Raw genomic sequence first — 72,089 nt, forward strand, 5'->3', positions numbered from 1 at the left:
TTCCTGCAATTTTTTAGACAGCAAATAATCATAAACAATTTAGCTAGTATAATGATGAATAATTCTATTTTTTTAAAATAAACTAGAAATGTGATGAAAGTTGGCAAATGACTGTTTAGTGCATTATACTCTTTCACTTGTAAGTATATTTTTAATATAATAATTAAAAAGGTTTTGCAAAATTTTAAATAATAAATTTGAATATACCATTGCCAATAGTTTTATTTTTAATAATATGGTTCTATCCTAACATGCACTTTAAATATACCCTGGATCTTCAGACACAGCTGAAAGGAGGGACACGAGTACTTACTAAGCTCTTCCTTTTTCCCCAGAATTGTGCAAATGGGGAAAAATTGATATTACACTACTTCTGATGTTTTGTATGTATAGTCTCTTTGCTTTGCATGTTCTTGTTTTCTTAATTCTTTACTAGCAATCCAATGCTGTGAAATAAAAATTACTCATGCTGCCTACTCTGTAGTTTATCTTAATTTATAACATCCCAACATAGACCACAATTTATAGTTTCTATTAACATACTTCCACCCTAACATAAATATTTATAAAACTTCAAAAGACATGAAACCCCATAGTGCCTTAATTAAAAAATGTTTGACTGCCAATAATTTTAATGATTAATTCATGCAGTATCTAGAGACTTGTATACCCTCAAGTAGTCATAATAAAATATGGAATGACTAAAAAGCATACTTTTCTTTTATATAATAGAAAGATAGTGATTGTAAAAGAAAACATGAGATAGAAAAGAAAATACTATCTATGAATGCAAGGTAAAAACAAAAGAGAAAATTTATAAATTGAAAATGTATTCTATTAAAAGTATCTGGAAGTCTTCCAGTTTCCCATTTATGCCAAACTGAAAAGAAGTTAGAAGATGCTTTCCTATCAGAACAAGTAAAATACTGAACAACTAAAAAAAAAATGAACAACTATTCTTAGATCTATCAGAAAAGTGGGGTTATGTGGCTAACTGCTGTCCCCAAACTTGGAACAATAGACAGATGGACACAGAGAAAAAAAATATAACTTACCAGAGCAAAATTCCAGAAGCAGAAACATCCATGAAAACAGTGTTAGAATAGGAAAACCTCAACTGTCAGTGATGAATTGCTGAAGGTTCAGTGTGGACAACTCTGAAAGTGAAAAACTTACGGGGAGCTAGGTATGTGAAGGAAGGCACACACTTGTGGATTTTACCTCTGAGAGTTCTACTAAGTCTTCTCACTGAATAACAAAGGAAATCCTCTAGAGTACCCATCAGAGGGAGGCAAAAAAACATAATTTTTCAAATTATGCCAGAATATTCTGTTCTCTGTAAAAGATCTAGCCTCAGAAAAAAAACTATTTTACCAGAAGCAAACCTCCTGGGGTTTTATTAGTGCCTAACCTACTGGGGGGACAGAAAATAACTAGCTCAGTGACTTCAGTCCAAGTGGGGAAAGAGAAATACACAATTCTAAAGCCTTCTAGACGTCCTGTCTCAAGGGAAGGGGGAACTGAAAAGCACAAGTGAAGTTCACAGTTCTGGGACCCAGGCTCACTGGAAGACTGAGACCTAATCACAGAACCACAGAGCACCTTCCCTTCCTCCACACTTTACCATTACATTACTAAAGGCCCATTTACCACAGTTCTTCTTATCCACTGCATTATGTGTACCTTGCAATAAAAAGTTACAAGGCAAATTAAAAGAAAAAATTGTTCAAAACTAGAACCAGGGTCCTATATGGCAAAAATAATGAGAATTATTATACCAAGGACTTTAAAAAATTAAATTATGGTTAATATGCTCAGGCCTTTAATGTGTAAAACAGACAACATGCACAAACTAGGTGGGTAACATAAGCAAAAATAAAAATTCCAAGAAATATAAAAAAATACTAGGGACTGAAAACACTGTAAAACAGAAATGAAGAATGCCTTTGACGGGTTCTTTAGTGGATGTGAAACAACAGAAGAAAATATGTCTGAGCTAGAAGATAGTAGAAATTTCTGAAATTGAAAAACAAAGAGAAAGAGAGACCAAATCCTTCACCCCCTAAACATACCAGAATATACAAGAACTATGGGGCAAGTACAAAAGATATAAAAGATCCCTAACATACTAGAAGGAGAAAATAGAGAGAAAGTAATGGAAACAACATTTGAAGGAATAATGATTGATAATAGCAACAATATATTTTATGGAAAAATCAGGTGAATTATAGTATATTAGGGATGATAGAGAGGACTTGAAAATAGTTTATTTCTGTAAAATACTTGCACTATCGATGAGTGGTATAGTGTTATTTGAAAATGGACTTGGATTAATTTTAAATGTACATTGCAAACTTTAGAGCAACCAATAAAAATGTTTTAAAAAGTATCATTAGCATGTTCAGAGAGAAGAAAAAATACATTACATAAAAAAACAGTTAAAATCACAAACAGAAAAGTGCTGAAGACAAAAATTGGAGCAAAGAAGAGCAACAAATAAAATAAAAAATATAGTAGATATTAATCTAACTGTATCAATAAATACCTTAAATGTCAATCATCTAAATAAACTAACTAAATGACAGTAATTTTTAAAGTGGGTCAAAAGACACTTTCTAACTATATGTTGTATATAAAAATCTACTTTAAATATAAAGTTACATGTAGATTAAAATTACAAAGATGAAGAAATTTATACTATACTAACACTAATCAAAAGAAATTTATACTATACTAACACTCCGCACTATAGCAGAGGTAGCTAGAGTAATTTCAGATAGGTGGACCTCAGAGCAAAAAAAAATTGTTATTGGGGTAAAAAGAGCATTGCATAATGATAAATGGGATCATACCCCAAGAAAACATAATAATTCTTAATGTATTTCCACCAACAACAGGGAGTCAAAATACACATGGCAAAAACTGATAGAACTTCTAGGAGAAATAGAGAATCCATTACTATAATTGGAATCTAACATTCCTCTATCAGAAAAGGACAGATTTGAACTCAATAGCACCATTGAGCAACTGGGAACAGTTGATATCTATAAACTATTTCATCCAATAGTCCTCAAACTCATAGGAAACATTTACCAAAATAGACATCATGCCAGGTGATAAAACACATCTTAACAAATTTAAAAGAATGGAAATTAAACATTATCTAAATGATACGTGGATCAAAGAAGAAATCTCAAAAGAAGTTTTAAATATTTTGAATTAAGTAATGCAGTAAAAGTAGTGTTTAAAGGAAAACTCACAGCATTAAGCAAAAATAAATAAATAAATTTAGAAAACAAATTAATGAAATTGAAAACAAAATTAATAGAGAAAAATCAACAAATCTAAAAACTGTTCCTTTGAAAAGTTCGATTAAATTGATAATATCCCAGCCAGGCTAACTAAGGAGATAAAAAAAGAAATTATAAAATCATTGATATCAAAAATGAAGGAAGAGATATCACTATAGATCCTATGACCATTAAAGGGTAATTAAGAAAAAATACAAACAACTGTACATTTAAACATTTAATAACCTAGATAAAATGGACCAATTCCTTGAAAGACATACTCTGTCAAAACTAATAGTACTTCAATATGAATTGATTTAATTTATTCAAAAAATTGAATAAATAATTGGTAACCTTTTAAAACAGAAATACCAGGTCCAGATAGGTTTACTCTGTAAACTCATCATTATGTGAGTCTAGCATTATCCTAAAATTAAAACTGGGGAAAAAAAAACATGAAAACTACAAATCAACATCTTTTATGAGCACAGATACAAAAATCCTCACCAAAATATTAACAAATGAATTGAATAATGCATAGAGAGAATAATATACCATGACTAGGTGAGATTGAACCTAGATATCCAATGCTGGTTCAACATAAGAAAAAGAAGTAATTAATCAATAATATCAACAGGCTAAAAAAAGAAAAAGTACATGATTTACATGACTATATGAATAAATACAGAAAAAAGCACTGACAAATTTCAATATTCACTTATGGTAAAAATATTAGTAAACTAGGAAAAAGGGAATTACCATAACTTGATAAAGAAAATCTAAGAAAACATAGCTCACATTATACTTAATGGCGAGAAACTGAAAGCTTTACCACTAAGATCATGAACAAGGCAAGGATGTTCCCTCTAATTGTTACTTTTCAACATATAAAAGACACATAAATTGGGAGGAAATAAAGAAAATTATCTTTCTTCGCAGATGACAAAATTGTCTATACAGTAAATCTGAAAGAAACAAAAGAATTCCTGGAACTAGTAAGCAATTATAGCAATTTATAAGATAAAGGGTTAATATATAAAAGTTAATTAATTTCCTGCTTGTCAGCAATGAATGAGTAGAATTTAAATTAAAAAAACAATCCAATTTCATTAGCACTCCTAAAATTGAAACATTAAGGTATAAGTCTAACAAAATATGTACAAATCTATATGAGGAAAACTACAAAAATCTGATGAAAGAAATCAAAGAAGAACTAAATAAATATAGAGATATCAATATTTATAAATAAAATATTCAATATTGTAAAAGTGTCTGTTAGTCTGACAAAGATCTATATATTCAACACAGTGAAATTAATAAAATAGACCACAGATCCCAGAAATTTGTCCATATAATCATAGTCAACTCTTTTTGATAAAGGAGCAAAAACAATAATACAGTGGAGCAAAGATTTTCTTTTCAACAAATGGTGATGAAGAAACTGAACATCCACAGGCAAAAAAACAAAAAACAAAACAAAACCCTAGTCCCAGCTGGTATGGCTCAGTGGATTGAACACTGGCCTGTGAACCAAGGGTTGCTGGTTTGATTCCCAGTCAGGGCACATGCCTGGATTGCAGGTCAGATCCCCAGTAGAGACGCAACCACACATTGATGTTTCTCTCTCTCTCTCTTTTCCCTCCCTTCCCCTCTCTTTAAAAATAAATAAAAATAAAATAACAATCTAGATACAGACCTTATACCTTTTATAAAATTAACTCAAAATTGTTTATGAGTGCATTGCTAAATGCAAAGCACAAAAGTATAAAATTCCTAGAAGACAGGATAGCAGAAAATCTACATGACCTTAGATTTAACAATAATATTCTAGATATGAACACCAGAGGCATGATCCGTGGAAGAAATAATTGATAAGCTGACCTTCAATAAAATTAAAACTTCTACTAAAAGAAAGACATTATGAAGAGAATGAAAAGGCAAGCCATAGACTAGAGGAAACTACTTGCTAAAGATATGTTTGAAAAGGACTTACCCAAGACATAAAAAGAACTCTTAAAACTGAACATTAAGACTATGAAGAAGCTGATTTTTAAATGGCCAGAGACCTGAATAGAAATTTTATCAAAGAAGATATACAAGTAACCCTGGCTGGTGTGGCTCAGTTGGTTGGAACATCATCTCATAACTGAAAGGCTATGAGTTCGCTTCCTGGTTGGGGCACAAACCTAGGTTGTCTGTTTTATCTCCGGTCTGAGCATGTACAGGAGACAATCAATTGAAGTTTCTCTGATGTATCAATGTCTTTCTATCTCCCTTCCTCTTTCTCTCTAAAAACAATGAAAAAAGAAAGTCCTCAGGTGAGGATTTAAAAAAGGAAGAAGATGCAGAAATAACATGTTAGCATATAAAAGATGTCTGCCCTAACTGGTGTGGTTCAGTTGGTTGTGTCGTGCCACAAACCAGAAGGTTGCTAGTTCAATTCCAATCAGGGTACAAGCCTGGGTGGCAGGCCTGGTCCCTGATTGGGGGCGTGCAAAAGACAACCAATTGATGTTTCTCTCTCACATCTATGTTTCTCTCTTTCTCCCTCTTTTCTTTCTCTAAAATACATAAATATCTTTTTAAAGAAGATGTCATTAGGGAATTGAAAATTAAAACAATGACGTACCATTGTACATTCATGGTAATTGACGAAATCTAGAACATGGACAACACCAAGTGCTGTCGAGATGTAGAACAGAAAGAACTCATCTTTATTGCTCATGGGAATGCAAAATATAATAGTCACTTTGGAAGACAGTTTGCCAGTTTCTTCCAAAACTAAACATACTCTTACTATATGACCCAGCAATCATGCTCCTTGGAATTTACCCATGTGAATTTAAAAAATTATATGCACGCTAGATCTGCACATGAATATTTATAACAGTTTTACTCACAATTGCTAACACTTGGAAGCAACCAAGACATCCTTCAGTGAGTCAATAGGTAAATACATTGTTACACATTCAAAAAACAGAACACTATTCAATACTAAAGCAAAATATGCTATGAAGCCATAAAAAGACATAGAAGAATATTAAATGCATATTGCAAACTAAAAGAAACAAATCTGAAGCAAATACAGTACAATTATTTGACATTCTGGATAAGGCAAAACAATGGGGACTGTAAAAAAGATTAGTAACATCCAGTAATAAGGTGGAATAGAGAGATGAATAGGTAGAGAAAAGAGGATTTTTAGAATTTTTAGAAGCTATTCTCCATAATACTACAATAGTGGGTATTAGTGACTAATACCCACTATTATATGTCAAACATATAATAGTCAAACCCATAGAATGTACATCAAGAGTGAACTCTAATATAAACAATTAACTTAGGCTGGGTTAAACTTGGGTTTAACACATATGTCAAACCCATAGAATGTACATCAAGAGTGAACTCTAATATAAACAATTAACTTAGGTTGATAATGATGTATTAATGTAAATGTATCAATCGTAAGAAATGTATTACTGTGTTGGCAGATATTGTTGAGATTGTTTATGTGTGTGAACGGAGGTATATCCTAAAAGATTTCCCTCACAGTGTTATGCATTGCCCATATTAAAGACTGCCAAACTACATTACAGAATGTAGATGCAATTCCGCCTGGGCCACCACGGGCACATCTCCGTTGTGCCTGCTCTTTGAGGAATATGATGTGGTGGACACGTCAGAAATCAGATTCAGTCTCTGCCTCAGCTGAAAAACAACGGAGCTGAAAACTTCCCTGCGGGTTACGGTTGCTTTCTCACTCACCAGAATGGCTGTAGAAGTCTAGGAAAGACAGCCCCTGAAATATTATGAAACCCATTACTACAATTTTAAAGCAGACTAGAATTTTAAAGACTGAGTAGAACCAGAGAAATAATGCTTTGTAAGTATTGTGTTTTTTTAATCCTTACCAAAGAAAACATAAATTACATTTACCAAGGCTAATAGTGAAATTTGAGGAAAATTAATAGTGAACTTTGAGGAAACTAATAGTGAAATTTGAGGAAAATTTTAAATTCAGTTTCTGAATTTTAGGCAAAAACATAATATCAGTCAGCTTAAAACAAGGATGCAATTCAGGTATTTTAACTTAAAGTGATTTGAAAAAATATGAAGTATTTATTTTTATTTAAAGAACATCTCTTGGGAAGTATAGTGATATCAGTAAAGATTGCAGAGTAAAAATCTCAGAAAATTATTTCCTCTATAGAAGCAAGAGATCATTGACAGAAACTATAAAAATCACTTTTTCATAACTCTGAAAGTTGAGGACTTGTAGAAATCTGGAGAGCATTTGTTCAAGAAAACTGAACTTTGTGTTATTTTAACTTGCCCTGTTACCATTCCCCCTCCCCAGCTCCACAAGTAGCCTTGAAAACAATAAGAGTGCAACCAACTACTACTAGCCAGTGCAGGGAAATCATAGAGTTGAAATGCCTTTAAAGAGCCATTCCCAGAAAACTCATTATTTTACCCATCTAACGGTTCCATGAACACCCCCACTAGCAAGACTCTTTAGTTGATCAGAGGTGGGGCTTTCAAAGCCTAAAATGGCCTTTGTATTTAAAAAAAAAAAAAAAACAGTGACAATATTTAAACATTGTGACTGACCAAGATGCTGGAAAACAGGTGGATCAAAGAATAGAACAATCCAAAAGGAACAGCTTGAAAGTGAGTTGTTCATAGTGGCCTTTGAAAAGTTCTGACCTATTCTTGGTAATCTGGAAAGCTACATTCATGTACAGGGTTGTATGCATGCTCAGGGCTCTAAATATTCTTAGGAAAGGCACAAGAAGGTCCTAACCTCTCACCTGGCTGATGTAGAGGCAGTGGGCAAGCAGGAAGTAAAATCTGTCTGACAGAGTATCAAGGATGTACTTCAACACATGCACAGGCCTCCTTAGCAAAGACTTACAGACTTATCTGTCCCAGGCATCTAAGGAAATCTCTAACTAACCGTCAAATGACCACTAAAGTAACTAAGCAGAGATTTCAATGGCTATACACAAAAACAATACAGAGTTTAGAAAATTAGTTCAGAAAATTTGCAAAATAAAGAATAACAGGATCTGTGGAAGATGGTGATGAGGTAGGTGGGAGCAGAGCCCAATTCTCCCTGTGCCCAGCTGGAGCACCTAGCTGAGCTTCTGAGAAACAGAGAGAATAAACAATGGAATCCCAGCTTATATGAAGTTTGGAGGCCATAAATTGTAGAGGATGCTGAAAAACAGATGGTGAAGAGTTTGTGCTGGGACAGTAAGGTCCCTGGGATCTGCATAGGGACCAAGGCTACTGCAGCCCCAGCCCCGGTGCCTATTGCAGGATATGGAGAGGGGAGTTAGATCACCAGCTCCCTCCCTACCAGAGCAGGGAGGACAGCCTGGCACCGGGAGGAACTTGGATGCTAGAAGTCACTGTGGAGAATAGAGATGAAGTGGGAGACACATAGAGGTGGTACACATCCCTTAGGACTGTGGATAATGGCACCAGAGAAGTTGGGGTGCCAGGTGACACCTGGAGAAGGGAGGAGTGATAGTCACCGGACTGGTTGGAAAGTTAGGCTGTGTGACAAGCCAGGCACTTGTTAAGAACGGTGGGCAGTTGCTTTGTAAAGAGCTCTCCAGGAGTGGCTGACTCTCCCCGAGGGTGATTTCAGCTGCTTGCACCCAAAGACTTTGTAGCTGAGCAGAACTAAGCTCCCAGCTTGTATTGGGCTCCTTGACCCAGATTTTCTCAAGCTGTGAGCAGCTAAGTGGTTGATTTGATCCTACCAGTTCACAGAGGACTCGGGCTGGAGGCCAGGAAACTATGAATGTTGCCACCAGGTCTGGTTCCCATCCTCTCAAAACCATAGGAATTGAGAAAAGTGAAGCCCAGCCCCACTCTCCCTGTGGCATCTAGGAAGATCAGCTGAACTTGCTGAACATGTTAAAAGTCAGCAGGAAGCTTATTATTTTTTTCTTCTTGGATTCTCTCTCTTTTTTTTTCCTTTTTTTCTTCCCCCAAGTGAGACGATAAGACTTGAAGTTATGAAGGGTTTAGAGACAGATCAAAAGGGGGAGCACAAAGCTAACCCCCAAAACTGAGAAGCAGAAAAATGTCACTTTGCTTTCCCATGGACCTGGCTTTTTATTTTTTATGTGTATTATTATTATCTTGTCATTATTTTTACCACCTTTATTTTAGTTTTTTTATTTCTCCTCCTTACATTTGGTTTTCCTCATTTTCTTTCTCTTTTTAATTGCATTGTTTGACTGGTTTTCCTTATTCTCTCTATATTGTATTTTAATTTTCTTTCTTTCACTTCACCTGTGTTCCAATAATACACAACTCTTGATCAGGTACTTTTTATTCTGTTTATCCAAGTCATTTGTTTCTTGTCATATTATTATTGTTCCAGTACTATTGTAAATAATTGTAGTTCCATACAATTGTACATACTACACAGCAACCCTCCATGATCTTAGCCCATTTCACTTTAATCCTGAGCATTATTATTGTTGTGGTTAACTCTATTCTCTCTCACACTACACCTACTTTCTATCTTTCACTCTCACTACATCTTATCATCTAGCCTGCACAAGCACTCTGTTTTCTGAGTTTAGCTCACAATTCTCCTCCCCTCTAACAAGAGTCTTATCTCTCACCTTTTGTAAAAAAGTGGCTAGTTGGAGAAAATATCACAATTAGCACTGTACTTATCCAAAGAATCTCCTTTCTCTTCTCTACTGTCTGGCATTTTAAATCCCATAAAATACTCTCATGTTGTCTTAATCCATTTTGCCTGCCCCCCGCCAATGACCACATATGAGAGTAGGTGGAAGCTGTGAACATCAGTATACCTGCTGGAGGAGAAAAACCACCAACAAAGGAACCACCAAAAGGTAAAAACCCAAGTACAATAAAAGAGACCATACAAACAGAAGAAAGGGCAAACCTAGAGCATCTGGAGGAGGAGATCAAAGAGACCACACCACAGAATCCTATAGAATTCCTACCATAGAAGTTCACCCTAGAAAGACAGCTAGCAAAGTGAAACATCAGGAAGCACAGAATCGAACAAAATGAGTAACCTAAAATGGGGAGACAAAAAAAGAACATACAATCAAAAAAATGGAAGACTCCCCACTAAAAGAGCTAAACAAAATGGAGGTAACCAAACTATCAGATAAAAAAATTCAAAATAATAGTTATAAAGATGTTCAAGAAACTCACAAACAACTACAAGGAACTAAGTGGGAACCACATCAGCATGAAAAAGGAAATGAAAAGCCAGGGAAAAAATGAGCAAGAAAATCAAAGAAATAAAAAAAATAGAAGGAATTACAAGCAGGCTAGATGAAGAAGAATATTAAATCAGCGAGTTGGAGGACAAGGTATTAAAAAAAAAGCAAATAGAGCAAGAAAAGGAAAAGAGACACAGAAAGAACAAAGAGGAGATAAGGGAACTGCAAGACAACAGGAAACATAACAATATCTGTATAACAGGGATATCAGAAGAAGAAGAAGAAGAGCAAGAAATAGAAAACCTATTTGAAAAAGCAATAATGGAAAACTTCCCTAGTTTTATGAGACAAAAACAATTATACAAATCCAGGAAACACAGACAGTCTCAATAAAGGGGAAACCAAACAGGCCCACTTTATAAAGACACATCATCATTAAAATGGCAAAATTCCAAGACAAAGAGAGAATCTTAAAGGCAGCAAAGGAAAAACAGGATACAACATACAAGGAAGCCCTGATAAGGATAGCAGCTGACTTCTCAATAGAAACACTCCAAGCCAGAAGAGAATGGCAAGAAATATTCCAAGTAATGAAAACTAGAGACCTGCAACCAAGATTACTCTACCCAAGTAGAGTAATTAAAATGGAAGGCCAAATAAGGAGCTTCCCAGAAAAAAAGAAGTCTAAAAGAATACCGTTCCACCAAACTAGCTCTGCAAGAGATGATAAAAGGACTGCTTTAAGAAAGGGAAGGAAAGAGTGAGAGAGAGAGAGAGAGGGGAACACAGGTACAAAAAAAATGGCAATGAAGAAGTATCTATCAATAATAACCTTAAACATAAATAAATTAAATGCTCAATCAAAGGACACAGAATAGCCAAATGGATAAGAAAGCATGGCCCACACATATGCTGCCTACAAGAGACCCACCTCAGAACAAAAGACCTACACAGACTGAAAGTAAAGAGCTGGGAAAAATTTTTCCAAGCAAACAGACAGGGGAAAAAAAGCTGGGATAGCAATATTTATATCAGACAAAATAGACCTCAGAAGAAGTCATAAAGAGAGACCCAGAAGGTCACTTCATAATACTCAAGGGAAGAATTCATGAGGAAGACATAAACATTGTAAATATATATGCATCCAACATAGGAGCACCCAAACACATAAAGAAAATCTTGGAGGACTTCAAGAAAGATATTGACAGCAACATAATTATAGTAGGGGATTTCAACACTGTGAAAAATGGACAAATATTCCAAACAAAATATCAACAAAGATATTGCAGCATCGAACAATGCCCTTGATGAAGTGAATTTAACTGGTATATTAGAGCCTTTCATCCCAAAGTAGCAAAATACACATTCTTTTCAAATTCACATGGAACATTTTCAAAGATAGACCACACGATAGGACACAAAACAAGCCTCAACAAATTCAAAAAAATTGAAATTATATCAAGCATTTTCTCTGACTACACAGGACTGAAACTGGAAACCAACCTCAAGGAAAAAACTCAAAAACACTCAAACTCATGGAGATTGAATATCATGCTATCAAACAATGAATGGGTCAATAATGAGATTAGGGAAGAAATCAAAGAGTTTCTAGAAACAAATGAAAATGAACTACAACAATCCAAAACTTATGGGACCCAGTGAAGGCAGTCCTGAGAGGGAAGTTCATAGCAATACAGGCCTACCTAAAAAAGAAAGAAACATTTCAAACAAACAACCTAACCCTACACCTATAAAAACTCAAGGAACAGCAACAAAGACAGCCCAGAGCAAGTAGAAGGAAGGAAATATCCCAGATCAGAGCAGAATTAAATGATATAGAGACTAAAAGCACAGTTCTAAAGATCAATAAATCTAAGAGCTTGTTCTTTGAAAAGATAAACAATCATCAAGCCTCTAAGCAAGCTTTTAAACAAAATTGACAAGCCTTTCAGCAAACTCATAAAGAAAAAAAGAGAGAGGACCCAAATAAACACAATCAGAAATGAAAGAGAAGAGACTTCTGGCCAAGATGGAGGCGTAGGTAGACACACTGTGCCTCTTCGCACCAAAATAAGGACAACAAAAATTTAGAAACAAAAAAACAACCAGTACTGCTAGAAAACTGAACTGTATGGAAGTGTGGCAAATAAAGAGTGAAAGATCAAACCTTCATCCAGACCTGTAGGAGGGGCAGAGTTGGGCATCTGGTTGGAGAGGACTTGCAGCAAAGCTACAGCTAGTGAACCCTGGGTACACAAGGCAGCAGGAGATGGACCCAGCAATGTGGCAGATTGTGGAGGGTCACTGTGTAGCACACAAGGCAGCTGGTGGAATGAGCAGTCCCACAATCATGCACAGATAAATCAGGAGAAAATGGGGAGCAAAATAGACCTCACACCCCAGGGTCCCAGTGCAGGGAAATAAAGTCTCAAAACACCAATTGAAAACACCTGTAGGGGTTGAGGTGCCTGGAGAAACTCCCAGCCTCATAGGAGTTTGTTGGAGAGACCCGCAGGGTTCCAGGGTGTACACAAACCCTCCCACACAGGAATCAGCACCAGAAGGACCCAGTTTGCTTGGGGGAAGTGGCGGACGTGACTAAAATCCAGCAGAGAGCAGAGCAAGTACCATTGTTCCCTCTCCGACCTCTCCCCTACATACTGCATCACAACCCAGCCACTGGGTTTCCCTGCCCTGGTGAACACCTAACACTCTGCCCCTTAGTACATAACAGGCTCCTCAAGACAAAAAAAAGTGGCCCACGTGAAAGAACACATCAAAGCTCCAGAAAAAATACAACTAAAAGATGAAGAAATCGCTAACCTATCAGTTGTACAATTTAAAGCACTGGAGATCAGGATGCTCACAGAATTGGTTAAATTTGGTGGCAAATTAGATGAAAAATATGAAGGCTAGACTAAGTGAAATAAAGGAAAATGTACAGGGAACCAATAGTGATGGGAAGAAAACAGGAACTCAAATCAAAGGAGTGGACCAGGTGGAAGAAAGAAACAACCAAAAAGAAAAGAATGAAAAAACAAGAATTCAAAAAAATGAAGAGAGGCTTAGGAACCTCCAGGGCACCTTTAAACGTTCCAGCATCCAAATTACAGGGGTACCAGAAGGAGAAGAGTAAGAGCAACAAGTGGAGAAGTTATTTGAACAAATAATAAAGGAGAACTTCCCCAATCTGGCAAAGGAAGGAGACTTCCAGGAAGTCCAAGAAGCTCCGAGAGTCCCAAAGAAGGTGGAGCCAAGGAGGAACACACCAAGGCACATCATAATTACATTACCTAAGATTAAAATGAAGGAGAGAATCCTAGAAGCAACAAGAGATAAGGGGATAATCACCTACAAAGGAGTTCCCATCAGACTGTCAGCTGATTTCTCAAAAGAGACCTTACAGGCAAGAAGGGGCTGAAAAGAAGTACTCCAGGTCATAAAAGGCAAGGACTTACATCCAAGATTGCTCTATACAGCAAAGCTTTCATTTCAAATGGAAGGGCATATAAAGTGCTTCTCAGATAAGGTTCAAGGAGTTCATCATCACAAAGCCCTTACTATATGAAATGTTAAAAGGACTTATCCAAGAAAAAAATGTACAGTAAAATGACAGCAAACTCACAATTATTAACAACCACACCTAAAAAAAACAACTAAGCAATCAAGTAGAACAAAAACAGAACCACAGAAATGGAGATCACATGGAGGGTTAGCAACAGGGGAGTCGGAGGAGGAGAGAAGGGGAAAAGGTACAAAGAATACGTAGCATAAATGGTAGGTAGAAAATAGACAGGGAAAGGGTAAGAATAGTATGGGAAATGTAGAAGCTAAAGAATTTGTAAATATGACACTTAGACATGAACTAAAGGGAGGAATGTGGGTGAGAGAGGGTGTGCAGGGTGGAGGGGACTAAAGGGTGGGATGGGACAACTGTAATAGCATAATCAATAAACTATATAAAAAAGAAATGAAAAAGCAGAGATTACAACTGATACCATAGAAATACAAAAGATTGTAAGAAATTACTATGAAGAACTATATGCCAAGAAATTTGAAAAGCTGGGTGAAATGGACAAATTTCTAGAAAAATATGATCTTTCAGAACTCAATGAAGAAGAAGCAGAAAGCCTGAACAGACCAGTAATAGCACAGGAAATTGAAGCAGTAATCAAAATATTCCCTACACACACAAGCCCTGGACTGGGTGGTTTCACAGGAAAATTGTACAAAGCATTTAAGGATGAGTTAACCCCTATCATTCACAGATTATTCCAAAAAATTCAAGAAGATGGAAGACTCCCAAACTTTTTATGAAACTGGCATCATCCTGTCCCTGGCTGGCGTAGCTCAGTGGATTGAGCACAGGCCTGCGAACCAGGGGGTCACAGTTAGATTCCCAGTCAGGGCACATGCCTGGGTTGCAGGCCAGTTCCCTGCAGGCCAACTCCCAGCAGGGGACCCACAAAAGGCAACCATACATTGATGTTTCTCTCCCTCTCTCTGTCCCCTCTAAAGGTAAATAAATAAATAAATCTTTAAAAAAAGAAAGAAAGAAAGAAACCGGCATCATCCTAATCCCCAAAACCAGATAAAGACACAACAAAGAGAGAAAACTGCAGGCCAATATTGCTGATGAACATAGATGCTAAAATCCTCAACAAAATATTGGCAAACTTCATCCAACAATACATTAAAAAGATCATACACCATGACCAAGTGGGATTCATCCCAGGGATGCAAGGATGGTTCAATGTTCACAAATCAATAAATGATATAATGTTCACAAATCAAATAAATATTACATAAAGAAAAACAAAGACAAAAATTACATGATCATATCAATAGATGTGGAAAAAGCATTTGATAAGATACAGCACCCATTTATGATTAAAACACTCAACAAAGTGGGAAGAGAGGGAGCATTCCTCAATCTAATAAATGCCATATACAAAAGACCTACAGCCAACATCAAGTTAAATGGGGAAAAACTAAAAACTTCCCTACTAAGATCAGGAACAAAACAAGATTATTCACTTTCACCACTTCTACTCAACATAGTATTTGAAGTCCTAGCCCAGCAATCAGACAAGAAAAGGAAATAAAAGGCATTCAAATTGGAAAAGAGGAAACAAAACTGTCATTGTTTGCAGATGACATGATAGTGTACATAGAAAATCCTATAGATTCCACCAAAAAACTGCTCGACCTAATAAATGAATTTGGCAAAACAGTGTGATACAAAGTCCAATTCAGAAATCAAAGGCATTTGTATACCAACAATGGAACATCAGAAACAGAAATCAGGAAGAAAATCCCATTTGATATAGCAATAAAATAAAGAAAAATAAAATACCTTGGAATAATCCTAACAAAGGAGGTAAAAGACCTGTACTCAGAAAACTGTGCAGCACTGAAGAAAGAAATTGAGGAAAACATGAACAATGAAAATATATACCCTGTTCATGGATTGGAAGAATTAACATCATCAAAATGTCCATACTACCCAAAGCAATTTACAGATTCAATGCAATACCTATTAAAGTACCAATGACGTATTTCACTGACATAGAACAAACACTTCAAAAATGTATACAGAACTATAAATGACCCTGAATAGCTTCAGCAATTTTGAGAAAGAAGTGCAAAGTAGGAGGGATCACAATACTTGATATTAAACTGTATTATAAGGCTACTGTAATCAAAACAGCCTGATACTGGATAAGAACAGACACATAGACAAATGGGAGAAAATAGAGAACCCAGAAATAAACTCAAGTCTATACGGTCAATTAATATTCAACAAAGGGGGCAGTAGTGTAAAATGGAGCAAAAATAGCCTCTTCAACAAATGGTGTTGGGAGAACTGGACAGCTACATGCAAAAAAAAATGAAACTCGGGTACCAACTGACACCATACACCAAAATAAATTCAAGGTGGATAGAAGATTTAAATATAAACCATGACACCATTAAAGTGCTAGAGGAGAACATAGGCAGGAAAATCTCAATATACTCCACACAGCAATATTTTTACTGATATGTCTGGTAAAGCAAGAGACATAAAGGAAAGAATAAATGAATGGGATCTTTCATCAAAATTAAAAGCTTCTGTATGGCTAAACAAAACAGCATTAAAATAAAAAGAGAACCAACTGTATGGGAAAACATATTTGCCAATGATGCCTCGGACAAGGGTTTGATCTCCAAAATATATAAAGAACTCACATGACTATAAAAACACAAGCAACCCAATTAAAAAATGGACAAAGGAGTTGAATAGACACTTCTCCAAGGAGGATGTACAGAGGATCCAGAGACATATGAAAAGATGCTCAGTATCACTAGCAATCAGAGAAATGCAAATGAAAACCACAATGAGATTGCACTTCACACCTCTGAGAATGGCCATCATAAACAAAGCAACAAACAACAAATGTTGAAGAGGTTATGGGAAAAAAAGGGAACCCTAGTGCATTGTTGGTAGGATTGTACACTGGTGCATCCACTGTGTAAAACAGTATGGAATTTCCTGAGGAAACTAAGAATGAAACTGCCTTTTGACCCAGTAATTCCACTGCTAGGATTATATCTTAAGAACCCTGAAACACCAGTTTAAAGGAACCTATGCACCCCAATGCTCCTAGCAGCACAATTTACAATAGCCAAGTGCTGGAGGCAACCTAAATGCCCATCTGTAAATGAATAGATCAAAAAGCCATGGTACACTTACACAATGGAATTCTATGCAGCAGAGAGAAAGAAGGAGCTCCTACCCTTTGCGACAGAATGGATGAAACTGGAGAGCATTATGCTAAGTGAAATAAGCCAGGCAATAAAAGAAAAATACCATATGTTCTCACCTTTAACAAACAACTAATGAACAAAACGAATAAGCAAGTAAAGTATAGCCAAAGACACTGAAACTGAGAACAGGCTGAGAGTGATCAGAGGGGAGAGAATAGTGGGGAAAAAGAGTGAAAGGTTTGCAGGAACAAGTATAAAGGACACATGGACAATAACAAGGCGGAGGGCGGAAACACAGAAGGAAGGTGTGGAGGACTGGGGTGGTGGGGAAAGGCATAAAAGTGTGTTTGTACAATAATAAGAAAAAAGGAAAAAATAAACTGTGGGGGTGGGGTATGATTTGATTTCCACAGTTACGACATTATATTACTTGAAATACCTGTTTTTAAGAAAATTGTGAGGCATATAAAGAAACAAGACAGTATTGGCCTATAAAAAAAGAAGAAAGCAATGAATAGAAACTGTCCCTGCTGAAGCTTGGTTGTTGGACTTACTGGACAAAGACTTTAAATCAGCTGTTTAAAATAAAATTGAAGATCTAAAGCAAACCACATCTGAAAAACTAACTGAAAGTAGGAAAATAAGTTCTCATTAAACATAAAATATCAATAAATTATATAAATTATATAAAAGGACCAAATAGAAATTCTAAATTTGAAAAGATCAGGGACTAAAATAATTTACTAGAGTACTTTTCATTCTTAAAAGAGCTCAATAGCAGATTTCAGCAGGTAACAAAATTAGCGAACTTTAAAATGGATTAATTAAGATTATCCACTTAAACAATGGAAAGAAATAAAGAAAGAAAAATTAGTCTTAGAGACCTGTGAAACATCATTAAATATATCATCATACTTATGGATATCTCAACAGAAGAGTAGAGAGACAAAAGAGCATAAAAATGTAAAAATAACCTAAAAATTAATTTATACATATAAGAAGCTTATGAATTCACAGCAGGATAAACTTAGAGATCCACACCTAGACATACCATAGAAAGTATCTCTAAGTGAAAAACTATAAAGATATATTTTTAAGTTTTAAAAATATTAATATATAAACTTACTTTGTATGATGAAAGGCCTAAACACATCTAATAAATAAGGCAAAATGGTACAGATGATTGTGGTAGAGTATCAGAGCCAGAATTTAATTTTAAAAGTAATAATGGAGCAGATACAATTTATTTTATGCTTAGTGTCACCATTTTTTCTCCTTCTTTTTCTTATCTGCTAAAGTAGGGATTAAAGTGACATAATAGATCTAAAAGAAAATAGAGAAAGGTCACCAGAATAGCAGCCTCTTGCTCATAAAACTTCAGATGGGATTTTGTCACCAAGAAATTGTAATTCAAATACTGATGTTAAACAAGAAAACTTGGCATTCTTCTCTCATGACACTCTGTGATATTTACCATTACTTAATACGTTTGGAAATGTAAGGTCAGCCTTTGAGAGAATGTTTATGTCCTCTTTGGTACTCTTCTTAAATATAAGCAATGTTAGATGAATATTAATTCCTGGGGCTGAACTGTTTATTCTCAAACATATGGCTTTATTCAGATGTAAAAAAATGAGGCCACATACAAAGTTCAAGAAACATTTGGAGCATGTGCTGATTACTTTAACATGCAAGATAGACAAAATCTCTGTTCTCATAGAGATTACATTCTAGTCGGGAAGACAAAGAATAAACATGCAGTCCACATTTATGAGTAAATAAGATAATTTCAGGTGGAGACAAGTAGAAACAGATACATGATTTGTGGAACTCAATGAAAAATAAAAATTCAAGATAATTGATCAAATATTGTTAATAATTTCAAGGTAGCAACAGCTAAAGCATGAACCAAGTGAGATGCCCTTCCATTCATAGGGCCCTGTGTGGCTGTATAGATTGGGGGCCCATAAAGCCAGAAGATAGTGTTAAAATTTTCTTTAGAAAGGTTCCCAAAAGTCAGATGAGTTAGTTAAAAAAAACTTAAAATTTAGAGGGTTTAAATTACTTAAAAATACAACTCTGTCCAAATAATTGTGCATACTGTGTGTTTTATAAAGTAGGTTATGGTGTATGCAGATAGCATGATGTAAACGTAGTCTCATTAAATTAATGAGATGTATTTTTGTGAAGGAATAAATTGAGCCTCTGGATTTAGTAAGTTCTGAGTACAACATTTGAAGCTGTTTTGAGGATAAAATATGATGATCTTAATACATAGTTTTTAGCACAGTGCTAAGAATATAATAAAACTAAAAAAGTGCTAATTATTAATAAAGCAAGTGTCATCATTGAAGTTTAATTTTTTATAGATACCTTTTTTATCCACACCCAAGGAAATTTTTCATTGCTTTTAGAAAGGTAGAAAGGAAGAGAGAGAGAAAGAAACATCTATGTGTGAGAGAAATATTGACTATTGACTGCCTCCTGTATGTGCCCCAACTAGAGATAGGACCCTCAACCCAGATATGTGCTTGACACAGAACCAAAGCCACAACCTTTTTATTCATAGGATGATGCTCCAAGCAACTGAGCCACACTAGCTAGCACTAATTTCTTATAGATCTTTGATTCTCAGGAAAATGTTTACTTTCTTCTACTAGTTTTCCTATAAATATTTGTTCAAGTATTTTAAATATTCATGGTCAGTCATCAAATCTTTCCTGGTATTTAAAAAACTGACCAAACATAAAAAAAGCTTTACTGCATTATTTTGGTTTTTTTTTTTTTTTTTGGTAATTCAATATCACTGATATAGTTCATTCTGTTAGTTCTTCTTTGAAAAAATTTACTTGTTTGCCTAAAAGTTGTGTGAAATATGTGGATACATCTCTTCTAATGTGAAGAATTAGATGTTACAGTCTAACCCCTTGTTTAACCCCAAAGCAACACTCAACACCAAGTAGGATCTCTTTGGATTTTGGAAGCAGCACATTCCTCATTTGGGTGTGCTATTCTAGCCTGTTTACTGAGTGACCCTAAAAACTGCTAGTTTTGAGTGGGCTCAGAAGAGAAGGATCAGTCACAGGATGCCATGCAAGCTGCTGTCCCACTTGGCCAATGGAGCAAAAAGATCTAATGGGTCTTTTGTCACCAGCACATTAAGATGCTGTTTGGAGCCTTGCACAGACCCCAGAAGGTGAATGCAGCTCAGACCATTAGATTTTTGGAGAAAAGCCATGCCATCCTTAATCAGTAACTACTCTCCTTTTAAGACACAGCTTTTGATTTGCTACTGAGTGCTGAATCATGGGTCACCAAGTTATCACGTGACTTGAACTTTCCATGATGAACTGGGTGTTGTCTGGTTCCCTAAACATAAAGTTGGGTGTACATAGCATTACTTTTTCATACAAGATTAGGCTTGAGCAGGCACTGAAAGTGTGAGTACATTACGTGAGGAAGTGGCTCAAATGTCATTGAGCTTACTTCTGCTACCTTACTTTTTCCGTCTCTGCCCCCTTCTCTGGCTTCATGGGGAGTTACTTTCTACCAGTCCCAAGGAGAGAACATGGGCCTAGTTTATAGATGGGTCAGTACAACATGCAGGCGCCACCTAAAAGTGATCAGCTGTAGCACTACAGTCCAGGACACCCCTGAAGGACAGTGGTGAGGTGAAATCATTCCAGGAGACAGAACCTAGAACAGTGTGCCTTGTTCATTGGGAAATAAACTGGCCAGAGTAGAAGTCTTTACTGTTTTATGGACTCTTATCAATGGCTTGTGTGGATAGTAAAGGACTTAGAAGATTAAAAAGACTGTAACCTGAAGGTCTCTGGTGAGTTAAGTGGATAGACCTCTCTGTATCCGCAAAAAGAAAGACCGTTTCCCATGTGAAGGTTCCACACAGGGTGAGCTTGGCAGGAAAGACTTTAACAAATAAGTGGATAAGATGGCTTATTCCGTGGATACAAGTCAGGATCTTTCCCCGGCCATCACTGTCGTCATCCAATTGGCTCATGAATAAAGTGGCCATGGTAGCTGGAATGAAGTTTTGCATGGGTTCTGGGTCTGCAACATAGGCTTAGTCTCACCAACGCTGACCTGGCTATGCCCACTTTGGAGTGCTGTCTGCTAACAGCAGAGACTAACAACGAGCCCCTGAAATGGGCACTATTATCTGGAGTGATCAGTCTTCCTATTGCAGGCAAGTGGATTAAACTGTGCCTCTTTATCATGGAAGAAAAAAACATTTTAAAATCATTTTATTCTTACTGGAATGGACACACTCTCTAGATACCCATTTTCTGTACCTGAATGCAATGCTTTTGTGAACTACCATCAGTGCACTTACAAAATTCCTTACCCAGCGTCATGGTATCCTGCACAGCACTGCTTTTGATCAAGGAACCCGTGTCACAGGAAATGAAGTGTGACAGTGGGCCCAGGCTCACGGACTTCGTTGGCCTTCCCTTCTTCCCCAGCACATGGCTTGGTCAATGATGTTATGGCCATTTTTAAACTCAGTTTCAGTACCATCTAGGTGGAAACACCTTGCAGATCTAGAACAATGTTTTCTAAGACACAAAATATACTCTAAATCAGTGTCTAATATATTATGTCCTTTCCCCCAACGACAAGGTTCACGGGATCTGGAATTCAGCAGTAGATGGAGTGGTTCACTATTGCTCTCACTGATCCACAAGCAAAATCTTTGTTTCTTTTCCGTATGACCTTATGCTCTGCTGGTCTAGAGGTCTTAACTTCAAAGGGAAGAATTGTTCTACCAGGAAACACAAGGATGATGTCACTGAATTTGAAATAACACTGCATCAGGTCATTTTAAGCTCTTCATACCTCTGAATCAACAGGCAAAGAAGGGAGTTACTGTACTGGCTGGTATAATTAGTCCTGCATGCCAGGAGAAAATGGACTGCTGCTACCCCATGATAGTAGGGGAGAGTATGCCTGATACACAGGAGAATCTAGGGTGCATTTTAGTACTATCATATCCTGTGATAGAGTTGCAAACTATAATCCAAATCAGGAAGATTGCTAATGACCCAGACTCTTTAGGAATGAAGTTTTGAGTCATCCCACCAGCGAAAGGACCATGCTGAAGGCAAAGGGAATATGGAACGGGTAGTGAAAGTATGTAGCTATAACCTATGGCCACGTGATATGTCACAGAAATGAGGGCTCAATTATTGTTAGTGTTTCTTACTGTTTATGAATATTCTTGCATGCGTGTACATAGTTTATGCAGTGGCCAAATTACTTATTCAATTTACAAGTTCTTTCTAGTTTTTCCAGCTAAATAATTCTACTTTTCATAGCAGACAGCATCCTTTTTCACTCTCTTTATAAAGCAAATGACAAGCTGGTTAAAAAAATCATTTTGTTTGGGGGAGGGAGTAAACATTTTTAAAATTTATTATAAAATTTAGGAAAAATTCTATTTTGTCTTTTATTCCAACTACTGCTTCTGGTGTGTGTGTGTGTATTTCACCTGACAGCTCATGGACCGAAAACCATACTGACATGAGCCTTTTAATGATAGTAACTTCTGGATTAATAATTCATGGTTGAGGAATAGGCAAAAGACTCACAAAATGTTAGATTTTCACAAATTAGTGGGGGATATTTAAACTCCACAAATCTTGACAGAAGAGGTATTAACATCACATTAGAAAGTCTGCCCATTTTAAACGGAGTCTCTGGGGCCTGGAACCACAGCCCGGGGACTAGGAGGTAATGATGTGGCAGTAAGTAGGGCAGAGACAAGTACTGCTGCCCCTTGGCTCCTGCACAGCAAGAATTTCTTGCACATAGAGGGCTGACAACACTAGTTGAGTGTCCCTTTCCATGGCAAGTTCTCATGAGGTCCAAGAAGCAAGCTTCTGTAGATGCAAAGGCCCTCGTCCCTGTTTAAATGGTCCAGAAAACCACCTCTGGTATGCTCCCTTGATGTGATTTTTAAAATATAATTATGCTACTAATGCAGCATGGGTAATCGCTTAAGAAGAACTAGTCTTTGACCATACCCCTGGCCTGTGGGGGCTGCTCCTGATATGCTAGCAATGCTTCCTTTGAATCCGTTCTCTTTTCATCCCTCCTCCCCTCGTTTTAGAAGAATCACTATGCACTGACGGCCTCAGGGCTTACAGGGTTGAAATGATCATGCTTTTTAATTTTCAACAATCAAAATCACCAGGGCTCATTGCGATCATGAGTTCACACCTGAACCTTGGTATTCATACCTTTCTTTGTAGATGGGTAAGTCAGGGCATATGAAAATGTGCTTTAGTTACTCAGTAGGAAATCTCTGGGGTCTGAATGACTGGAGAAACTGACATGATAAAATACTTGGACTAAATATGTAAATGATTAAGAACCTACCTCTGTGACACACTTTGCAATTCTAGTCCTCTTTTCTAGCACTTTGCAATGTGGCATATTCTACTAGTCCAACAGTATTTGACATTTGTCATTAGATTTTGAAAGAATTGCCATGGGCAAAAGTTTTTCTTTTCCTTAATGTATTTTTCTCACTTGATTTTTCCTAATAGTAACAAACTATTGTCTCCAGAAGCTTGCATTGCTTCCAAGTGAATGTGACCTTTCTATAAACCCTCAGGAAAACCCGAATAAAAACATTTTATCTTTGTACTTTGCTGTTCTGTGTTTTCTTCTAAAAACACCACAAAAGTGGAGAACTTTTGTTCAACACCTACTGTGTAATCCCTGTCCCAGATGAAGCCCAGGCAGGGAGGCAAATTGTGTGAGTGGATCCCAGTGTCATTAACATTTGAATTCCTAGGAAAAAAAATAATTGCTGCTTGCTGTGTGTATATACCATCTGTTTCGGTGAAAGTATGTCTATAAACCTTCCTTCACATTCTAATCATCAGTCTTCAGGTATTTTTCACTTGCAGATATTCACTGAATACTGTACAGCCTGTACCAGGACAGGCACTGGTGATGGGTGGCAGCCGTCTCTTCACTCAGTCACAAGACCTAGAAAATAAATCTTCAGGAGTTGTCCAGATTATGTTCTCTTTAACCAGGGGGAACTATTCTGTCTTTCTGCATTTTTCGCCTCCCATGCCTTTAACTATAACATTGACATATGTTTTACCTAGCCTATGGTAATAAAAAAAATAGTAGTGTTATTCTCACATTTTTTTCACTGAACATATTTTTATTTATTATTAACTTTTTATTGTTATCATTTTTATTTTTATTGTTGTTCAAGTACATTTTTCTTCCTTTTACTCCCATCCCAGTCCACACCCCTCAGCCCTCCCCACCTCCCTCCCATTTCCACCCCTTCCCTTGTTTTTGTCCATGTGTCCTTTATACTTGTTCCTGCGAACTCTTCCCCTTTTCCACTAAAATTCCCTCCCTCTCCCCTCTGGACACTCTCAGCCTGTTCTCTATTTCAGTATCTTTGGTTATATTTTTAAAGTAACTATGAGGTACATAATAAAAGGTACTAGATAAACAATAAGCACCCAGAATGGTGCCTGGCACACGGCAAGCCTGCAATTAATGTTCTCTATTTTGTCTTCAGATTCTTCCAGTCACTTAGTTGTAAATCATCTGTGGTAGCAACTAGAAGGACTAGTTACAAAAAGCACAGATAATGGTGGTCCCGCTCATTGAGTATAAAAAGGTGGCTTGAAAATGCCACATTCTTTTGCCAGTCTTCTCTCATGAAAAATGTGTCATGAGAGACAAAATAGTATGAGAAAGAATGTGTTCTCAGAAGAATGAGATGATTAGTTCTTTTACATGAAATTCCGGTGAGAAGAATGGTATGGCCTGTGATGATTTGCTTATATTTACAATTACTCAACTTAATAATATATAAGCATTTATTTTTATTTACTTTAAATTTAATTTTGTTAATAAATTGGGTAGATTTATTGTATATTATCTACGATCTTTTCTTTTTGTTTTACAATACCCTTTCCGGATAAGTTTAGCATTTTCATGTGAGGAAACCAAGACTCAAAAAGATTCTTGTATCTGCCCTGGCAGGTGTGGCTCAGTGGACTGAGTGCCGGCCTGCAAATCTATGGGTTGCCGGTTTGATTCCCAGGCTAGGGTACATGTCTGGGTTGTGGGCCAGGTCCCCAGTAGTGGGCACGTGAGAGGCAACCACATGTTGATATTTCTCTCCTCTTTCTCCCTCCCTCCCCCTCTATAAAATAAATAAATAATATCTTTAAAAACAATTTTTGCATGAGATGGCACAGCCTTTACTTAGTGTGGCTGGCTGGCTCAGACCCTCGTGCTACTATACTGTGCTAACTGGTCAAAGTTAGAAATTAATTTTGACCTGTACTATTATGTTTAGTAAACTTTAGCACAGATTTGAGGATAATGTTCATAACCTTCCATTTTTCTTTCACAGTTACATATAAGTTTCAAATCATTACCAACGACAACTAGCTCAGAATAAAGGGCTTCCATGAGTGGCTTTTGCTGTTATTACCATTACTAATTCACGGTGACAGTTGGGGATTCTTTCTGTCCAATGTGTTGATCAATTTATATCCTGCATTTATGACCTGTATTATATATGCTATCCATGATTTAAAATAAACATAGCTGACGCGTATTTTTGTTTGTTTTTCATGTTGGCAGGAATACCTTGGAGGAAGTGGAGGAGGAAAAATACAGAAGTGTTGCTGAAAAAGAAATCATGAAGAATTTTTTCTGGCTCAGACAGTGTATGTAGTGTATCTTAGATATTTTCTTCAAGGGGGTCAAAAATGAAATCATCGGCAATGAGAAAGCTCTAAAATGGTAAACTTGCAAGAAGTCAAGCCTTTTAGTCCAAATCTATGACAAGTAAAAACATAAAATCTAGCTTATAAAATGGTGCAAGAAGTCTTATTAGATCTGTTCAGATACTTTTCTACCTTCTTTATTATCACCTCTGAGAGAATTAGGGATGGTATTCCTGTTGTAAATACTCAAGAGAAATGAAATTGAAGCGTGTTGTATTGTTTTCTTGCAATTAAATTTCTTTTTAAAAAATATATTTTAGCCCTGGCTGGTGTAGCTCAGTGGATTGAGCGTGGGCCTGCGAACCACACAATCGCGGTTCGATTCCCCGTCAGGGCACATGCCTGGGTTGCAGGCCAGTTCCCAGCAGGGGCCAGTTCCCAGCCGGAACTGGCTGGGAACAAGAAGCAACCATACATTGATATTTCTCTCCCTCTCTCCTTCCCTTCCCTTCTAAAGATAAATAAATAAATAATTAAAAATAAATAAATAAATAAAAATAAAAAATATATTTTATTGATTATGCTATTACAGTCGTCTCATTCCCCCCTTCACTCCCCTCCACCCTGCACACCCTTCCCCCACCATTCCCCCCTTTTGTTCATGTCAATTAAATTTCTTTTATTCCTTGATGATAAGAATGGTGGCAGACTTTTGGCTCTATAGTATGGTTTATTTTCCAAATGTACCTGATGAAGGTTTTTAAAATAAAGAGAGACCATAAAATAACTCGGGCTCTCTGTGACTTCTCCAGTCACAAGAATTATACAATATCACAACTTTACATGTGCCAGTGAGATCTTTAAGTGTGTAGCTATTTCCTGTCTCTTCTCCACAGGTTCACCTATGTTGGGGAGACATGTTTGATACAGAAAATTCAACTCAATCCATACAATTTAATTAAACATTAATTGGGTTATTGTGGTTGTATATCAAGCTTTTGGTGAAGAAAAAAGCTTTTGGCTCAGAAATAATCTGACTTAAGGTGGGAAAGTAAATTTATACCAAAATTATAGACTTCAATCTCTAAGAAGGTACAGGGTAGTTACAAAGATGGTAACATACTTAATGGGTCATTTTTCATTGGTTGTCATTAGCTTTCAAACTGAAATGGCAGCGGTTTTGAAAGGTTTTATTCTATGCGCCTCAGTAAGCAACGTGGTCATGCCTCCAAAGCACAGTCCATTTGTTTGGGGCTCAAGTGTACTTAACGAGATAGTAGGAATCATAGGCGATTCTGGACTAAACTGGGAAACTGGAAGACCTGTCGTATGTTGAATCTCACCTGAAGCTCTCCAGGCAGAGAGATAATTTGGAATAAGTTGGCTCCAATTTAGAATCAATCAACAAAAACACATTGAATGCTTATTACTTGATTAAATTATCTGAATGGGATATTTCCAAGTGTGCTAGGACACTAACTTTATCTTAGACTACTGAGAGGTCTAAATGTAATGACATTACAGAGGTGTCACATGTGGAGCACACAGACAGAAAAGACAATTTTTCTGCCTTGCTAAATGCTCTGCTGTAAGAGGTATACTTAGATCTACCCAGAGAGACATGGTGGCTATAATCAACTTCAACAGCCAAGGTATCAGATCTTATTTCTATAGCTTTACAATTCAACCTGACTTGTAAATAAGACAAGGGTTATTGAAAAATAAAAGAGAACAATTTACATATTGTAATTCTAATTCAATCATATAACTCACTTATGTATGCATATAAACTCTGATACAAACATCTACCCCTAATTATTCTTTCATTCAGTAAATGTGAATTGAACATGTCATATACTAGCTACTGTCCTGAGTACTAGGAATTCAATAAGCAAAGTAGAAAAATATCTTTGACCTGTTAAACTTACATTTTGTGAGACATAGAGATAACTAAACAGTGATCATGGTAAATAAACACCTGGTATAGAATGGGATGATATATGATATCATGATGGTGACACATCTGGTGGTAAAGGAATGTAGGCATTTTTAGGCTGGGATGTGTGTTTCACTATTACTTCAGTTTGGGTCAAAGCTGGAGAGATGACCAATGATAGCTGCAGCCTCAGTGTTATGACTATTGCCTTTGGGGGATATTGTACAGACCTGGGTAGAACAGTTTAAAACAACTGAATAAATAACTGGCTGAGTACATTTACTGAATCAAAGAAATTAAGGTTGAATGCCTGTAGAATAACATGGTGAATGTGAGTAGAGATTTTAGACTCAAGATTTCCATGGTTTGAACTCTGCCTTCATTATTTTATGACCGTATGACTTTATCCAGTTATATAATCTCTTTAGGCTTTTGTCCTCTCACCTATAAAATGGGGCTTACACTCTCTTCCTCAGAAAAGTGATCTATAATGATTTAGTGAAATATTGAAGGTAAAACATTTAGCATCATTTTAGATATAAAGTATTTTGTCAATAGCAGGTATCATCACTTTGTGCCCAGACACTGAAGGAATTTCTGAAATGAAAAGCATTTGAGACATCACTTAAAGCAATCTAATCACTCTATAGAGGGAAGAAACTGAGGGACAGATAAGTGAAATGAGTTGTCCCAACCACAGAGCTAATCACAGAGGTAGATTCTACCCATTACCAAACTCTGGAAGAATGTGACCATATTTGTTATTTGGACGCTTACTAGTTTCTTCTTTTTATTTAAAGAATAGGAGGGTAGTCATGGTTTGAGCACATAACAAGACCTTCGAGAGCTCAACATCCAGTTTCCAAGTATTCCTCCAATTTCAATTCCTAATCCTTATATTATTATTAAGTTATGGACCTAGACTTGTTTTGTGGTCATCTTATCTGCTGAAGAAATGCACTGTGCTATAATTTGATTAAAATAGGGATATAAATATTCCATTAATATCTGAAGTAACAAATGTATCACATGTTAAAAAATAAATTACTTTTAGTAATGTGGAAAGTTGATTTAATGTACTTATAATATATTCACTGCAGTGACAATTAACTAAAACAATGATTCCCGTGCCCATCAAATATAACGATTTAACAGGAGATTGATTACCAGTTCCGAGGATCGTAGAACTCTGCAATTCTCTCTAATCAGGGGAAGCAGAGTCAGAGTCGGGTGAGTGCTGGGGGAAACATTCAACGAAGTACAGAAGGGAAGCAAAAAAGCAGGGCGGGTAGCAAAACAGAATCTGCTTTGTCCCTCGGGATTCCTAGGTATTCTAGTGCTGCAGAGAAATTTGAGAAATGGCAGCCTGGATCCACAGTTCATTAGAAAGAATGATGAGTTGTGATTATTGTGGCATCTTTTTTCCCACTGTTTGCAAAAAAGGACAGTTTGGTGATTCGTTTTCTCTGATTTGTGTTACTTTCCTGGATTGGTTAGGATTCTCAGTAATAAAACTGGATAGAAATAGCGACAACGGGCATCCTTATCTTTTCCTCACTTTACTGATGATGTCTCTAAATTTCACCAACAAAAGTGATGCATAAAGTTGCTGTTTCCTACAGACTTTTCTTAAAACAAACAAAAAAATTATCCTTTCAGTCTGGAAGTCAGAAGTCCAAAATCAAACTTCCTTCAAAGGCTTGAAGGGAGATCTTGTTCTTCACCATTCCCAGTTCCGGGTGGCTCTAGGCCTAACCAGGCTGTGGCAGCAACGCTCCAGTCTCTGCCTTCATGGTTGCTTTTTCCTTCTCTCTTGTCAAATCTGCTCTGTGTCTCTCTTATAAGGACACTTGTCATTACATTTAGCATCCACTGGGTAACGTAGAATAACTTCTTTCATTACAAAATCCTTAATTTGATTATATCTGTACAGACATTTTCCCCCCCAAAATTACTGATTCCAGGAATTAGAATGTAGACACTTCTGCTTCGGTTATTTTTTTTTTTAATTTTATATTTAGGCCAATGAGATTTAGTGAATGGAAGCACAGGAGGCACACCAGCAAGAGTGCTGTGAACATCAGTTTCAGAGGGCGTTGGACCTGAGTGTAAATGGCAGCATCGTCACGTTCTAGCTACGAGGCATTAGGCAAATAATTGCCATACCCTTAGTCCTAGGCACGTCACCTATAAAATACAAATGATAAGTTCCAGCTCATAATTGTTGTAAAAATTAAATGAGATAATATGAGGTTCTTGGAACCATGTCTAGAAAGTAAAAGTGGTTATTAAAGCCCATTTATAGCATTTATTATAGTGCTTAAACGTGATAGTATTAATAATTGAACCTTTGTTGAATGACTCAAAATAACTTAGTAAATAATTTGAGTATATGTTACTTATGTGACATAATTAAATGCACCTTTTTAAACTAATTCTTTAATAAAATTATGTATATTTTATTGTGCTAAAATACACAAAATGTAAAAATTACCATTTTAATCATTTTTAGGTGTACAATTTAGTGGTGTTAAGTGCATTAACATTGTTATGAAACACTAAAGGCTTTTAAGTGGTATTATGGTGTTTTTATTCTGATTTTGCTATATTTTTCCAAAACAAGAATTTATGTTATTATCAAAAGACTTTTCAGCTACTGAGATAGTCGTACAATCTATCTTTTATACTAATCACATATTTTAAATTATTTTTTATTAAAATAATTTTATATTTGTAGAATCATTAAATTTATCATGGGGAAATCTATCAAGCACACAATTTACAGAGTTGCCAAATAAAAAAAATAATTTATACTAAAAGTGTAGATTAAAAGCAGGAGCTAATTTTAACAACACATACATTAAAAACAAAAGAACATAAACTACATCTCCAAGTTATTAGAAATTTCTTGTGGGAACATACTGTTTTGTTCAATTTCAATAAAAAAACTGTTAGTTGGTCCTTATCATTTCTTTTAAGTTTTGCAGTTCTCAAATAATCCCACAAATCAACAAATAAACAATAACCAAAAAACCCTCTGTAAGTACCAGGATTTATCCTACAAATATTTTATTGCCAAAACATTCCTAGACTTAATAAAACCATCCTTTTGCTTCCTGTTATCATCATTGCACCTTAACGTGGCTGTTCCACCACTAGCCCGTAGTACAGCTATAGAAGCTGAGAGTTTTCAGCTGTTGGTTCTTCCACCTTGATTGACATTTTGGGTCTTTCTCGTACTGTTTTTCTGAAAGTATGTATGGGATACTGATTTATTTTAGCAGGGGAAAATCATGCCAGTTATCTTACAGCACATGAAAGCAAAGCAAGCTTTTTTTAGTTAAATTTTGCCTAAAAACGAACAGCCATAATTTATTCCAAGGGAGAGAGTCATTTGAGCATTAGCCTGATCCTACTATTACACTCTCAGCGGGAACAGAGAAAATTGTGTCTCAGGGTCTTCGCTGGCCAGTGAGTGATAGGCGAAATAGCCTCTCAGTCATGACAGACATTGGGAATTTCAAATTCTAATTGGAGCTTTTAAGAATATTTGAGGAGGAAAAGAAAAAGTAAAGATGGGTACAGACAAGGACCAAATTTGGCCTTCTTTCCTTAGGAATGGATTAACTGCTACAGAACTGTTTGACTTAGACAAGATAAAAATAATTTTGGACTAAGTGGGTGCCTGGAGCTGATTTTCGGTAGAATCAAATCCCCATGAAATGTTAGGGTTGAAATGAAAATGTTGACAGGCTGTATACCAGCTGTATACCAGGCTGTATACCTGGTACAGCCTGGCTGTATACCAGGCTGTATACCAGGCCAACTCTGTATACCTGGCCTGTATACCAGGCCCTAGTAAGTACAGGGACAAGAGACATAATCCATTTTGTTAACATGATGAAGTTATCATAATTAAGCAGTTCATAAAGAAAGAAATCTATTAAGAGATTATATTTTCATCCCCTTAATGAAATCTGATGTTCAGATAAATGGGTGTCGTGTGGTTCTGCCACTGTGTGAACTGTACTTCAAAAATAATTAAATAAATTTTAAAAAATAAAAATAAAAAGATTATAAGATAATATAAGATCAAACATCCTATATATATGATCATGAAAGGCTTATTAAGTCAATTTATAAATAAACCTTATAAAAATAAAGGTTGATAAACTTAAAAAAAAGGAACCTAGCCAGAAAATCCTTACTATAGTTCTAGCCAGATCTTTTTAACAAGCAGATATTTTAGCCATTCCTGGCAGCTCTCAACTTGCTGTTTTATGCTGTCCTTGTTCAATAATAATCTGTCATTGAAATTACATTTAGGCAGCAAGTTGATGTGTTGTTGCCCTATTTTAAGAAAATATACAGGATAATTCTTTGTTGCCTTTTTATAAAAGGTAGCAAATCGTTAATGGGAGCCTATGTTGGAGGAGAGAAGATACCTCAAGAAAGAGGCAAGCAGCTGTGAACTGATTTACTAGGATTCTGGATTTCCAAATTGATGGATTACATTCTGAAATCTCCTGCAGTTAAAGAGCTTTCAATAGTCAAATCATATTGCTTTCTCAATTGTGGTAAAATTCAACCAAATAGGTTCAGAAAAATAAAGTGTTGTCATTCCTTAGTCATACACTCCTGCTGTGCTGAAGATAAAGGATTGTTTTATAAAAAGTGAGATTCATAGAATATTAGAATTCTGTTTCGTATTAATCTCTTTATGATACTTTTACTTGCTATCATTAAATAAATTTTACAATTAAAAAATACACATGAATAATTTCATATAAATTAAAACCACATTTATGTTATACTTCACTCTTTTCCACTCATTCTTTCCATGTCCTCCACGTTATTTGGGGCTCTGTGAAAACATATGTTCAGATATTCTAAATAATATAATGATTCCAGTGGGCAAAACTAGGTTTTAATATTGATTTTAGTAATCTATATTAATATATCGCCTATTATTAGATTTATAAACTTGATTCTCTCACATTATTAATAATATAATATTACAACTATAGCAAAATCTTTATATATATCTACAGTTATTTTCTTGGATTATTCCTACACCACTGTTGTGTTGAGTACTTATTTAAGGCAAATGGCAGGTATACCAAATGATGTGCGAAACTTCTGGGCCATGTCAACAAAAGAAAGGTACTTGCCCTCTGCTTCCTCTGTCCTCCTCTCCCCTCCCCAGGGCTGGACTCAGTTTTGGGGATCCAGTTTGGACTAAGCAGAACTGGGTGTTGTGAAATGGTAAAATGAAAGTATCCTGCATCTTAGGATCCCATCATGGAACAGGACTGACCTCTTCCTCAGGCATTCGTGTGAATGAAATAAATTGTATCTTGGTGTAAACCACTGTTAAATCAGTCTCACTAGTACTCAATAATATTGCTTTCCAAGTGGATAGACACACCTGAAATTTTTGGAAGTTTGAAGCAGGGTGGAAATGAGACTGGGAATGTAATGATCTGTCTCAGAAAGCTGCTTATTTTCCTAAAACCACATATTTGTGCCATCACCTTTGTAATTATTCTCCAACAAGATGTGCTTTATGCCTGTGGTTATGAGTGACACAGCAGATGCTGAAGCCCTGATCTTCAAAAATGAGAATGTGAAGAAAATCTTCCCTGTGCCTGAGGTTGGGGAAAATTGTATTTCAGCTTCAAGTTCCTCTCCTATTATCTTATGAAGTTATGAAGTCTTTGTTTGATAAAGTTTTTAGATCTCAGGTTGAATACTGTGACTACATGTTATTTTGATTGTTCCATCTTCTCATTTCTGGCACATACTAGCAAGATAAATCACAAAGTAAGTAAAATAAGAATAGAGAGCTCTCTCACCACCTCCAGTGATTCTCAAGGAGCCCTCCACTTTGATTTCAGCATGGCTGTCATAAAAAGCATCCAGAGAAACTTTTTTGCAGGTTTTTATTGTATTTTTCCATTACTATTTATTTCCCTTATAGCCTCTTTTACCACCATCCACTACCTCAACGCAGCATTGTCCATGTCCATGAGTTCTTTCAATTTTTTGCTCCATCCCTCCACCCCCTGATGACTGCTTTATTAAAATGCAATGGGCCACACTTACACTGTCCAGGTGAAATATGTGAAAAAAGAGAGAGAGATTTAAAAGAAGAGATAAAAATGTAAAAATTTAGTAATAGAAGGGCTCAACACTAGGATTTTGTAGGTGACTGGAGAGTGCAGATGAGGTGCACAGATCCACACACAGAAGCATTTACTCTTTGTGGAAAGATGAATAGTGATTCCTTGGATACTGATGGGGGTCAACATTCTTTAAAAGGACATATAAAAAGAATAGCCTAAACTCAAGACAATTATTTCAAAGCATTTAAAATTAAACTATTAGAAATGATAACATTGTGAAGGAGAGGAAATTGCTGAAAATTTTGCAAAGTCACTACTAGAGCTATTTTTAAGGAAAAAAATCCAATACGTATATGTCGATGTATTATTCTCATCTCTACTACATCCTTTTTCTTCAATAGGACATCCTTTTTCTTCAATTCCTCTCATGGAGGTGTGGAGTCTGTTTCCCTTCTTTTTACTAGGGGCTGGCCTCCTGACTTGCTGTGGGCAACAGTTTAGGAAACATGGAAGGACTTCCAAACCCAGACTCAAGAGGATGTCCAGACACTTCTCCAAGGACGACATACAGAGGATCCAGAGACATATGAAAAGATGCTCAATATTGCTAGCTATCAGAGAGATGCAAAGTAAAACCACAATGAGATACCACTTTACACCGGTCAGAATGGCCATCATAAACAAAGCAATAAACAACAAATGATAGAGAGGATGTGGGGAAAAGGGGACGTTAGTTTACTGTTGGTGGGATTGCAGACTGGTACAACCACTATGGAAAACAGTATGGAATTTTCTCAGAAAACTAAAAATGGACCTGCCTTTTGACCCAGCAATTCCGCTGCTGGGATTATATTCTAAGAACCCTAAAACACCAATCCCAAAGAATCTATGCACCCCAATGTTCATAGCAGCACAATTTACAATAGCCAAGAGTTGGAAGCAACCTAGGTGCACATCAGTAAATAAATGAATCAAAAAATTATGGTACATATACACAATGAAATTCTATGCAGTAGAAAGAAAGAAGGAACTACTACCCTTGTCAATGGCATGGATGGGACTGGAAAGCATTATGCTGAGTGAAATAAGCCAGGTGTTAAAAGACAAATACCGCATGATCTCATCTTTAACAGGAAGCTAAACAACAAAACAAACACACAAGCAAAATAAAAACAAAGACACTGAAATAGAGAACAGGGGCACAGTGATCAGAGGGGAGAAGGGAGGGAATTTCAGGGGAAAAAGGAGAAGGATTTACAGGAACTAGTATAAAGGACACATGGACAACAACTAAGGGGGACGGAAATGGGAGGGAGGTGGGGTGCACTGTGGGGGTGGGCTGGGATGGGAGTAAAAACCAGAAAACTGTACTTGAAAAATTATTAAATAAAAAAAATTTTTAAAAAGAGAGAATGTCCAGCCCTGTTCTTGCCTTAGAAATTGAAAGCTCTAGAAGAAAGTCCAAGGTAGCCTGCAGGAGATGTCATATGGAAAGAACTGACACACACTGGCTCACAGCCCCAACCAGTTAAAAATAATGTAGGTGAAGCCATCCAGGGCCAGTGAGATGAACTGCCAAATGACCAGCATAGCATGAATGAGTCCAGCTGATACTGTGAGAAGTAGGGATGACTCATGCCCCCTGAATCCTGCCCATGTTGCTAGTTCCCAGTATTGTGAGCAAGTAAATGGTTACTTTAAACCACTGTTTTGGGGTGTGCTCAAACACTCATAAATAAATAATTAATATTGTTGCTAAATGTTTAAATTAATTTATAATTCCTCTTCTTATACCTCTTACCAAATAAGTCAGTTGAGATATGAGTATGAATTTAGTTGAATGAAGATGTTTTACTGCTGGTTAAGAAAAGATTATTCTAGCCCTGGCTGGTGTAGCTCAGTGGATTGAGCGCGGGCCTGTGAACCACACAACCGCGGTTTGATTCCCAGTCAGGGCACATGCCTGGGTTGCAGGCTAGTTCCCAGCAGGGGACACACCAGAAGCAACCATACATTGATATTTCTCTCCCTCTCTCCTTTCCTTACCTTCTAAAGATAAATAAATAATAATCTTTAAAAAAAGAAAGAAAAGATTATTCTAGCTTGCTGAATATTTTCACCACCAATAAAATACACTGCTACTGCATAGGTAACCTGTTTCCTTGTAGCATCCACTGGGAAGCTCTGACTTCAGTGTATGATCGGACTTTGCATGAGTGACACTGTATAAAAGGCAGATTGATTGGTCACAACGCATTTCTTAAGAAATGGAAGCATATACACACTCATTAAGGGAAACTTATTCTGGTGATGCATAGAGCTGGTGCACATATTTTTTAAAAAATGTAGCTGAGTTTATCTGAAAATAACCGAAGCTTGCTTTGGTCTACTGACTGATTAAACTTTTTGTTTAGTGATGCTTTGGACCTAAAATTGTTTAGATATGGCATTTGGATGTATTGATATTTTCATAGGATGATTTATGATATTTACCAAGAGATTCATTTGTAACATCAAAGCTTAAATTAGAGTCAATTTGGCAGCTTTCCAATTTAAAACTTGCTATATACAATGAAAAACTCTTTAAGGGTGGAAAATCATTAAACAAAAATAGCATGTGGTGGTTCATACTGTATCTCTAAGACAACTGGGAAAATTCTCCTTGTAATAGACTTATAAGTATAATCTATCAGGCAACTCTATTTATAGAAACAAAAATGGCTCAAATCAATGTTTTTCAGTATTATAGCTCTTTATAATGATATAATTGTACTTACCTGCACACATTATTATGTTCACAGAGCTGTTAGAGGTAACAAGTCAGATGATTTTGTATGGGTGAAATAAAATAAAGTTTGGAAACAATTAATTTAAAAAAAACCTTAATTTGTATCTATCTATGTTCTATTGATTGGAACAAAAGAAAAAAATTCCTGAAGAAATGCTTGTCACTTTTTCAGCTAATTGTGTTTGAGTACAGTGACCTATAGAGTAAATAACTGAAGTCCCATTTCCCATTTATGCCCAAATTATGCTGGCCAGCTTCTATTTAAATCATACTTTAAATTATTTATCAAGAATAACTTCATAAAAAAGAATAACTTCATGATCTAAGTAATTAATTAGGACATCTGTAGTTTATGTTAAATTTCTATTCTTTATTGACATCATCTTTTTCCAACTTATTTTGGCATAATTTTAGATAACAGAATAATTGTAGAAACAGTACAAATATCTCTTTGTCAATCTTCCTTAGATTGCCTATATTATTAATATTACCTACATTTCTATTCATTTCTGTTTAAATATAAGCAGGTAGGTAGGTAGGCAGGTTGGCAGGTAAGTTTAGCATATTTTATTGAACTAGTTCAAAGTAAGTTGCGATCCCTTTCCCCATAAACACCCTAATGTGTATTTGCTAAAGAGTGATCCCTTTTATAAAGACAATTATTATTTAAATTAGGAAGTTTATCCCTTTTGGTATATTCATAATTCTTTTCTTTATTCCAATAGTATCTTTCTCCTTCTAGGAGTAGTTGTCTGTTGCCCAGTTTAAATTTTGAACTCATACAGACTTCAGAGTTCATCAAAGCAAAAACTACTCTGAAGCAATTTATTTTAGCATTTAAAGATTAATTCATAGGCTCATCAAAAAATTAAATAGTAACTAAAAGGATAAATTAATCACTTTGTTTACAAAACTAACAAACTATAATAGCACAAAACTATTGAAACTTGTGAGGCACCATGTGTTGTACATGTCTTTATTATTTAACCAAAATAATAAGTAATACCTCATAAGTGCTTACCATGTTTCAAACACTAGGTTAATCATATAATAAGGATTACCAAATCAAATAATAAAATGGCAAATGCTTATAAACCTTTTCCTATGTTTCAGGTACAGGAGTAAGGGCTTTACATATAACTCTCATTTGCTCCTGGCAACATTATGACAAGAATATTATTAATATTCTTATTCTACACATGAGAAAATTTAGACAACAACAGAAAGTTAAGACCTCAAGGGGAATTATTATGCCTATTTGAAAAAGGAGAAAACCTGAAACTTGAATAAATGTTATTTACCTGTATTAGTTTTCTAGGGCTGCTGGGTGATTTAAAACAGCAAATTTATCTTCTCCCAGTTCTCAAGGCTTGAAGTCTGACACTGAGGTGTCTGAAGGCCCATGCTCTTTCTCAAAGCTCCACAGAAGAATCTGTCTCATGCTTTTCTCTTAGCTTCTGGTGCTGTGGGCAATCCTTCTATTCCTTGGCTTGTACTTGGTTGGCCAAAAAGTTCCTTTGTTGTTGTTTTTTTTTTTGTAAGATGGCTCTAGTAGCACTTAGTTGTCTTTAACTTCACTTGAAATAATTTTGCTAGATTGTATTGTGACAGCTGTGATATCAGTGAGCATTTTTTTAAAGACTTAGCAAAATTGGTGAACTTTTGTGTAGCCATTTTAACATTGAAAATGGAAGAAAATACACACAGTTTTGACATATTATGCTTTGCTATTTCGAGAAAGGTAAACATGTAACTGAAACACAAAAAAAGGATTTGTGCAGTGTATGGAGAAGGTACTGTGACTGATCTAACGTGTCAAAAATGGTTTGTGAAGTTTCATGCTGGAAATTTCTCTCTGGAAGATGTTCTGTGGTCAGGTAGACCAGTTGAAGTTGATAGCAATCAAATTGACATATTTTGAGAACAATCAACATTATACCACTATGGAAATAGATGAAATACTCAAAATATTCAAATCAATAAAGGTATTGGTGAAGATGAAAAATGTGTCTTTTATTTTACGGGAAAAACCATACAGACTCTTTGGCCAGCTCAATAGATGCATCATTCCAATCCCTGCCTTTGTCATTCCCTGGCATTCTTCTCCCTGTATGTTTGTCCCTCTGTCTCTTAGTAAGGATGCCAATCACATTGAATTAGGAATCACCTGAAGGTGCAATTTACATCTGCAAATGCCCTATTTCCAAATGAGGTGAGATGCATAGGTACCAGAAGTTAGGACTTTAATAAATTTTTTAGAGGACACAATTCAATCCATGGGATTACTCAAAGTCATTCAGCTCATTGAAGGGACTTCAGGGATTTGAAGACAGGTGCATATCTGACTCCAAAGCCCATATTTTGAGCTATTTTGTTTCATACATCGTGCAAGACTTAAATAATCCCCTTTAATTCTTTTAATTGAATAATTAATTACCATAACAATCATCAAAACAATAAAATCTAAGTTTTAAAAATAATAAATGCATAATTGAAATACTAATTGAAAAACACGCAGAAATACCTGTTTTAATAGAGGTAATTTTTTAATAGAGGTAATTTTTCATTGAACTCTTTTGAACTATATATGTCAGATTTATTTCTTGAATCAAATAGACTTTTATATATAAAAGTTTATTGTTTATTCTGTCACCAATACAAACATATTATTCTTAAAGAAAATATCTAACAAGAAACTTTTATTGTCTCTGCTTATTAAAATCACTTTCTGAAAAAAATCAGTTTTATGTTCTTTAGTAAAATGTTGTGCTTTTATTTGTATACTTTCTTTTAAATTATATTGTATTATAAAATTTATGCTTAATCAATTTTAAACTTAATATTTTCTTATGTTTTGTTTATATTTTATAAACATAAAATTATGTTTTTAGTGTATTTTTCCATCTAATATCTCACAACTAGGCATTATCATGACATAGAAAAAATCTTCAATATTTATTTTGTATTTGCGTATCTAACTGTACTCAGTTATTGTATTTAATAATTTTAAGCACAATTTATATTGTTTTATAACACAAAAAAGTTAATGCTATTTAGTCAATTTCTCTAATTTGGGGAATTCAGTTTATTTTTATAGGACTATTAGAAGTATCTATAGTACAGAAGAAAGCTTTGTTAATCAGTTAAACATATTGCATTTATCTTATTTCAGCTTCATTGCATACACTACAGACATCCATGTATTTATTATCCTTTCCCCTACAAGAGCACCCTAACTGATTTTCAGTGTGTTTTCTTCCAGTGTAATACATCCTACATACCAAGGGTAGAGTGATCCTGGGAAAGCTCACATGGGGTTAAGATGTCTCTGTTCAACATCTTCCTTCATTTGTCATTGCCTATGGAAATACTGCTTGAGAATTGCCTTGAATTAAGAATAGCAAACCAAGCATGACCATATCAAAATAATACTTAGAAGCAAGGAGTAGGCAAGAAGAATGTTTTAAGTTATATGAAAATGATATATGAGAATGACTCAAGCACTATTATAAAGAAGCACTAGTTCAAATATGAATATTTAATCACTTGTTTTGCTAACGGTATCTTCATTTTGTTAGAATTTTTAATCTGTTTTAATAATGACATTGGTCTCTTATTTCCCTTTCTTTCCCTGGGCCAATTTTCCTTTCCAAGTTTATTTTAGCTTAGATAGGTAGGTATAGATAATGATAGATAGATAATACAAATATGAAATAGAAATATAGACATTTATTGTCTATATTATTACCTTATTTAGTTTTGCTAAATAATGATCAATTTCATTAGTTTTTTTTCCGAAGAATCAACTGTTAATTTATTTTGTTTGGTTCTGTTTCCTATCTCTTATGCTTAAACAATCTTCAAGATTTCTCATTTCAGTTTTTATGATGCTATTGTCAATAATCTTTTCTTTTAAAGATTTGACTTATTTATTTTTAGAGAGAGGAGAAGGCAGAGAGAAAGAGAAACATCAATGTGTGGTTGCTTCTGGAGCACCCCCTACTGGGAAATCTGGCCCGCAACCCGGGCATATGCCCTGACTGGGAATAAAACCAGTGACCCTTTGGTTCACAGGCTGGCACTCTATCCACGGGCCCACACCAGCCAGGGTTATTGGAAATAATCTTTTTTATAAAGATTTTATTTATTTATTTATCTTTAGAGGGGAAGGAGAGAAGGAGAGAAAAATCAATGTATGGTTGCCTTTCGCGCATCCCCTGATGGGAACTGGCCTGCAGGGAACCGGTGTGCAACCCAGGCATGTGCCGTGACTAGGAATTGAACCATGAGCCTCTGGTTCGCAGGCCTGTGCTCAATCCACTGAGCTACACCAACCAGGGCCTTTAGTAATAATCTTAATTCTTATTTTAAAGCCAAGGTTAAGTCTCCATTATTATTATTAGGTTTTATAGTGACATATTTAATGCCCATTTCTTTTATCTGTGTGACCTTAGCCAACTTTCTTACAGTCCCTGAACTTGGAGCTCCATATCTAAAGATAAATAATTCTAGGTTCTATTTTACAGAGTGGCTATAATAATTAAGATAATAATTTAAAGTGTTTAGCTGAGTGCTGACACTGATTAAGGCTCCTCATAGATAATGGTAATTATGATGATATTGATGTAAATAATATGATCTTGTGCCTGTTTAACTCAGGCATTATCTTGGGGTCTTTTCCTTGTTGAATTACCTGGGTTTATATTTCCATAATCAATTCTATGTGGTTTCCATGAATATTCATGTGTAAAGGCTTATAAAAATGAGACTTTATCTACAGATAAATTTATTTTATTTAGTTTAAACATTCCACTTGACCTGTTTTAGGCAATTAATTCTTCACATGTGCTTCCAAATAAATTTTAATGTTTATAGTTTATGTACTTAAAGCTTAGCTTAGGATTAATGAGGTAATGTCTAAAAAGAGCTGTGAATTCACTGGAGAACATATAAGGTCAGAGTACATATTGTGCCAGGACTTATTATAAACTAGAAAGATGCCTTTCGTACTTCATAGGACATGAGTTGCTAAGTGCTCACCACTGTATTTGAAGGCTATTGTTTTAGGGAAGGAGGAGCAGGCAAAGACACAGGGACTGATAGGATGAGGAGGCCATGGGACCTAATAAGGAAAAAAGTGAAAGAAAAAAATGCCAAAGTAGAGCATATTTGAAGAAACAGAACAATGGGGTCAAGCCATCGTAATTAGTAAATGACATCATGTTTATCACTCTCTCCATGAAACAATTTTCTTACTTTGCTCCGAGAGAAAAAAAATTGTCTTCTTCCCATATCTGGCTTTGTTATCTTGGCTCTGTTGCGGACTGCGCCTCATCAACCTGACCTCTAAATGTGAGAGTGTCCCAGCATTCAGTTATTGACTATCTTTTTTTTATCTATGGATGCTTCTTTAATGATCTCATGCAGACTCATGGCTTTAAAGGGATCTACATGATCATCATTCCCAAATGTACTTCTCCAGCTTGGACCTCTCTCCTGGAACCTAGACCTGTGTATCAACTGCCCATTTGACTGTTCTACTTCAAAGTGTAAAAAAAAAAGTCTCAAATTTAACATGTTCAAAACTGAGCTTTGGGTAGCTTCATCCCACCTGGCCCTGGTCTTTTATAAATCTCCTCTTACAGTCTTTGAGATTTCAGTACACAGCCAATTCATTTTTTTTCCACTTTTCTTCAGGCCAAGAAGCTTCTCATTATTTCTGGATCTCTGTTTTCCATAACACTCCACATTCAGTCCACCAACATATGGTATCAACTCTATCTTAGGGACATATCCAGAATCTGAGCGCTTTCTAACACCACCAATTCCACCTCCCTCAATTGTTATAACAGGTCCTTAACTGGACTGCCTCCTTCAGACTTGCCTTTGCTGTAAGTCTTCAAACAGGATGTTGTTGACAGAATCCAGCTTGGAGCAGACATTTCTGGCTACAGGTCAATTAGTATCTTACAATGCATCTCTAGCAGAGCCAGCATTACAAGATGTTTAATTCAAAAGATGTTTGCTCCTTTGTAGATGGTATAGCCTTGGTACAGAATCCTAGGAAGCTGAATTATAATATTCCTATTATGCTGTATATAAACACTATGTACCATCTTTTGTTATCACAGATAGACTTAAGACAACACAGTTGGTCAGATTAAGTGACCCAAGCATTAGAGTCATTTATACCAAAATTGGGAAATCTAGACTTCCTGTAGAGCCTTTCTCTGCTCTCTGTGTTACTCAGATTTTGCAGCGTTTCATGCCACCTTATGTGACAGCCAGAGCAGTCCTCTAGGTATGGCCTGCTAGGCATGATAATTCTTTCTCTACGCTAAGAGGTATGAGCTGCATTAGTTGTAATTTATTTTAGAAGGCATTTCCTGGAATGCCACCGATTAGTCAATCCCCAAAATTGTATTTTTTCTTTCTGTCTTTTTTTATCATTGTTTAACTATAGTTGCCTGCATTTTTTCTTCATCACTTGCCCCCACCCCACAAGCCATCTCTACCTCCCACCGTCCCTTGATACTACCCCCCTTTGGCTTTGGCCATGGGTCTTTTATCCATGTTCACCCTTTCCCCCCCCATTATCCCCTCCTACCTCCCCTCTGGTTACTATCAGTTTATTCTATATTTCAGTGTTTATTCTATATTCTATATTTTGGTTGCTTATTTGCTTTATTGATTAGGTTTCACTTATGGATGAGATCATGTGGTATTTATCCTTCACCACCTGGCTTGTTTTACTCAACTTAATGCTCTTCAGTTCCATCCAAGCTTTTGCAAAGAGTAGGAGCTCTTTCTTTCTTTCTTCTGCATAGTATTCCATTGTGTAAATGTAGCACGGTTTTTAGATCCACTCATTTACTGATGGGCACATAGGTTGCTTCCAGCACTTGACTATTGTAAATCATGTTGCTATGAACATTGTGGTGCATAGGTTCTTTTGACTTGGTGTTTCAGGGTTCTCAAGGTATAATCCCAGCAATGGAATTGCCAGATCTAAAGGCAGTTCCATTTTTAGTTTTCTGGGGAAATTCCATATTGTTTTTCACAATATGTTGTGGAAATATTGTTTTCCAGACTGGCTGCACTAGTCTGCATTCCTACCAATAGTGTCCTAGGGTTTCCTTTCTCCACAACCTTGCCAGCACTTGTTGTTTGTTGATTTGTTTAGAATGGCCATTCTAACCAGTGAGAAATGGTATCATGTGTGATTTTCATTTGCATCCCTCTGACAGCTAGTGATGCTGAGCATCCCTTCATGTGTCTCTGGGCCTTTTGTATGTCCACCTTGGAGAAGTGTGTGTTCAGGTCCTTTGCCCATTTTTAAATTGTTTTTTTTTTTTTTTGGTCTTCTGGAGTCGAGTCCTGTGAGTTCTCTATGTATTTTGGATATCAAACCCTGTCCAAGGTATCATTTGCAAATATATTTTCCCATATGGTTGGTTCTTATTTCATTTTGCTAATGTTTTTTTCAGCTGTGAAAACTGTATCCAGCAATTCATTAAAAAGATTATACACAAAGATCAAGTGGGATTCATCCCAGGGATGCACAGATGGCACAATATTCACAGTTCAATAAATGTAATACATTACACACAAAAAAAGGAAAGACAAAGTCACATGATCATATCAATAGATACAGAAAAAGCATTTTATAAAGTACCACACCCATTTATGATAAAAATACTAACCAAAATGGGAGTAGAGGGAGTATACCTCAACATAATAAAGGCCATATACAAGAAGCCTACAGCCAATATGATACTCAATGGGCAAAAACTAAAAGTTTTCCCACTAAGTTCAAGAACAAGATATGAATGTCCACTTTCACCACTTCTATTCAACATAGTATTGGATGTTCCAGTCACAGTGATCAGACAAGAAAAAGAAATGAAAGACATTCAAATTGGAAAGGAGGAAGTAAAACTGCCATTGTTTGCAGATGACATGATAGTGTACATAGAAAATTCTATAGACTCCACCCAAAACCTGCTTGACCTAATGAATGAATTTGGCAAAATAGCGGGATACAAAGTCAAAAAACTACTCAACCCCAAAATTGTATTAATGTGACAGTATCTTAACTCTTTACTAGTTGTATACCTCACCCTCTGAAATTCATGAATCTTTCCAAGGCCTCAAACATAGTTGTCATTTGTTGCTCCTCTGATCCTAAGGCAAGAAAGGAGGAGTTGGCAACTTTATTTTTTTTCATTATGTAGAGAATACTTTATTTGTTTCTGTAATCAAACCCATGTAGATTAAGATCTTACCTATTTAATACAATGTTTACCCCTGTACAAATGGAAAAAATTATGTTGAACACCTCTATACTGATATGGCTGTTAATTTCTCTATAATGCCCACCCAACATGGTAAAACTGAGATAGTTTTTCCAAAGTAGACAGCACAGCTAAAGTTTCCAAAAATTCAAATTATATATATTTATTTGTTTATTTATTTACATAAAAAACCAATAGCAGTATGTTATGCATCATTAGCAGCAACAGCTTTTCCAGGTTCTGTAGTCATCTGAACAAAATTACAGAGACATCCAGTGCACTCCATTTTAAAAAAAGGTAAAAAACAAATCCCCAGCAAATTTCTGTTACTCTTGTGGTACCTGGAATTATTTTTTCACTAGCTTGTACATCATTATCTGGAAAGAAAACATTCTGTAACGACATTATTAGAAACAGCTCTGATCAAGCATGGTCATGACCATGCATGTAAGCAGGGACAACATGGTTTACACGCACAGAGGTATCATACACTACTGTCCTACAGCAAGAATACTAGAGGGTACAATGACAAAGGCATTGTGTGAGACTTGATTTTGTTTTCCCAGCAGAAGGCCCAGACAGAAGGGTGGAATGGCATGGCTCTGGTAAGATATACACCTTCTCCAAAAGGATTTCCCTTCATTAGTGACACTGTTCAAGGTACTCACGGAATTGGCAACTTTAGAATATGGGTTACAACATTGCCAAAGTGTGAGTTCAGCTCACTCCACAAGGAACTTTGAAGCTAGAATGGTATTTTTTATGGTTGTTCGGAGATAAGGAAAGGGGCCGGGCTTTTGTACTCCCAATTCAATCAGTCATTAGATATAGGTTGCCTTATGCAAGAGTGGTAGGATCTTGGACAAGTCACCTCTCTTTATTAAAGGGAATTCTCAAAGAAGTTGCTAGCTGGGACACATCCATCCCCAAATTTGGGATCAATATTGTAGAGATTTCTCCCTTACCAAACTAGTTTTTGTTTAATCTGGATCTTTTACTTATCTATGAGTCTCTGTCTGGGTAAGTATCAACTATCTTTAAGACGAATAAAAGTCATAGATTTGCAGAGTTAAAAGGACTGAGAAATCATCTAGTAAAATAATGAGTAGAACCTTAAACCCTATTTATAGTGTTCTCAGCACATTGCTGGATTGCACTGTCAGAATACTGATTTCCATTTTCAGTAATTCTGATCATTTTGAAAACTTCCCCTCCTGCTGAGCAGACTCTGACTCCCACCACTTTTTCCTTTCTTCTAATTCTGACACGAAGAAACACATTCATAGACCAAACTTAATGAAAGTGCTTCGGATATACAGAGAGCTATTAAATCGTGCCCACACATGTCCACCTACCAACTCCAACACACTCTTTATGTGGCATGATTTTAATACCGTTATGTCAGGTTACTATCTTGCTACTTCGCTCCAACTTGTCAATTTTTCCTAGTGTCACTTTTAAGACTGAACGCATTGCTCCAAAGCATGACTCAGACTTCCCATTTTGGAGGTCACTGTGCTTCTCTGAATACTCTTTCATATCTTACTAGCTCTTTTGGCAGCTACAGGAGACATTTTACTCTGATTGAAAACTGCTTTATCATTGTTATAATTAAAACATAAAAACAATGTGCTATTTGATTAATTAATATGGACAACCTTATTATTTTTTTCTTGTCTTCCAAAAAATTCTGAGAGTGAAATATTATTTTATAGCATTTGTAAGAGGGAAATAAGCACAAATAGAAATGAGGAACAAAACATGAAGAGAAGTAAAGAAGAGATAAGATAAGAACATGACCTCGAGTGATATGTGAAATAACCTATAAAAATCCAGTTATTATACTGGGTAAATAATTTTTTTATTTCTTAAAATTAATTTTCTGAGATAAAACATTAGCAAATATTACAGGAGAGGGAATGAATAACAAAAGTCAAGGACCTAAATTTTTGATATCTTACAGAAATGGTTTTGTGGCTAATAGTTATATAATTATAGTCAAAATTTATAATATTTAAACTTCAAGATCACAAAATTAACTTAAAGCATGATGTTAAGAACAAGATGCATTTTTTCTTTTAAAAGATCCAAGAATACTTTTCCACCTTCCCACTCTTTATTTCTGCAAAGAACCCCATTTTATATCTTCCTGAGGCCCAGAAGTTTTTATTTATTTATTTATTTATTTATTTATTTATTTATTTGTTTGTTTATTTTTAGAGAGAGGGGAAGGGAAGGAGAAACAGAGGGAGAGAAACATCAGTGTGTGGTTGCCTCTCATGCTTCCCCTACTGGGGACCTGGCCTGCAACCCAGGCATGTGCCCTGACTGGGAATCAAACCAGTGAACCTTTGCTTCACAGGCCCATGCTCAATCCACTGAGTTACACCAGCCAGGGCTGAGGCCCAGAAGTTTTTAAGACAACACTGTATAGCATCTTGGTCAGTTGCCATAAATGTTTAGTGATCTCAAACCTGTTGTTCTTAAAAGAAAAAAATGGATCATGACTTAAATTTATTATCTGGTTTAATAGAGGAATTTAATTGCTCTTCTCTCACATATTTTCCCACTATCTCAACAAATATACCCAGTGTTAAAAAGAATGCCCAAACAACCAAGTTTGTTGTTGTAAAAAGTTACAATTTACAAATGAATGACAAATCTTGTAGGGTCTAGAAAGCCAGAACCACTTCACAGACACTGGCAGAAGTTAATAAATGCTACTCTTCCCTAGGAGTGGTAGAATCTGTGCGAAAGTAATTTAAGATTATGGACTGTGGGACTTAAATTATTTATTAAGAAGATTTTATTAGCAAATGTGGAAAAGGAGTAGAAAGGCATGCTTAGGGAGAAAAATCTTGATTTAAGACCTTCCTGGCAGGAGCATCAGCACGAAACTGTTATTTTGTTTTTATTGTTATTTAATGCTGTTATTTAAAACACTTAAATGAGAGTTCAAATGTTGCCATAATATACCAGTGAGACATTAATTGTATGTTTTTAAATTACTAAAATTAGAATTTATCTTTTAAGCATGTGGCCATATTTATGGAGTCCCCTATAATCACTGCAACACAAAGTTTCTCAGTTGAACTTCAGCTGTCAATAACATTATTTTACAGAGGCAGTCAAAGCTACAAGCAGTGACTAAGAGATAATAACATCCAAACTTTGAATTGTAAATGATGATTCATGTGATTGATTCCGTGTTCTGCAAACATATGTTAGACAACTCATTGTAAATCTCAAGTAGTTGACAGAATGGCTACTATGCACAGATCTAGAGAAACCAAGGACTGGAGTTTTGCCTTGAAATGAAATCTCAGGCCACTCACAACTTATAGGATTGAAGTAATTAAGCACAGTACAGCCACAGTAGCAAGATATAGGTTCTAGTTTCACACTACCACCTATTCGGTAGCCATAGATTAACTTTTTAAAATTAAATTATTCTAGGTTCAGTATATATCAGAGTAGATGCAGAAGATTTTTCTTCTAGACATAAAAATTTGCAATTTAATTCTAATAGAACCTGAATGAGTTGATGTGTATGGTAGCATTCATATTACTGATGTTACTTATTGTCAAATGAGTAGAGGCCAGAATTAACCTTCCAGTGAAAACAACTAAAAATAAATAAAATATGTGAAACAATAATTTTCAAGATATTGGGTATAAAGGAATGATATCCAGTTATCTTTGAGAAATTTTTAAATATCAGGGGGTGAACTCTACAATTTCTCTAGTTAAACTCTTTGAAGAAAGTTTTCAGGGCACAGTTCTGAAAGAAAGAATCCAGAGAAAGTCCCACTGTTTCCCTAAGTTAAAGCAATGAAGCTAGAAGTCTGTGAAGGTCCAGGCAGTTATAATGCTTAAGACTAAAAGCACAATCCAACAAAGAAGTCATTGATAATCTGGACTTTGCTAAAATAAAAAACTGTTCTGCAAAAAAAAAACCAAAAAACTGTTGATAGGCCCTGGCTGGTATGACTCAGAGGATTGAGTACTGGTCTGTGAACCAAACGATTGCTGGTTCGATTCCCAGTCAGAGTACATGCCTCGATTGCAGGCCAGGTCCCCAGTAGGAGGTGCATGAGAGACAACCACAGGTTGTTTCTCTCCCTCTTTTTCTCTCTCCTTTACCTTCTCTCTAAAAATAAATAAATAAAATATTTTAGAAAAAGATTGTTGGGAAAAAAAGGCTGTTGAGAGAATGAGAAAAAGCAACAGACAGGGAGAAAATATTCACAAGAAATAACTCTAATAAAAAACTGTTAACCCAAAGTAAACAAAAAACTTTTAAAACTCAACCACAAGAAAATGAACAATGAATTAAATAGTGAGACAAAGACCTTAATAGATATTTCACAAAAGATCTATAGTTGGTAAATAGAATATGAATAGATGCTCCATGTCATATGTAATCATGGAAATGTAAATTAAAATATTAATGCGATACCACGACCTCTATTAGAACAGTAACAACACCCTATGCTAATGAGAATGTCAAGCAACAGTAATTCTCACTCATTACTAGTGAAAATACAAAATGGTATAACCACTTTGGAAGGTAGTTTGGTGATTTCTCACAAGACGAAACATACTCTTATGATACGGTCCAGCAATTGTGTTCTTTTGGTATTTAACCAAATATGTTGAAGTATTCTGTTCAACAAAAACTTGCATATGGCGTTAATAGCAGCTTCATTCATGATTGCCAAAACTTGAAAGCAACCAATATGTCCTTCAAGAGGTGAGAGGATAAATAAATTGTGGCACATCCAGATAATGAGGAAACAAGGAGTTATCAAGCCCTGGGGGAAAAAAACGATGGAGGAATCCTGAGTGCATACTACTAAGTGAAAAAGCTAATCTAAAGTTACATACTGTATGATTTCAACTGTGTGAAATTATGGATGAGGCAAGACTATGGAGATATTAAAAAGATTAGGGATTGAGAGGGGTCAGGGAGTGGGGTGGGATGAATAGATAAAGCAAAGAGGATTTTTAAGATGGTGAAATGCTCTGTACAATATCATAATGGTAAATACATGTCATTACTCATTTGTGCAAACCCATAGAGTGCACACCACCATGAATAAACAAATATGTAACTGTGGACTTTGGGTGCTAATGATGTGTTAATGTAGGTTCATTAACTGTAAAAAAAAGTCCCACTTTTTGAGGGAGGTTGATAATGCAGGAGGCTTTACATGTGTGAGAACAGGAGGTATATGAAAAACCTATGTACCTTCCCCTCAATTTTGCTGTGAATCTTAAACTGCTTTTCAAAATATCTTAAAGAAAAAAAAGTTCAACTACAAAAAATTAAATAACCAATCCAGAACTGACAGATGCTAGAATTTCCAGCAAGAACATTTTAAAAAGTTGTTAAAGCTGTGTACTGTGTATGTAAGAAGTCAGATGAAAGACTGATGATGTTAGAGACATGAAAGATTAAAAGAAAACATTTATTAAAATTTCTAGATATGAAAAGTTCAACATTGGGAATAAAAATGCACTATTTGGGATTAACATTGGAATTGACATTACAGAAGGTAGAATTAGTGACTCTGAAGATGTAATAAAAGCTATCCAAAAAGAGATAGAAATTTTAAAAAGACTAAAAAGAACAAACACATACACAAAGCATCCACAGTTTTGAGACAACTTTAAATGACAAAATACATAAGTTACTGGAGTCTTCAGATGAGAGGAGAGAGGAAGGGAGGCAGCAAACAAAAGTGGAGTAAGTAATGGGCAAATTTTTATCAAAATTAGGTGAAAGCTATATACCCACCAATCAAGAAGCTCTACAAAATCAGAGCACAAGAGTGATGAAGGAAATCACTACAAAGTACATCACAATTAAATTGCGTTAAAACCAATGACAAAAGCAGCCAGAGTAGAAAAGCACATTGCTACTGGGAAACAATTCCAAATGAATCTCCCACATTTCTTCACATCTTGTACACAAGTCATCAGCTGTCCTTTATTGTGGAATATTTCTTTCACAAATGATCATATAATGAACAATATTTAACCATTATAAAATATCTGGATTCCCTAAGCTCAAGCCTGCTCCGCTATAGCACAGTCCTCTGCACGTGTGGCTGTCACTTCTCTCTCCATACGACCTTCTGGCAACTGAGGCTCAGTGGCTGGCACAAGTGTGCTAATATTTTGACTACTGATTTTACTATGAGTAATAAATTGTCCTTTGTCTCTGATCCATTAATCTCATGTTTTCTAATATCATCCAAGAAAATATAGCAGATTAACATGTTAGCTTAAAAACTTAGTAGAATCTCAGACCCTTCATAGTTCTTGGCAATTTTGGAATGAGGCTAAGATGTGTCACAGAGACATGGTTTTCCGGAGAGGAAAGATTGACAGATTTACAGGCCAATTATCAGGATTTAATGGAAGACCATTAAATTAATAACAAACATTCAACCAAATAATTTGTATATTTGGACAATAAATGCTCCTCCATGTTATTGTCTGCCTATGAGGGGGCAGTTGAGGATGTGGTTGAGAGCTGAGCACCAGGAATTAATTCAAAAACAGCTGCTAGAACAGTGCCCTAACTCTCTTCTAAATTCCTTGCTAACCCAGCAGTCAGTCTCAGTTGTGCACACTGTAACAAGTACAAAGATTCATTCAGGGGAGACAGAAGGTTTGGTCCTCTTTAAATGAATTACAGAGATGTGCAGCTAAAGTTAGAGTGAAAAGAAAGAAATCAATGGCCATATGGGTCAACCAAGTAAAAAGCTAACAGTTTGTGACCATGACGGGGTGGTGCCCAAAACATTGGTTAAAGAAGAATGGCGACAAACATGTCATTTTTCAGTTCAGTGTGTCCTACACTGTGTGTGCCAACTTCAGGTCCATTTAGGGATGGCAGTGAAAGTCGCAGAATTTTTGTTTTCCCCAGTGGATCCTGGCTGCTATATGGGCAGTCTGGCCCTCTTGGGAAGACGTTTCTTATACATCTACAAGCATACCAATATTTGCATGATGTGGGTGTTAGAAGGAGAAGGGAGAGCAAAGAATTGAAAACCTATGTGAAAAAAATAACAACAAAAAAACCCTCCCCTAATGTGGCAAAGAAAATAGATACTCAAGTTCAGGAAATACAGAGAGTACCAAACAAAATGAAGCCAAATAGGCCTACACCAAGACATATCATAATGAAAATGGTAAAGGTTAAAGACAGAAAGAACATCTTAAAAGAGAAAATGGTTAGTTACCTACAAGGGACCACTCATGCTGTCAACTGATTTCTCAACAGAAATTTTGCAGGCCAGAAGGGAGTGGCAACAAATATTCAAAGTCATGAAAAGCAGGGACCTACTATTAAGATCACTCTACTCAACAAAGCTATCGTTTAGAATGGAACGAGAGATAAAGAGCTTCCCAGACAAGAAAAAGCTAAAAGAGTTCATCACCACCAAGCCAGTATTACGTGGGATGTTAGAGTCTTCCTCAAGAAAAAGAAGAAAAAAGAGATTAAAAATAATAATATAAATGAACAAGCAGAATAGAAACAGATAAGCAGAATAATTTGACAGTTGTCACATGGAAGCAGGGTTTGGGGGACTGGTGAAAAAGATAAAGGGATTAAGAAGTTCAAATTTGTTGTTACATAATAATCATGGAAATATAATGTACTAATAGGGAATATAGTCAATAATGTAATAACTACATGATGATAGATGGATGAAATTTATCAGGATAGTCAGTAAGTTATATACTATCTGATCACTACGTTGTGCTGTTGAAGCTAATATAATACTGTATGTCAACTGTAATTGAAAAATAAAAAATTATTCAAAGTAAAATAAAATAAGAAATCATTGTCTCCCATCAGATCAAGTTGACTCACAAAAGAAAACAAAACCCTTGGCTCCATATTGAACTCCCTGTGGTTGTGCCAAGTCAAATAAATGGTACCTGTCATAGGACTTTTGTACTTTTATGTACAGCTTTGGATGGATTAAGGGATGGAATGAAAATATCGTACATTAAGTTGGTTGAGCTTCACCACAAAAACCCCAAAGTAAAGGTGCTTTGCTTCCTGGTGTGGAGCTTCTGTCTCCATCTCTACCTCAACCTCTTTCTCTGTATCTCTATCATCTCTATCTCTGTCTCTTTCTCTTTCTCTACCTCCACCACTATCTATCTCTAGCTCTAGATCTAGCTCTAGCTCTAGGATGACTCTGCCTATCTTGCTATCACTCTCTTTTTCTCTGTAACATGTAATCTCTCTCCCTCTCTATTAAAAGCACAGTTGTTTTAAAGGAAAAGATGATTAGCGGTGGGGTCTTCTTGTCCCAGGAGGAGTGGAGGCCTCATTCTCCCATCCAGTTATGTTTCAGAACTTTAAGATAAGTGCTCAAACTTTTATAGCTTTGCTGGATAAAATTCCAAGTCATCACTTTACCCTGTCCTATAGAAAAAGATTTTGGATTTAACTGATGAGGTTTAGACAAGCTTCTTAGTGGAGGATAGAAGTTAAAGTAACCTTGCAATTGTGATGATTCAATGTACTTTTGTTGTGGTTTCCAATGCTTAATATATCATTTGTATTGATGTTATTTATACTTCCTAATCCAATAAATGTTAGCAGGGATTCTAAAACTATGAAGTTGCTAGAAAATTATGCCAAGTGAAGTAAGCCAGGTGGTGAAAAACAAATACCATATGACCTCACTTTTAAGTGGAACCTAATCAACAAAACAAACAAGCAAGCAAAATACAACCAGAGACACTGAAATTAAGAACAATATAATAGAGGGGAGGTGGGAGAGGATAATAGGGGGAAGGGGATAAGAGTTTTCGAGAACTATAAAGGACTCATGGACAAAACCAACTGGGGGCGGATCAGGGGAGGGAGGTGAGAGTGGCTGGGAGGGGAGTGGAGGGAGTAAATGCATATGACTGTACTTGAACAGTAATAAAACAATTAAAGATAAAATAAAATTGCTAGAAAATAATACTGAAGAAAACTTCTATGACTTAGAGTTTGGCAGAGACACATTTTCACATTTCACTCCAAAGTAAGATTCACAAGAGAAAAAAATCAATTGGACTTTAACAAAATTAAGACTCTCTGCTCTTCAAAAGATAGTGTGGAAAAAATGAAAAGAGAAGCAAGGAATGGGGGGAAAATATTTTCAGATCACACACGATGAAGGATTTTTATCCAGTGTATGTAAAGCACTCCCAATATTCAACAATGGGAAAAAAAGCAACCCAAATTTTTAAAATGGGGAAAAGATTTTAACATTACCAAAAAGATACATTGGTAGCAGATAAACATTAATAATGCTCACCTTTATTAGTCATCAGGGACATGAAAATTAAAATCACTTGTGAAAACCATTGCATGCCTATTAAAATGTTTAAAATGAAAGTACTGAGAATTGCAAATATTGGTGGAGAATGTAGAATAATGGGAACTTGTATACACTGCTGGAGAGGAAACAATTCAACAGTCAAAATCCATCTATTTTACTTCTAGGTCGTGATCCAAGAGAAACAAAAGCATATACTCATACGGAGCCTTGAAAACAAATGTTTAGTGGCCTCAAGCTGGAAACAACTCAGATTTCTGGTGAATAAATCATCTCCGGTAAATGGATAAACACTGGTGTATTACTCAGTAATACTGCTCATTAAGAATTAAAAAAACAAAACTATCAACCCGTGCAACATTAAAAACTCACATAATTACATTGAGTGAAAGAAGTTAGACAAGAAAGAAATCCTACTAAGTAATTACAATTATGTATCATTCTACTAAATGCAAACTTATATTGACAGAATCCATGTTTCTCTTGAGATGGGGGCAGAAAGGAACAAGAGAGAGAATTTATATGGGGCAGAAAGATTCTTTTAGTGGTGATGCTTATGTTCACCAGCTTAATCGGGTGTGGTAATGGTTGTATAAGTATGTATATATATAATTTATCAAATTGTACACTTACATATGTAAAATTTATTGTACATCAATTATACCTCAGTGATATTAAAGACTAATTTAGAGAAATATTCATCTTTTTTTCTAATATTCCACAGGCTAGGGCTACAAAATGTGTAGGTAATAAAGTTATCATTTTAGAGCACCTACTGTATCTCAGACACTGTATCCAAGGGCTTGACATACTTGATCCTATTTTATCCTCATAAGAGCTATATTTAAATCAAGTTTACAGAATCGAATGTGAAGTATAATGAATAACCATCATACAAATGCTATTTTAATCTGGAGATAACTATAAACACTTTTCTATTCTCTCATTTTCTCTTTCATCAAACTTTCAACATTGGCACCTAAACACAAACACACAACAAATAGTTACACCCATTACTTCCTTGTCATTGACTATTTACACTGGGACTCATCTTGCCTCCAAATTTCCTAACTTACATCTATATCTATATCTATATCTATACCATCATCTATATCTATATCCATATCATCATCTATCTATTTACATTCTGTGTCTGCCCTTACCAATTAAAAAGCCTAATTTCTATTGAAGTCCAACTCTCTCCACTTTTCTCCTGTGTCTCATTCACTGTACTTTTTTAAGGGCTTGTCTTTTATCATTCCCGCTTCTACCAACTATATCTTAATTCCCCCAATTCCATTTTGTAGATCATTCTTACAACATGCAAAAAAATGGTTCAACATATTAAATAAACAAACTCCCTTTGATTCCACATTCACCTCACTTCTGCGAAACACGTTTCTATTTATCATGAAATTTTAAAAATAGTTATCTCTATTATCTATACTATCTATCCAGCTCTCATTTTTTTCACTACTTGACTTGTTTACCTTCTAGTCATTCCTGTATTCTCTCTCATCTAGCTTTCTTGTCCACAATACTCTGCAATTGCTCTTGTCTCATTTACCAATGATCTCCATGTTACCAACTTCATTGATCACTATTCTGTTTTCACTTTACTCATTCCCTTGGTAACATTTTCCAGACTGTACAAACCACATCCCCCCCCCCATTTGAAGCACTTGACTCAGCTTTCATAGCATGACGGTCCTGTGTTGCTCCTATCCTAGTCCCCAACTCCCTTCTCCACTGACTGCTGTCTGTATGTCCTCTGTATCTATGAGTCTGTTGCTATTTTGTTAGTTAGTTAATTTTGTTTATTAGAGTACATGAATAAGTGAAATCGTATGGTACTTGTCTTTGTCTTACTGGTTTGTTTTACTTAGCGTAATACTCTCCAGGTCCATTCATGCAAAAGTAAGATTTCCTTCTTTTTAAAATCTAAATAGTGTTCATGCAGATTGGTGTGTAGCCCTGTAGAAAGCAGTATGATGTTGCCTCGAAAAATTAAAAATGGAACTGCCTTATGACCCAGAAATTTCACCTGTAAGAATATATGCAAAGAAACCCAAAATATTAAATGGAAAGGATATATGCACCCCTGTGCTTATTGCAATGTTATTTATAATGGTCAAGATTGAGAAGTAGCCCAAGTGCCCATCAGTAGGTGAGTAGATAACTGTCTCTCTTGTAAGAAAGGATAATTCACAGAATGTGTGCCTTTTTCCTGATTCTACACTTCCCCTCTTCAAACTGCATACTCTCCCCCTTACATTCTTATTAGGGTAGTTGAAGGGACAGCACTGGTGGTCAAAGTAGAGGGAGAAAAACTTATTTTTCTGAAGATTGATTGGTGATCTCAAAAATCAATGAACAAACTCTCAAATTCCTAACTGTCTTCTTCTATTATATAAGTCATCTGAGGTTACTAGTCATAAGGGAGGAAATTTACACTTGTTTGTATTATACTCTTTAATTAAGTCTTTTATGACTGAATGTTGCATTATAGTTCTTTCTTGATGTACCTAATTTTCCCAATCAACAGTGTACTCTTCAAGGCCAAGGAACTATAACTTAGAACACAGGTGGCAAACACAGGGCCTGTGGGCCGAATCCTGCCCTCCGCCTTGTTTTATCTGACCCAGTACCTTGTTTCTACCTGGCAGTAGCACCGAGCTCCTCGCTACTCCTTGTTAAGGACTAGTTACATTTATACAGGCCTAAATTACATTCAGCCCTTTGTAAGCAACTGCAAGGCTGATGTGGCCCCCAGTGAAACTAAGTTTGACACCCCTGACTTAAAACATTTGACGTACTCAGTAAGTATCTAGTACATATATGATAAATGAATTTTAATTTAAAATATAATAGAATTTTTGCATCTTATATTGTTGCTCTCAAGTAAGAGATTGGCATTATGGAGTGTTTGGCTTCCTGATCATCATTATTTTTAATTCTGAAGACTGGATAATTGGACTGAGTTGTTAGTAGAACCAGTAGAATCATATTTATGTCATCAGTTTCTGACACATTATTACAGTTTGATCTCAATTTAATTGTTAAATTTCAACAAAGGGAGCAACCTTATGAAATATTTCTTTATATGAATATGTGTTGAGACATTTTCAGGATCAAAAATGAGTTCTAGAAATGAAGTTATATTTTAAAGAAGTAGGTTATTCCTGAGCTTAGTTTTGTAATGTTACTATGGTACTGTGAAATATACAACAACTATTGTCATGAAAAAAAAGAGCATTCTAGGTTAAATTTCTGGAGAGAAAAGAAGAGGAGGCTGTAGTCATGAGTTTCCTTCTTGCAGGCAGCTCTGAAGGTACAAAAGGGAAAAGGGAATCATTGATGTAGGTAAATTTGAATCATGGATATATAAGAAGTGATATCTTAATATAAATTCTACATACTTTTTAATCCACTTCCTTGTGGTTTCTATTCATTTGTTTTGTTTTTGCTTTTTTTTCTGAAAAAGAAAAATCACAGCAGGAGAATTTAAATGACAACGTCTAGGTAGTAGAGAACAGAGAGAGGTCAGGGGTGTGGAAGGCTAATAAAAAGCTGGTTCTGAATCACATGGAACAGTCCACAGAGTTGTGTCTGGTGCCTCATGAGATGACTGGTCACTGGCACGTGTGTCTGGTACCTGGTCTCCTGATCTGCCCTGCAGACACCCAAGCTCAGTGAAAGCTGGCCACTCCCTGCATATCTGCCAAAGACAAACTCGGGCTTGACAAAAAGACAAGACAACCTAGCTCCTTGGCTTCTTGCAAAGGAATCACACCGCAGTCTTTCTTGCCAACAGAAGAGTCCGGAAGTGTGAGAGTCACAATGGCATCACAGTGAATTCTAAGCAGCCACTCATTCATGTGCAGACATGGTCTTCACTACCCACACCATTGTCTCTCCAGACACTCCCAGGCAGTCTGCCAAAGGATGAGGCACATGACACTGAATTCCTAGCCATAATTCAACAGTGGTGTCTGTTCTCCAGTCTCACTCTGTCACCTGTCATTAGCTTCTCAGCTCAGCACTGGACACTGATTCTAAAGAAGCTTGGCCATCTGGATCCACATTGAAGGTTTCTCAAGTTTCTCCCACTTTTATGCTGATCTCAAGGCAGAAAATTCAGCCAGACCCAGAGCCATGTGTGGTAAAAAGGAAAGCAGAGTGGTGGCTGACCAACAAAGACCCAGGGGTAGCACACTGCAAGACCAGAGTGCATTCAAGAAGGGGAGGGGGCATGCAGCAAGTTGCCCCAAGTCACAGGTGGACGTAGCCAGGTCTGCTAGTCTGACATCTCAGGGTCTGAGGGATATTAGGCACTCTTATGCTGGAGAGGAAGTTAGTAGATATAATAATGAAATATAATTTGTTACTAACTTTATATATGTATATTGAGCTGTGTCCAGAAAGTATCCTTCCATGTGCTATGAAAAATAGAGACATTTATTGAAGAAGGTATAAGATACAAGAAACATTGTACATAGGACAATGACACTTCAGTCCCCTTCAGAGTAGGCACCTTGGGACCTCACACAGTTCTCCCAAATGCAGCATGGTGTTTCTTTTGTTCTGGTAACAGAAGATGCAGAATGAATTATGCCATGACACCTTTCATGCCAAGATCCTGTGTCAAAATCTCGGACACTAGTTTTCAGAATCTCCAATCAGCTTCTAGTTCTCTCACTGTCAGTCGCCGATGTTTGTTGATTGAAACCCACAAACGTTCAACATTCTCAGGTGCTCTGCTTGCTGCAGGCCTTCCAGAATGTGGATCACTGTCAAGAGAGTCTGACCATCTTTAAAGCATTTGTGCCACACTTTTATTTGTGCTGCAATCATTGCATTGTGCCAGAAAGCCTTTGGAATCATCTAAATAGTTTCTGTGGAGCAATGTTCAAGCTTAATGCAAAATTTGATGCAGACTCGTTCCTCTTCTCTCTCAGTCATTTTGAATGTGATGGCCACACAGTACACATGCTCACTCAACAGCACCTACCACCCCCACTGACTAGTACAGTGAAGTTGTCATTGTTCACTCATGCACATTCCAGTCCACTCTCCTTGGCTGCCAGGTTACATGGATGTAGTGCAAACCATTCTCATTACATTAACAATAGCTGGACTTTTTCTGGATAGGCCTCATGTGTGTGTATGTATGTGTGTGTGTGTGTGAATTCAGTGTATACATATGAATAATAATGACATACATAAAGAGACTTTTGTGTACTAAATAGAATTGTAATGTTATGTTAGAAAACTAAAACTGCAAATAAGGATACATACATACATTCATATTTATTTCAACTAGGTAAAATCTGATTACAAATAAAGAAATATTTTAAAAGTTAATAATAGATTTTGAGGGAAGAAGGGGCTGATGAGATTGTGGAAAACTTTTGGTCTCCTATTTTCTGTATTTTCATATATAATTTAAATTAAAAAAAATTATTATAAACATAGTGGTATGCCTCCAAATTAATTATATTATAAATATATACCATAACAAATTAGTTATGATGTATGAACATAGTTAGATTCATTTAAATAAATTTTATTGTATGGCTGTTGTATGCTAGTATGGAAGAAGTTGTAATTCCAGACACATGGCTACATTTGCCCATATCCAGTGTGGATATGCTGGATGTATCCACTAGATATGTGGCTCACAGAGCAAGGAATAGCATAAACTTGTATATCTATTATTTTATATTTATACTACATAATCAATACTAATACTGTTAAATACCCATGAGTGAGATATACATTAAGAGCCCTCAGTACTGTTGAATGCCCTGGTTCAGTTAACAGCTATTAAAAGGCTACAGCTGAGTGACCACCTGGTCTTCTGTGCCTCCAGTCGCCAGGGTCATCTTCAGGCCACCTGCCATCAGACGGCAGGACACCTGCCACCTTTCTTCGTGTAGGGGTAACTGAAGAGACGCGTTTTCATGAGAAATTGGGGAAAGTTGCCTCTATTTAATCTAAGGCACTGCAGTTATTCTTTGTTCTCATAAACAAATAAGGACAGGTAGAAACCAAGGGTTTTGAGTGCTGTTTATCTCAGTGCCCACTCATACTTTGTGTCTGAATAGAGTGCCTTCCCCGGTGGAAGTGGGTGTGTAGGCAGAGGGAGTAAACTAGAGGGAGTTTTCATGTAATACGTTTAGTAGGATGTTTCCCTTTTCCTTGGTCATCTGAGGTTTTAAATCAAGTGTACAGAAAGGATCATATTTGCGCTAATCTATGGATTAGCTTTGGGTTAAAGGGTCTGAATTTCACTGAGCTTTGTTTCTTTTTTTTTTTTTTAAAGAGGAGTGAGTGATTAATTTGTTTCCTTTTACTGTGTGTATTCTTTTACACTTAGTAATATTAGGGCAGTCTGTGGAAGTTTCCACTACTGTGGACCTCTGAAAAGAACACAGCCGTGAGATTGCAATGAGAATTTCTTCTAGTATAAACAGCAAGAATAGATTTTATATGGACCTAAATGGATACCAAGGAATTTTCCTTTAAAATTTCTAAGTAATGGTTATGTTAGTAATGGTTAAGTTATATAACTTTTATATACAGTTACGTGCCAGTTAATTTTGGATCCTTTGAAAAATACACTTAAGGTTGCAAATTATTTGTGAAATTGAACAAAGTAGTTTTCTTTTTTTTATTGTTATTCAAGTACAGTTGTCTCCATTTTCTCCCCAACAGTCCCCCACTCCACACCCACATCCCCACTCCCTACCCTCAATCCTACTCTCCTTTGACTTGTTCACATGGTGTCCTTAACTCACTTCACTCTTCTTTCTCCTATTCCACTAAAAACTGCAATCCAATGTATTGATATAGATATATATATATGATATGTGTATGTATTATACATGAAAATACGTGTGTGTACATTATATATATGTACATGTGTATATATGTGTTAGCAATACATATATATTGCTATAGTTAGTAATAGTGAAAATATTGTCTATTTAATTTTTTTTGCCTGAAGCAATGACTAAATAATTGTAGGTTTTAAATTAATTGCACTTCTTATTTATATCTTGCTTTTCAAAGGAATGTGTATACATAAAGTACAAAACAAAAATAGGACACATTCTCCCACACAGAAAAAAGCCTTTAAGAGCATTTGATTAATATCATTCCTGTATATACCCACATATAAATACCTAAATCTATAATTTTTAATGAAATTTTGACCTCTTGTATGTATTGTTTATTAAATCACCTTTTGAATTATCAATGTATTATGTTATTAAATGTTAATTTACAAAAAAAATTTGCTAGCATAGAATTCTGTTTTAGACGTGTATCATCATTTATTTAACTAAGTGTCTCTTTAGAGGTATTTATATCATTTGCTTTAGGGTTGTTTTTTTTTACTAAAAGTGCTGTCATTAATATCTTAGGAAATTTTTTTCTTCAATGATTTTTTCCCAAAAATCTATTAAGAGTTATGTTATAAGTAAACAATTTATCTCCAAAATTCCTTCCAGAAAATTGAAAGTAACATGTATTTCCACTTGCCTCCCCTCTTTTATTACCAGATCTTGATAACACAGAATCTTTAAAAGTTTTAAGTATCTTTTCGAAATTGCTAAATTAAAGTGGCATACCATTCTAATTTACATTTTTATTAAAAGAGCCACTAAGCATTCTTCCTTGTACTTAATGGCTGTTTTTTGTTCTTCCTCTAGGAATTACTTACGTGTATTAGTTCACTATGCATCATTAAAGGCTTACTCAGCCAAAGACAACCAGGCACAAATTTGTAGTCTGACAGGATCAGATTTGCTAAAGATAAAGCAAGAGAGAGCACTCTAGAACACTGATTTTTAACCTTTTTCACCTCATGGCACACATATACTAATTACTAAAATTCATGGCATACACACAAATATATTTTTGTTGCTGTGACAAAAAGAAAATAAGTATAATTTTATTGGCTTACAAAAAATAATAATAATAGTAATTATCTACCCTTTTTGCTCCCAAGTGACTTTCAAAAAATCAGGTATTTATACCTGTACATAAGGATTTCCAGTACCATGAGTTAACCAATCATACACAATCTGATTATGTGACTTGACAATAAGATTCAACTCTATTATGTGACCTATATATTTATGGTTCAAGACAGGACATTCACACCAGATGGTTACTGTTGTGTTGGCTGTTCACATTTTTTATTTGACAGTCTAAGGGAAAAGAGGTCAGTGCCCCTGACTAAATTGTCAGGTATTGCATGTTTTAAAAAATCTTATGGCATACCACTTGAAAATCACTGCTTTAGAGGAACTGTAGAATGATATACAAGAAAAGGGAGCAAGGAAGCCTCTTTTGTGATGTTTCAGTTGCTACGAATGATTCTGAAAGGTGCCTAAGAGAAGATGGTATTAATTCTGCATTCGTTTCCGTTTCTACATGGGATTAACAGAGTTCACAATTTACTAGGTTGGGTGTTGTCATGAGATGACAACATTTTATCAATTGGATGCCCAAATCACAGATAAAAAGAACAAACAACTTCTGGAAGCATACCTGGTAAGCAGCAGCCATCCAAAGAACGGTTTATTATGGCATTCTACTTTATGGCCTGGGAGAAAATAATGTTTTCTCTTAAATTGGGGGCTAACTGGTCTGTGTCCATCTTGCTACCTAGACTGATTAATGGAAGAGCTGCCTTTTTCTTTTCCAGCCCTAGCTGATACTCATTCTTCCAGTCCCAGAGAGATTTTTACACTTTTAGAATAGAGCTTAGCAATGTTAGGCCATGCACTTTATTGCTTAACAATGCAGAATTTTCAACTACACATTCTTAAATTGAAGTCTTGGCATGTCTCCTTAATGATTGCATAATTTTAGAGATGATATGTGATCACTTTAGTCTCAGGTTTTATGGCTTCAAAAAGGGATTAAATAATCTTCATCATCACCATCATCATCTACCTCAGAGAACTACTGAGAAAATGAAACTCGATTATTCTTATAAAGTATTTATCAAAGTGTCTGGCATGATGTGGCTGCTCAAAAAATAATAAAAGCCTGTGTTTAGTAACAGTTTTATAGGAACTAACTGATGTAAACAACTAATGAGTATGGTCACCGTGATTACATGCATGTGTACAGAGGGGGATTAAAAGATATCAGACTCTGAGGAATCTGCTAATGAATAGTCAGTAAATTGGCAATTTTGAAAATAATTCTCGGTATTTAAAGAGAAAAGAGGAGCAAAATGCTGCACTATAGATTTAGATAATCACATAACCCTTCTCTTAACTTAACATGGAAACGTTGAAGAGATTAGTGAGAAATAGTCCCAGATATTGCAGTGTTGTAGGCTGTGGCTTTTATTAAAGTAACAAGGACACTTTCCAGAATGTTCCTCTGGAAGAGGAGAGAGGTTCTAGCTGGCTTTAGACATAACTTAATAAATTTGAAGAACACACGCACAATAAAAAGAAAAGACATGTTTTAGAGAACAGATTAATAAATTGAGAGGTCATGTGTTACAAGAAACAAAGAAAGCATTGAGGGGTCAGGTGTTAAAATCCTAATCACCAGGTCAGAAAAGAGAAACATTTCGGAGAGGAGGAATCTCAATCCTCCTGTGAAAGAGAAGATGAATGAGAAACAAAGCAGGTGTGAACGCAGGGCAAAAATGCAGTGAAAGGCAGATGCCTTAGAAACCAGTCTGGTGAAATAGATGATGTAAAGCACAGACGCCCTTTAGCTGCTCTGCAAATGCCAGTAGGTCAGTCTGCTGTCTGGGTTGTGACGTACACTGGTCTGGGTTGGTGAAGAAATTGTGCAATTTGCAGTCAAAGAAAAAAAATGAACCCTGTCAATTAAACAACTGAAATGTCGCCTAGATGGTCCCAGAAAATATCTTTGGTAGTAGTTAAAATACAGACCAGCTAGCGGGCTGCCACTCCGGCCAATGACCATGAGGAGACAGTGTCCTTGGTGACCTAAACTCTGCAAACCCCTGAGGAACCCAAGTTGACAAAAGCAACAACCTGTATTGCCATCTGTCCAGGACACAGAGTCTTGCTGCCAACAGAACAGGGCTAGAAAATGTTAGAGAATCTTTGATTAAAGGAGAGTTGATAGGTACAATTTAGATGTATTTGCTGGTTCTTTTAAATAATTGGGCATCATGGAGAAAAATGCTTATATGAAAACTATGGCATGAATATGTGATATCTGGTCACCTTTATTCTGGACCAGTTTATTCAAAAAACACCAATTTAAAATTTGAATAGATGAACCTTTCTCACAGTGAGTCATTGGAGAAACCAATTTTGGCTAAATCCAGGCCACAGAACATCTGCTTTCACAATGCCTCTCTCACAAGTGCTGTGTTCTTGTTTTTTAACCCCAATTTTATCTTTTGCATTTTATTTGACTTTTGTGGTAAAGGTAAGAATATTTTGAAAAGAAGAAAAACTACCTTAAGCAGGTTATTAGAGACACAGCATTGCAAATCAGTCTTGTAAAAATCTGAAACTGCCCTTTCGTCAAATTGTAACAATCTCATACTATTTGTAGCATTCCTCCTATGCCCTGTCTGACCTTTTAGATACTAACACAAGCATTATTTGCCTTGAGCAGCCAGGGAACAGCTGTTCAAACCCTCTTACAGATTTCTGAAAGTTTTTACCATGCTATTTTCAACTTATTTGCAGACCAGTGCTAAGCAAATGTATATCCCCAAGAAATATACATGTAAAAATGTATCTATAATATACACACATATGTGCTTATTATACATAGACACAAAAATGTTTAGAATTTGGAAGACATAAACTTCGTTAATTTATTATAAGATTTTCAGTAACAGAATGAAATTTTCAATGTCACGCTAACTGAATTATTTCAGAAAATTTATTATGCTGGAGAAACTTTAATTTTATTTAAAAAATATTGTAATATATATAATCTCACAAAAGCATTTTGTAGATTGTAGCATCTTGCTCTGTGGCCAAAAATTGCTGTGTTAATAAAATCAAATCAAAATATTTACTTAGGTGTGAGACATCTGATTTAGTTTTGAAAGCTTTGTAACTTTAACAAACAAACAAATAAAAATATATTTCAAGTAATAAAGATCTTCTCAGATTAAAAAATATGACTGATTTTTTTCCTTAAATTTGTGGTAAAATGAATTCATTTAGTTATCTCTTCTATGAGACAATATATGGAACGGAAACAAAAATAGCCCTAGCTGTTATAGGTCAGTGGGTTGAATACAGGCCTACAAACCAAAGCCTAGTGAATTTGATTCCCTGTCAGGTCTGATGCCTGGTTTGGGGTACCAGGTCTCTAGTAGGGGGTGCATGAGAGGCAACCACACATTGATGTTTCTCTCCCTCTTTTTCTCCTTTCTTTCCCCTCTCTCTAAAAATAAATAAAATTAAAAGAAAAACAAAAATAAAGTATAATAACTAAAAGGTAAAAGCACATATTTAGTTAGTTGACTCCATCTGCTAACTAAATAAGGCAATAAACCTCTACCCATTGGCTTATATTCAGGTTATACATAAAGTTTTTTCTTACTTCCATTATAATGTAGATTATAAGAAGATATTGTTTCATGGATACTTAACACTTTCCAGCCTATAATATTTAATCACCATTTTATTTTTCTTCATTCAATAAAACTAAGAAAAACATAATAGAACAGAGAAAATTCCGAGAAGGCAACTAATAACTCAGAATTGTAAATAATGTTTTACATAAAAAGTTAATACAAAATTATTCTAATATAAAATACAACAATAAGCCATAGAGAAGTATACAAATCTAGTCCTTAGCCTAATGTGTCTTATTTTTTGGTCAAATATAAATTTAGATATATGTCTTTCATGCTCTGAAACAAATTATTTTTATAGCTTCAACATTTGAGTCTGTATCCTCTATAGAGACTAGAGGTAATCATTCACATTTCCAAAGTACATTGAAAGTAAATATTGATAACCAGGAGTTAATCAATACATGAAGAGACTGAGAGGCCCATAATTAATTAATTTTCTCAATATATTCTCCTACCAAATGACAGAAATAGAATTCAAGTTTAGCTTTCTCTGATTCTATGAAGTTTTTCTTCTCAGCCAGTAGTTCTCACCATTTTTAATATATGTATTCCTGTTTAATCTGTTTAGCGATTGCAGATACCAATATATTTTAGCGATAAAGAGGTTCACACTGGCACAAGTTTCTCTGAGTTTGAACCTCAACAATTATAGTCATATTTGCATAGCTTTAGATAAATGACTTATACTCTCTATGACTCTGTTTCTAATCTCAATAAAGGGTACAATAATATCCTCAAAATATTCTTATGAATAGGGACCAGGTATGCTCATTCATGCCAAAATGATGGGTGGCCCAGGCTTATACTGGGAACCACTACACTGTACCACACCTGCTATATCATAATAGGTTTCTGTCACTATACTCTTTTTTGTTGCCATAATAATAAATTATTTTCTAGCTAAAATTTATTCTTTATTTATACTTAGTCCTGGTAGTCTCTCTCTCTCTTTTTTTTTAGAACTAATACATAATTTTATTATAGCAAGGTAACAGGATATAGGTTTACATGCAAAAGCTCATTGCTTTTCCATATACTGGTAATGAACAAGTGAAATTTGAAGTTCAGAATATACCATCTACACTAGCACCGCCCCCCAAAACTGAAACACTTAGGTATAAATCTAACACGTACAAGATCTACATGAGGAAAACGATAAAACTCTGATGAAGGCCGTTTTGGCAGCCTTCTTGTGTTTGTTTCCACGTATTAGGTAGAGTCAACAAATGGCGGTAGAACAACAGGACACTGACGAACAAAGCAATGAATGTAGACAAAGACCTTTCACTTGTGCCCGACGACACACGATGTGCTCAATGATGAAGCTGAGATCTGAAGCCTGGTAAACCTGGTAGTCTCTTGATGGAAATTAATTCTTTTGCTTGTCAGAGTTAACTTTACCCAAAATGGTTCTTTCTCCCAAAATAGCAAACTCCTCCCCATGGTGGATGCCCTTACTTTCTTCAGTTTGTATCAAGAATAGGAGCAGGAACCATCTGTCTTGAGTAGAGATTAAAAAAAAACAAAAAACAAAAACATTATGGTGAATACACTGACTACTTAGAACACTCCCTGTTAACCAGTAATGCTTGGCTTATATTATCTTGCAGAAGTTGAATATCTGCCCAAGTTCACACTGATCATAACAATGACCTTTTCTCAGAGACTGCGTTCCATTTAGTTAAACCTTAATAGGACCTATTTTATTTCCTGTTCAATCTCTTGGTATAACTCCCATTTTATTTGTGATTGTTTGAGTGCATCATTAAAGAAACATTTATATTTACTACTTAGAAGTAAAATTTCAGGAGAAAAAGAACTACCTTGGGTCTTCCATATTTACCCATTTGGAAAAGAAAAACTCTTTTCAATGACTGCTATAAACCACTCAGACTATTGAAGCTTACGAAACACATTAACACTGATAAGTGTTTATAAATGAAGTGGAGAATCATAATGTCAATTGAATTTACCGTTTTTAGCCATCAGAGACTTTCTTAGTTAATGCATCAGTACTATAAGAGTCTCTTCATTACATTGAGTTTTTCTTGCATATCTTGAACATACATGAAACAATACTACCCAGGTATACCTATGAAATATAACATACAGAGAATTACATCAGTATAATTATCAAATTGGAAAGAAACACATGGTTCAGATATTTAAAGAGGACAATTAAATCTTTACCATCAACACTTAAAGACCAGAAATTATATACATATTTTAATAACTGAATGTTTAAAAATAATTTCACCTTAAATTCTTTTTGAAACAGTAACATCAAAATCGTGAAACAGTGAACATTATCACAAAAGCATAAAAGCATTCTACTTCACTGTTCACTGAATATACTTGCATTTGATTTTTCAGTATCACTGAAAATAGTACATAGAAGAAATTAATGTTTCACAGTTTCCTTCTTTAAATGATCATAATTTTTTTCATTTAAGTTGATAACTTATTCTAAACTTTGTTGCTAAAAATTATGATATAACGAAAAAATTATAACAGTTCCCATTTATACCTGGGAATACATTCCAAGACTTTTAGTGGATGCCTAAAACCTTGGATAGTACTAAAGCCTATAATATAGTATGCTTTAATTTATAAATTAGGCACAGTAAGAGGCAATAATTAGTAATAAATGGAACAGTGATAATAATATATTGTAATAAAAATGTCATATAAATATGATTGTTATTTGTCTAAGTATTTTGTACTGTACTCACCTTTACACTTAAAGAAATAATTTTATAGCTTTTTTTGGCATGCCCAAATTGCTGGCACCACTGCTCTTGTGTGTTGGGGCCATTATTAAATAAAATAAGGGTCCCTTGAATACAAGCACCATGATACCAGGGCAGTTAATCTGATAATGGATGGCTACTAAAGTGACTAACGGGCAGGCAGTGTTTACAGCATGAATGCTCTGGCCAAAGGGATGACTGGCCTTCCAGGCAGGGCAGAGTGGGATGCTGTGAGGTTCCATCACTCTACTCAAAAAGGTGTGCGATTTAACATTTATGAATTGGTTATTTCTGGAATTTTCTAGTTAATATTTTTGGACCAAGGCTGAGCACAGGTACCTAAAACCATGGAAAGTAAAATGTAGGAGGGACTACTGCATTTGTAGAACTGAAAGAGTTTGGGAGACCTACCTTCTATTCTTACTTCTTCCAAAGGGCTATTAATATCCCAAGTGAGCTGAACTTCCCCAAGCCTCTGCTCTTTTGTTTGAAAATGAGAGATTTGGACTAGATATTATATAAAAATTATTTCTGTATTAACAGTCTAAATTTAAACCACTGTCAAATATTTACTCAACAATGATTAGAATGAAAAAAATCCTCATATCAAACACTATTACTTGAAATTGATTTGGTTATGATTCAAGATTATTAATAATTAAATGCCCCTGAATGAAATTTTGGATGTATACGACAAAAGTAGATTAGAATCAAGCTAGGTTATTTTTGCCCAGTGACGACTGAGTATGGTCAGTAGGCTTGTTATAGCAGGATAATGCTTGGTAATGATACATGATCAAAGTGTTTGATGATAGCATCCTGCCCGGATAGCAAATGCAAATAGTCATGAGTTCCAGTAGGCTAGTCTTCAGAAATTGGCTCTGGAAAATCAATGAGGTAATGCTGGTTTAGGTGGTGCTTTACCCAAATAATTAAGTTTCTTTGTTCTACTGACTCACCTCCAAATGCAAAACAGGAAATGCAAAGTATCTCTAAATAATTGCCAAGAGAAAGATTCTTGGTGCAAAATTGTTCTTTGATATTATAATAATTAATCAAAATTTCTAAGTTCATTCAATCTTTGGTAATTACATAGTTACTTATGTCAATTTATTTTTTTCTGTGTCTCTTATATTTTTATTAATAATCATCTATGTACAGAAATGAGCATTCAAGGAGAAAGAAGATATAGTCCTCATCTTGACACATTCCAATCTATTTGACAAGATAATTCATCAACTTGTTTATAATAAAGAATCATGCATAAGACATCTTTTAAGCAAATCATCAATACACAGAAAATACTCATGAGTGATTTCTTAATTCCAGCATTTTAAATTTACATGCACAATCAATCTACAGTTATTATAATTTGGTGTCCACATTGCCAGAAGGAGCTATTATTTCTGGGAGGAAAAAAGAAGCCATCTTAAATTTAGCTTTGACAGAACATCCTCAGTAAATTTACATTTTCAAGAAGTTTTTGAAGAAGCAAATGGAGTTTATTATTTTGTTTAATAAATATCTATTGAGTAGAAAGCATATATTTTATGTAGAACAATATCCTAATAACAAGGTATCCAACACAGTTCTTCCTCATACACATAGATATTGTATATTGCCTCCCTATTTTACAGCCTGCTAGTTTTAAAGGTTAGTTGCCCATACTGATGAGATCCACAGTCTCAATACTTGAACTCAACCTGTTAAAAGAAGCTAGTGTCTTATTCACTCACTCATCCCCCTGTTACTGCAGAGTGTCTTATCAAATGATGTATGCCCTAGTGTAGATGGAATAATTGGTATCTGGGTCCACCGGTAACCTTGTTAAAAGCTCTTCAGAAAGTTCAAATTGTTGGAGATGATCGTGGAAAACAAGGAAAGAAAATAGAACTTTATGAGAACTGTGAAGGAGAGACTTCAGTGATTGAAGAAATGGAGAAGAGATACGCTAGGGAGGCAATACCGCTTAAACCCCTAAGGCAATACAAGAATATGAGGTAACTAGGATGATGTGTAGAAAAAGGTCTGAATTGTGAGAAACGTATCTGAGTTGCAGGGTTGTGGGATGTTTTATTGTCTCCTCTTCTCTCTTAAACCTTGTATTAAGTAGATGTTCACTAAGAGAAGATTTATAGTGCTGGGTTCATTTAGGTAAATTATGTTTCAGGTGAATCATAACTTTTCTTAAGGCGCTTCAACAATATAATTTAGCATACAATGGCTATTTCTCAAACTACCCTACTTGGTGAATTGGTCAAATTATAAAGAAATTACAAAGCTCTAACACATGGCTTTCTGATTCTTGGAAAGTTCTCCAAATTACACGTAAGAAATGAAATGATGATTTTTGATACACAATTTAACAGGCTGACCTTTCTGACAACTTTTTTGTTAAACTCCATAAATTATCAGAATGAAATCACTAAAATCTGATGGGGGATTTAGGCAAATACCATATTTTTTTCAATGTAACTGAGCCCTAACTCACTAGTTCAGGAAATAGAGTGGACAGTTTGAAAGACAGCTTGCTTGTTTCTGAAACCCAGAAAATACATGGAGGATCAGCAAACCTTTTGGCAGCTGCTACTAGAGCCTGTCCACTCTCTACATTCCTGAGGGAATATTATTTCTTTTCATCCCATTAAGTATTTTTAAGTATATTTTATTGGTTATGCTATTACAGGTTTCCAAAGTTCTCCCCCTTTATACTCCTCTGCCCTGGACACCCCCACCCTCCAGCATTCCCCCCTTTAGTTCATGCCCATGGGTTCTACATATAAGTTCTTTGAGCTCTCTGTTTCCTATACCATTTCTGACCTCTCCCAATCTATTTTATGCCTACCAACTACACTTCTTCTTTCCTTTACATTACCCCCCTATTCCTCCCTTCCCTCTCCCTACAGAAATCTCTCTATGTGATGTTCATTTCTCTGATTCTTTCCCTATTCTAGTTTTTGCTTAGTTTTTGTTTTCACTGTTTCTTTTCTTTTAGGTACATTTGTTGATAGTTGTGAGTTTGTTGTCATTTTACTGTTCATAGTTTTGATCTTCCTTTTCTTAGATAAGTCCCTTTAACATTGCATGTAATAATGGCTTGATGATGATGAACTCCTTTAACTTGACCTTATCTGGAAAGCACTTTATCTGCCCTTCCATTCTAAATGAAAGTGTTGCTGGATAGAGTAATCTTGGGTGTAGGTCCTTGCCTTTCATGACTTCAAA

The 72,089-nt window shown here is 35.6% G+C and overlaps 1 long non-coding RNA gene across 1 annotated transcript; it reads right to left on the reverse strand.

The window, feature by feature from the left end:
• Nucleotides 1–31,048: 31,048 nt before the first annotated feature.
• Nucleotides 31,049–54,507, reverse strand: LOC118993800 (uncharacterized). Its single transcript, XR_005067948.1, has 3 exons — nt 54,480–54,507; nt 44,968–45,031; nt 31,049–31,181 (listed from the first exon to the last, which is right to left on the reverse strand). It is a non-coding gene; the product is annotated as an uncharacterized LOC118993800 (long non-coding RNA).
• Nucleotides 54,508–72,089: the final 17,582 nt, after the last annotated feature.

This window comes from Sturnira hondurensis, unplaced genomic scaffold (assembly GCF_014824575.4).
Source record: "Sturnira hondurensis isolate 20B ecotype Veracruz unplaced genomic scaffold, ASM1482457v3 Scaffold0000880, whole genome shotgun sequence".
Classification (NCBI taxonomy): domain Eukaryota; kingdom Metazoa; phylum Chordata; class Mammalia; order Chiroptera; family Phyllostomidae; genus Sturnira; species Sturnira hondurensis.